This window comes from Eurosta solidaginis, chromosome 2 (genome assembly GCF_040869045.1).
Source record: "Eurosta solidaginis isolate ZX-2024a chromosome 2, ASM4086904v1, whole genome shotgun sequence".
Taxonomy (NCBI): domain Eukaryota; kingdom Metazoa; phylum Arthropoda; class Insecta; order Diptera; family Tephritidae; genus Eurosta; species Eurosta solidaginis.
Window position 1 is genome coordinate 294,632,152 of NC_090320.1, and position 53,375 is coordinate 294,685,526.

Here is a 53,375-nt window from a genome sequence, read left to right on the forward strand (position 1 = left end):
GGTGTCGTAAATTATCCAACTGAATTCTTAAACTCACCCAATTTGCCTGGCCTACCACCTCATAATTTACGATTAAAAATTGGAGCATCGATTATTGTGCTGCGCAACATTAACGTGCCACGACTTTGCAACGGTAACAGACTCGCTGTGAAGAAGCTAATGGGTAACGTTATCGAAGCACCAATTTTGAAAGGGAAGTACAAAGCAGAAGACGTTTTGATACCCAGAATTCCACTGATTTCGACCCAGAATTCCATTCGATTTCAAACGTTTGAGCACGCCAGACGTTGTTTTTCGCTTATGTTAATTACTATGTTCTTGAATAAGTCGTCGACAAGTTTGTTGTTTTTACGTTGGAGCTCGTTTGTAGGTTCCTTTCTTAGTGTTTTGTAAGTATTTTTATCTTCCAGTATCCTTTCCATCTTGCCTAAGTATACGTCTTGTAAAGAACCACTGTTTTATTTCTCTTGTCCGCGTCAGTGACTATGCTATTTTTGTGCATATTTAAGAACTGTTTTGTTCTATTAAAAGTTTCCAATATGAATCTTTCTGTGGGATTGAACCTTCCTCCCCGTTTCAAATGTAAAATAACATTACTACGTTTGTTTCTTGCTATGTCTCTGTTCTTGTCGTCGTCTAACTTTATATTATTTGCTCCATTTCCGCAATTATTGTTGTAGGTTTGAGATTTTTTGTTGTTGGTGGTATCGCGAACTTCCTTCCAAGTGAAAGCAACTATTTTACCTCGTACGGAAAAACTATGCCAGTTTTATTTACGAACCAATCGTTGTTAAAACATAAACTAAAACAGCAACAAATTTACAACTTAGGTATGTTTAATTTTGTAGTATGTTTAGTTTCTACTTCCTTAATGACTCTCTGATATAGATAGTGTTGGCTGTCCGTAAACGTCTGAAATTCTGTTTCGCGTATGTCTCGTTTTAAACTCTGTGACGCGTGGTATGTATTATTTCTAGTTACTTTGATGTTGATGTTCATTTGTGTAATCTCTATATTAAGTATTTTGTTAAGAAAATTACGTTTTGAGGTCTCCAATTGCTGTTTAACCTTGTGAGAGGTTGTAGTGATCGCTATACTTTTGGTGACATTGTTTAGATGAGTTGGGATTAGACCATACTTCTTGCATTCCAACAAAAATTTAAGTTGTCTCGTAAACCTGGTCAATTTTTGTTTTTGTTTGCTATAACGTTTCAGTGTTTTGCAGGTATTCTGTACATATTTGTATTTCATGTGTTCGTAATAATTTTTCATTGTTGGTTTAGTGTTGTTGATATGTTTGTAATAAAAATGATCAAAAGTATATCGGCAGGCCTTCCGAAACCAAAAGAAACCTTCGGCTCTGAAATAACACACAACAACAACACATGCTTGGCTTATAAATCGAAACGCACTCTACAAAGCGTGTTCACAAAAACAAAAAGCCCTATCCCACATTTACAACAAAACAATATCGTTTACCAAATAGCATGTAAAGGGAATGATAAAGAATAATAGCCGTGTTTTTTTACACGCGTATACGTTTCGTTTGCGCGTGAAAAAAAACGCCTATCCTCGCTTAGATAATGCTTAGGAGACCCATCTAGCGGCTGTGGTTAAACAACTAGCTACAGCAACAGGGTGTACCGAAAAGCGGAGACACAACGCTCTGATGGCCATAGGGTATAACATATAGCTGAATCAGTTGTAGTAGTGTAGAGGGTGAAACAAAGACACATATGTATATCAGTTACATTTGAGTATAATGCATATTGAAATATGCGCAGCAATTTCATAGGTGTATTTAAAATTTGTCGCTAAGCAGTCCATATAAAGTTTAAGCCTAAACGGATATACGCGTGTTAAAAAACACGGCTAATGTAACCAAATATATATAGGTACAACAAAACGTACACTAGGTGTTCGGCTCAAGGAGCATGGGTGGGACATTAACAAAATAGAAAACAATACAGTTCTCTCTCAGCACACACCGAAAGCGGGCATTCAGCTGATCTGACCAATGCGAAAATATTGGATAAAGAAATGAGGGATAAAGTGAAGTAAAGGATTCACAACAGAAATGACAAACAGGACTGTCAACAGAAAAGAAGATACAGCTGACATCTCCGCTGCATACCTATTATGCTTATAATCATTTCTTTACTATTTCTCTTTTTTGTATATATGTATGTATATTAACCTGGGTCGATTTGTATGGGCGAAAGTTAACCGATATCGCGCCATCGATTTTTCGATAGGATTTGGGCTCAGGAATAAAAATTCCGCTACGCATATCCAAAAAAATTATTTTTGAGTCTGCGAAAAAAATGACGAAAGGGTAAATTTTTCGACCAAAACACTCCCCTTAACCAAAAAATTATTTTTTTTTTTAAACTCTTGTCGAAACGTTGGCGGTAACAGTTTTTTGAAAAAAAAAATATATTTGGTGGTTTTTGGTCGCGAAATTGACCCTTTCGCCATTTTTTTTCGCAGGCTCGAAAATTATTTTTTTGGGAACTTTTTTTCCTGAGCCCAAATCCTATCGAAAAATCGATATCCGTTAATAAATCGACCCAGTCTAATGTATATGCATACGTACTAACAAACGTATGTATACGTATCCAAGTTGTTTTTGACAAGTGTACTACAAACATCAAGTACCATACTTATTTATATTTAATTATATTTAATTTAACTTTTTTACGATACGCTGCACAATGTATACAATTTGCAACAAAAAATCGTATTCTTTTGACGCCTTGATGTAGCTGGTGATACACATGTTTAAATATATAATTGTTAATAATTCTATCCAAACAATTTCCATCTTTGTAATTTTACATTTTATTTTCATGTTTTCATCGTTGTTAGCTGTGCTTTTTTTTCACCTAGGTATATACGTTTGCGCTAGACTTTACATGGACTGCGAAGCGGTAAACTTTAAATACACCTCTGAAATTTCTGCGCATAAAGTTAGTACTACTAAATTTCAATACGCATTACACTCAGATGTAACTGAAATATGTGTCTATGTTTCACCTCTACACTAATTCTTTGTATCATCTTTTAAAATGGTGCGTGTCCATAATCCATCGCATGCGATTCAGCTATATGTTATACCCTATAGCCATCAGAGGGTTGTGTCTCCGCTTTTCGGTACACCCTGTTCTGTAGCTGTAGTTATTTAACTACTGCCGCTAGATGGGTCTCCTAAGCATTATCTAAGCAAGGATAGGCGTTTTTTTTTTCACGATAAACGTAAACGTATACGCGTGTGAAAAAAAACACGGCTCATATATACATAACTGACATATAAGGCGTGTTTTTTTACACGCGTATACGTTTCGTTTGCGCGTAAAAGAAACACTTATCCTCGCTTAGATAATGCTAAGGAGACCCATCTAGCGGCAATGGTTAAACAACAAGCTACAGCACAGGGTGTACCACAAAGAGGAGACACAACCCTCTATTGTATGTCTGTGTATAACATATAGCTGAATCAGTTGCGATGAATAGTGGACACGCATAGGATACATAGAATTAATGTAGAGGGTGAAACATAGACACATCTTTCAGTTACATCTGAGTATAATGCGTATTGAAATTTAGTAGTACTAACTTTATGCGCAGCAATTTCAGAGGTGTATTTAAAGTTTAACGCTTAGCGTAAACGTATATAGATGTAAAAAAAACACAGGTATTGTTGTACAAGACGTTGTATGGTAAATAATCAAGAAGAAGCAATCAGCTGTTGGGATAACAACACCTGGTACTAAATTTGCCTTGGTTTTAATTACCTATCAATTAAAAGAGAAGTTGCCGGTAATCAGCAGTGAACTTAATTATCGCTTTTGACGTTGTGTGACAAGCCGTTTTTTATTGATTTGACCAAAATTGTCCAAGCGAAAACCAAGCTATAGATTGTTATAACGTTGAAATAGTCATTTGCAAAGTATTTGATGTTGGGAATAGGTGAGAACTTCTGAAGGTTTAATGTCACTTTATTTATTTTCCAAAAAAATACTTCTTTGTTGATTTTTGAACAGGTGAAAAATATATTAAAAACATTTTTTTTTTTTGTTCAAATAAATAGGTGACTAATCTTAAAACCTCATAATTGAAACCTCAATTAATGTGCTTTGTTTGCTTTGTATAAACAAATGGCAAAAACTACGCAGACAAAATTTGAATTTCAGAAATCATAGCGGACAATTGTCCCTAATATTGATCATTTAACTTGCAATATGCATTCTAATGTTCTATGTCATACACAAATATAAATCTTTCTGGCCGCCCGCAAAATGTTTATGTATGAACATGAATAAATAAAACATACAGTCCAGCGGCGATCGAAAAACGACCAAAATCGGCGGCGTATATCTCTAGTATATACTATATAAACCCGATCTCTAACATTTATTTAGACAACAATATATGCTATTTACGTAAGCATTTGGTGAAATTTCAAGTTTCTAGCTGTTAAAATGGGGCAGAAATTACGAAAAGTTACTTATCTGAACAATCGATTGTTCTGCCCTAATTTTGGTCTATCTGCATACATTTTAATAAGCTTTTTCCGTCTAACTCTGTCCTCCCCCTCTTCACTTTTTCCTAATCCTTTTATTCACTCCTCCCTCCGTCTTTTTCGCTTCATCTATCTCTATCTTCGTCTCATTCTATCTGTTTCTCAATCTCCTTCTCTCTTTTCTCTTCTCTAAATTTCTTCACATTCTTCTGCATCCTTTATTGCCTGTCCCAGAGGGTGGTATGTATTTTATTCCAGTCCCAGTCCCACTCCGAGTCGCAGTCCCAGTCCTAGTCCTAATCCCAGTTCCAGTCCGTCTCTGGATAATATATTACTCTGAACTAAAGCACTCATCAACAGTGGAAGGCTGCTGGAATTCGGAACAATTTCGTTCCTTGGAATGAAACGCGATTTCAGTTGGTTTATAATAATGTCCAATAATTATTATAATGGATAAAATATGTATGTTCAATTTGCTCATCTTCGCAAAGCTCATAAAAATGGCGTTGTACCAGTCTCTGGCGAGTTTTAGAAAATTAAAGGGTGATGGACCATTTTTCTGCTACAATTCATTAAAATTCATGTCGATACCTTTCCAATTCTTCTCGAAAAATTTTCAAACGTTTTAAGGCATTTGAAAGATCCGTGGCTTTAGACTGAAGCGCTTTAGAGGCTGCGTCGATAGTAAGTAGGATATTGAAATGGAAAACCAATAATATAACAAATTTTTAGTTTTCGATCTTCTTTTTAAATGAAACACCTTAATTTTTTTCACTTGATTTGCAATTTAACAGAATATTTTTCTTGGCGCTTTTTGGACTTCAACAAACCGGACTTTTAAAACAAGAACGACATCATAACGTTCTGCCCATCTACTAATTTATTTAGTATTATTGAATTTGAAGACTCACTTTCTTTATTATATATAAAACTTGATAAAATATTCCATCTTTTGATACTATGCTTAAAAAAATTATAACATTTTTGAAATGTTTCAAAAAAAATTTGCACAACTATCAATAATTTCTCTCACTTGTAAAGTGTATATCTTTAAAAATTAATCAACATATTTTTGTTTAGTTTGTTTGAAGGGCTTAACGATAACTTGAAATTGTATATGGTCTTTACTTTCCTTAAACAGAACTTATAAAAATATACTTTTCAAATAAAATAAAATACTCAGGTACAATTTGAAAAAATATTTTTGAGCTCGAGGCCTGATGGCCCGGGGGTCCATGGCATTTTTTCAGCCCTGTCACCCTATTTTTACGCCACTTCTTTACACGTTACACAACTCAATAATAGATACATGAATAGATCTTTAAATAGTACCCATAAGAAACTGCATCATCATTTTTTTATTGAACCTTCGAGAAATCAAAAGGGGACAGGTGCTGTATATGATCCATCAAGCTGGAAAAGCAACTAGACAAAAGCGTGCGGCTGCAAAATTTATAACATCATATGCAAAGCCAACGATATTACACTCACAAAGTGTCTAATATCTCTAAAGAGAAGACTTGAAGCTCATGATGGGCATTCTAACTGGACACTGCCTTCTGGCGTCACACACCTATTTCTTAGGCCTTGGTAGTAACAGAAGGTGTAGGAAATGTGAGCTGCAGGAAGAAACAGTTAAGCAGTTAAGCACGTTCTGCATTCGTGTCCTGCGCTACCCAGGTTACGGCTCCAATTCTGTTTTTTTGTTAAACTGTTTTTATTGAACTTTTTTTTTTGATTTGAAACACAAATTTTTAATGTTTTAGTTGATAGCTTGCAAAACTTTCAAATTAACTTCTTTTAAAAGTGGGCGTTGCCACACCCATTGTCCAAAATATTACTAATTCTCTATCCTGTGTCATAAGGTCAACCCACCTACCAAGTTTCACCGCTTTATCCTTGTTCGGTAATGAATTATCGCACTTTTTTGAAATTTTCGATATCGAAAAAGTGGGCGTGGTTATAGTCTGATTTCATTCATTTTAAACAGCGATCTGAAATGAGTGCTCAGGAACTTACATACCAATTTTCATTAAGATATCTCAAAATTTACTCTAGTTATCATGTTAACGGACAGACGGACGGACGGACATGGCTAAATGAATTTCTTTTTTCGCCCAGATCAATTTGATATATAGAAGTCTATATCTATCTCGATTAGATTATGCCGTTACGGGGTACCGTTATATGAACAAAATTAATATACTCTGTGAGCTCAGCTCAGCGTGCCTAAAGCGTATTGGTGATGAAGGCTTAGCACCCTTCGAAACGGATCTATCTGCGTAGCTACGGCAGGCTGTCTGAAAAAATTTCTACTTACTATTCCAAAAACAAAATACAATTTTTCAATTATAGAAAAATTCAAAAATAACAATAATTATCATTAGAAAAAAAAATGTTGTTCTGGCCTTGAGCTCGAATCGAACCTTGAAGCATTTATCTGTAGGCCGATAAAAACAAAAACAATTGTCTAGTAAAAATGGATAAGATTGGTTAAGGACCACTTTTATATAAATGACTTTAAAAAGGGTCGTAGGCAAAAATAATAAGTTAAATCTTAGCGAAAAATAGTTTTATACCAATCGCACTTTGTGCCATTATAACAAGAAATGGGAAAAAATTCAAATCTTTAAAAATGGGCGTGGCACTGCCCATTTCTTACAATGCATTTCCCAACGTTTCTGGAGCCATAACTCGGCGAAAAATTTGGTGCACATGTATGACTTTTAACAGGAAATATTTTCAGTAAAAATGGACTAAATCAGTTAAGTCGCCTTCTTTTATATAAAAGATTTTGTAAAATTGCGTAGATGCAGCTAATAAGCTATTTCTAGTAAAAGTTGGAAAACTTCTTTAGTAACCCTGTTATATCTTTATTTTAAAATAAACAGTAGGGAAATCCCCATATCTGAAAGAAAACTGCATTATTACCCGCTCAAGTTCATTGGTGTTAGCCTCTGTATCCCTTTTGCTTCCTTTAAACGGAAATTAGTTCAGAGTAGAACCATATGTATATGTATTATTGCGTAGCCTTGTAACACTATTAAGCACACAAAACAAACAACAACAGTATTCCAAGTGTACAGCTGGCTATGTAATTTGCATTTTCACCCGAACTTAGACTTCTTTACTTGTTTAAACTGCTTTTATTAAACATTTTTTTTTTTTTTGATTTGAAACACACATTTTTATAATTTTTATTCATATTTCCAATAATTCACAATCCTTTAATAAAAAAAAACAATTTTTTTAATGAAATGAAATGAAATGAAATGTCAAACTGTTGCTTAAAAGGAGTCGCTATGTGTAAATATAATAAGGAATTCCAAAAGAGAAGTTGCCATAATCAGCAACCAAACATTTTGTGTGGAAACGGCGACTTATTGATCAATTGAATTGTAGCTTTGTAGTCAAAACGGATGGCAAAACCATTTGACGTTGTATGACAAGCCGTTTTTTTTTTTATTTGACCAAATTAGTGATCAAATTCGACCAAGTGAAAACCAATCATAGATTGTTATAAAGTTAATTTAGTCTTTTTCAAAGTACTTGATGTTGGGAATAGGTGAGAATTTCTGCAGTTTAAATGCCACTTTATTATTTATTTTCCAAGAAATACTTCTTTGTTTACTTTTGAACAGGTGAAAAATATCTTAAAAACAGTTTCATTTTTTTGTTCAAATAAATGGTGCCCAATTTTAAAACCTCATAATTGAAAGCTTAATTAATGTGCTTTGTTTGCTTTGTATAAACAAAAGGCAAAAACTAGAAAAATAATAACTTAAAAATAACAAAATATTTCCCAATGAACCCACAGCAAAAAAAAAAAGTATTAAAGTCAGTGACTAAAGTTGAAAGGGTTTCGGAACATTCTTTTATTTTTTTGTATCCTTCGATCCATTTCATGTTTATAACTAAATCCTTTACTGTACGAATGAATTAGGTATATTAACTAAACAAATGTAAGCCCTTGATACTAAGGCATCGAGCTCCGGGAATTCCCATCCCTTCACAGCTTTCTTTAGATTGTACATAACTCAATAATAGATAGCACCCATAAGAAACTGCATTATCGTTGTTTTTATGGAACATTCGCTGATAACGTACATTCGTATGTGTTAGCCGCAATCTTGCAGGCCCAGAAATGGAATTTGCGTCTTGTCATTGCGATAGTGCCTATGCATATATTTATGAAATAAATTAAGTAAGTAAATGAAGAAAAGTATAATTTTTCACCAAATAAAAATTATTAAGAATTTATGAGCTTAACACCGGCTTATAATAATTGAATATTCAATTATTATGTTTTTCTAAGTGAAACTGAAAAGAAAGAAAAAAACATTAACTGGCATATTGCGATAGCTCCATTTCGAAAACCGCCACGAACTTATGGTCAAGCAATTTCGTAATGTTATCAAAGGTTTCAACGAGATTCGAACTGCGAATCACACGGTGAAACTGCAGTTACCTTAATTAACCACCCACTAGGGTATCCTGCTTGTATTTTTCTCCTTGCTTAGTTTAATTTATCTTCTTTTTTTATTTTCAGTTTTTCAGCATTATTATAAGCCGGTGTTAAGCTCATGAATTCTTAATAATAAATATAAATTGAACACACCATTAAGACAAACAAACGCCAAATAAAAATGTTTTCCGTGTTAAGTGCACTAAAAATTTGCTGAAAATTGAAATGAAAACAAAACAAAAATAATAGAAAAGCATTTGAAAAACAAATCAAAACAAACATATCCAATGCTTGGTTTTCGTTAGGTCAATATGACTGACCCCTTTGCTCAGTTGGGGTCAAAGGCATTTCATTCTGTCACATTACTAGCTCAAAGTCGATAAAGAAGTTCATGGTCAAAATACACGCTAAAACTTTGTGTTCATTGATTTCGCAATCTATTTCATTATGATGATGGGACGCCAGTCGGCAAACAAAAATAAAATGCCAACATGGCAGCAAATGAAATTTTAATGGTAAATGGGTAATTGTAGTTTTTTTTTATCGGTCAACTCTGCTTTCAAAATGGACGGCAAACCATTTGACGTTGTATAAAAAACCGTTTTTGTTGACATAATCAAGCGTTACAATGTTTGCCAATTTCAGTTGCATAGCGGAAAAGCGAACTCACTTAAACTTGATACTGCCTTCACTTCATTGATTTCATGTTGGCTTAATTTTTAAACAATTCACTATACATATGGGATAGCCCAAATCCGTATTTTCTTTTTCATTTTATTAGTTAGCTTGTACGTACTTCAACAGAACGAAGGGGTGTTGATTTACTAATCACACAATCATACTTCTTGGCACTACAGCACGTAGCATAAATGGTTAATAGTTCATCATTGAGGCATACTTTTGCCTGGATTAAGCTGGAAGGGCTGGAACTGCAACGTGGACTTTGACTGGGACTGGGAATAAGGGATGGATAAAGATAAGAACTAGAAAAAGAAAAGAGTGACTGAGAAAGAGATGGAGTTAAATGAAGATAGATCGGAAAAGACGGAGAGGGAGAAAGAGATGCATAGAAAGAGAAAGGCAGAAGGAGGAGCGAATAAAAGGATAAGAAAAAGGGGGTGGGAGAGTAAGAGATAAAAACTTCTTAAAACTTATATAGATAGATCAAAGTTAGGGCAGAACAACGTCTGCCACGTCTGCTTATATTTATAGATAAAAGAGATGAAAATTGATTTTTTCATTTTAGAACTTTTTATGTTCTGCTTGCTTGGTGCATTTTCAATATACGCAGAAAAGTGTACGAATGAGATAAATTAAACAATTAAAGGTAATAATTAAATGTAAATAATTTATTTTTGAAGCTTATAGTTGCCTTTTCATAGCACTTTAAAGAAACCAAACTAGTATTGTGTGTTATTGAATCATAAAAATCAATAAGTTTTAGAACAAAAATTAATACCCAGAACAAAAAACGAACTGCGCTGAACGGCCAGAAATCGGATGAAAAGCGCGACATTTAGTACTCACATTTGTAGCGCTTAGGCTCGAGCTATATTTAAATCAATTATTCATAGGCTGCGACTATTTCAAACCACCTGCGATTGAATTAGACCTTTTTAAAGCGTTTCTATTTGGTTCATTCTTAGGTGGTTCAGAAATAGTCGCAAACTCTTATTAATTAATTTAAATCCATATTGTTCAGACTTCAGCACTGTTGATACAAGTGTGACTACCCACTGTCCCGATATGCATCCGATTATCACCATTTCGGAGGTAGTAATTAAGGGTCGTTTTGCTATCTCCCGTTAAGCTAGATTATATGTGCAGGATAGCTACCTAGCAGATGGATCCATTTGACATTTATGTTTTCACCAACACAGGGTGACCAACCAAGGGTTAAATCAATAAGCAGAAAACAATACATCCTTTGTAAATACACGAAAATTGGCCAAACAGTTTATTTTTTTACACTCTGTTACGAAATGCACATCACAGAGACGCGAGTATGTAGAAAATGGAAATTTGTATATGTATCTTAGAAAAAAGTGACGGACATAAACCTATTGCGAAACTGTCGCTTTGTGTGTCTCTGATTTTTTATGTAGGGTATATACAATGTTACTCGAACTTAGGCTACTTACCGTTTTTGTTTTTTTATTTGGAATGGTATAATCTGTTTTGTGTTTGTGTGGAGTTTTCGCTAAAAAAAATCGGCATAGAGTACAAGTATAAAAGGTGTGAAACATTTTAATATCACATTGTCAGTTTAAGTGTCGAAGACGTAAGTGATATATATTTGGTTCTGATCTTTACAAGATAATACTATACAAAATGCTAAAACATCAGTTTACTATGTAAGTAACTAAATTTTATTATCCTTTCAGAAAAAAATAGTGTTGTAAATTAAAATATATTTTAAGAATCAAATCGATATATTAGTCCTTTTGGTTTAAATTTAGAGAAATATTTACATCCTGTTTTTGAATTTTTCCTGTGTTTAAATTAGATCGTGAAACAGCTATTGGTATAGGTCATAGAAAGCTTTATCAAGAGGACGGAGTAATTTTATAAGATAGGTCCTGGTTTTAAATATTACTTCCCAGTTTGGTCGTTAAACAAACGCAATGGACGCATATAGTCTATGTGGGGTTCTCTCGGACCAGCCAGTTCAACCTAACATAACCTTATTGAGCTCAATGAATCTGATAGGCTATTAGCTACATTCAATGCGTTCACACTCAAACAAACTTTAACAAGTAAGGAAGGCTACGTTCAGGTGTAACCGAACATTACATACTCAGTTGAGAGCTATGGTGACAACATAAGGGAAAATAACCATGTAGGAAAATGAACCGAGGGTAACCCTGGAATGTGTTTGTATGACATGGGTTTCAAATGAAAGGTATTAAAGAGTATTTTATGAGGGAGTGGGCCATAGTTCTATAAGTGGACGCCATTTAGGGATATCGCCATAAAGGTGGACCAGGGGTGACTCTAGAATGTGTTTGTACGATATGGGTATCAAATTAAAGATATTAATGAGGGTTTCAAAAGGGAGTGGTGGTAGTTGAATAGGTGGTCGCCTTTTCGAGATATCGCCATAAAGGTGGAGCAGGGGTGACTCTAGAATGCGTTTGTACAATATGGGTATCAAATTAGAGGTATTAATAAGGGTTTTAAAAGGGAGTGGTGATAGTTGTATATGTGAAGGCGTTTTCCAAATATCGACCAATATGTGAACCAGGGTGACCCAGAATATCATCTGTCGGATACCTCTAATTTAATTATTAAATATGCAATACCACGAACAGTATTCCTGACAAGATTTCAAGGTTTTTTTATTTCGCCCTGCAGAACTTTTTCATTTTCTTTTCGTGTTAATGGCCTAGCGGAAGGATAGAGGTTCGACTGTGTATAAAAACTGGGCGTGGCTTCAACCGATTTCGCTCTTTTTCACAGAAATAAGTTACCGTCCTAGAAGCTAAGCCGTTAGCAAATTTCACAAGGATTGGTAAATTTTTGTTCGAATTATGTCATTAAAATTATCCTGAACAAATTAAAAGAAAAAGGGCGGAGCCACGCCCATTTTTAAATTTTCTTTTATTTTTGTATTTTGTTGCACCATATCATTACTGGAGCTAAATCTTGACATAATTTACTTATATACTGTAAAGATATTAAATTTTTGTTAAAATTTGACTTAAAGTGGGCGTGGTCGTTCTCTGATTTTGCAAATTTTTTTAGGCACACTTATAGTAATAGGAGTAACGTTCCTGCCAAATTTAATCATGATATCTCCAACGACTGCGAAATTACAGCTTGCAAAACTTTTAAATTACGTTCTTTCAAAAGTGGGCGGTGCCACGCCCATTGTCCAAAATTTTACTTATTTTCTATTCTGCGTCATAAACTCAACTCACTTACCAAGTTTCATCGCTTTATCCTCCTTTGGTAATGAATTTCGCACTTTTTCTGTTTTTCGAAATTTTCGATATCGAAAAAGTGGGCGTGGTTATAGTCCGATATCGTTAATTTTAAATAGCGATATGAGATGAGTGCTCACGAACCTACATACCAAATTTCATCAAGATACCTCAAAATTTACTCAAGTTATCGTGTTAGCGGACAGACGGACGGACGGACATGGCTCAATCAAATTTTTTTTCGATCCTGATGATTTTGATATATGGAAGTCTATATCTATCTCGATTCCTTTATACCTGTACAACCAACCGTTATCCAATCAAAGTTAATATACTCTGTGAGCTCTGCTCAACTGAATATAAAAATACCAAGAGGATCGATTCGGCCACGTTATAAATTCCGTAGTTTATTTCTGCCGTCGGTTGAAATACATATCAACGTTCTTCTCAAATGCAAATGTATGCATATAGACCTAATTTAGGGCAGAACAACGTCTGCCGGGTCTGTTAGTTATATATATAAATAAATTAGAGGTATCCAACAGATGATGTTCTGGGTCACCCCGGTCCACATTTTGGTCGATATCTGGAAAACGCCTTCACATATACAACTACCACCACTCACTTTTAAAACCCTCATTAATACCTTTAATTTGATACCCATATCGTACAAACACATTCTAGAGTCACCCCTGGTCCACCTTTATGGCGATATCTCGGAAAGGCGTCCACCTATAGAACTAAGGCCCACGTCCTTTTAAAATACTCATTAACACCTTTCGTTTGATACCCATATTGTACAAACGCATTCTAGAGTCACCCCTGGTCCACCTCTATGGCGATATCTCGAAAAGGCGTCCACCTATAGAACTAAGCCCCACACACTTTTGAAATACTCATTAACACCTTTCGTTTGATATCCATATCGTACAAACACATTCTAGAGTCACCCCTGGTCCACCTTTATGGCGATATCTCGGAAAGGCGTCCACCTATAGAACTAAGGCCCACGTCCTTTTAAAATACTCATTAACACCTTTCGTTTGATACCCATATTGTACAAACGCATTCTAGAGTCACCCCTGGTCCACCTCTATGGCGATATCTCGAAAAGGCGTCCACCTATAGAACTAAGCCCTACGCCCTTTTAAAATACTCATTAACACCTTTCGTTTGATACCCATATTGTACAAACGCATTCTAGAGTCACCCGTGGTCCACCTTTATGCCGATATCTCGAAATGGCGATCACCTATAGAACTACAACCTCTCCCTTTTAAAACCCTCATTAATACCTTTAATTTGATACCCATATCGTACAAACGCATTCTAGAGTCACCCCTTGTCCACCTTTATGCCGATATCTCGAAAAGGCGGCCACCTATAGAACTAAGGCCCACGCCCTTTTAAAATACTCATTAACACCTTTCGTTTGATACCCATATTGTACAAACGCATTCTAGAGTCACCCGTGGTCCACCTTTATGCCGATATCTCGAAATGGCGACCACCTATAGAACTATTACCTCTCCCTTTTAAAACCCTCATTAATACCTTTAATTTGATACCCATATCGTACGAACACATTCTAGAGTCACCCCTGGTCCACCTTTATGGCGATATCTCGAAAAGGCGTCCACCTATAGAACTAAGCCCCACGCCCTTTTAAAATACTCATTAACACCTTTCGTTTGATACCCATATTGTACAAACGCATTCTAGAGTCACCCGTGGTCCACCTTTATGCCGATATCTCGAAATGGCGACCACATATAGAACTAGAACCTCTCCCTTTTAAAACCCTCATTAATACCTTTAATTTGATACCCATATCGTACAAACACATTCTAGAGTCACCCCTGGTCCACCTTTATGACGATATTTGGAAACGGCTTCCACATATAGAACTATGGCCCACTCCCTCATAAAATACTCTTTAATACCTTTCATTTGATACACATGTCATACAAACACATTCCTGGGATACCATCGGTTCATTTTTCTACATGGTTATTTTCCCTTATGTTGTTACTATAGCTCTCAACTGAGTATGTAATGTTCGGTTACACCCGAACTTAACTTTCCTTACTTGTTTTTACTACTTTTATCATTTTTAAACATTTTATATTTTTAACAATGGAGTTCTCTGTCTGATTAGTCATTTTTGAAACCACTTCAATTCTTTTATTTTTCAGTTCTTTCTGGTCTACGACATTGAATATATTGTAACGAATTTACTGCAATTCCCCTTATTTGCAATCTTCTGCTAACGTTCCTACCACTAAACTGTTGAATAAATAAATCCAATATTGAATAATGGAAAAATGGCCTTTATTAAAGTACTTCACAATAACACTTATACTTTGCAACGAATAGCTTGCTTAATAACCAAACTGATTGATAGCTCAAATGAAACTGATTTCTCGCCTTACTGTCGCGCCTTTTATACTTTTTGATTTCTCATTGCATACTTCTAGGCTTTTCCATTCCAGAACTTAGTAGTTAGTTATCAGCTACAAAATCGCCAGCCACAACTACGTTTATAACTTCTCATTTGAGTAGTACTTGCACAAATTATTGCCCTCTCTTGTGAGCAATTCAGATAAGATATATGCATTTGTGCATTGCTTCTCCGCTGCTCGTATACGTACATATGTGTAGACGCAATTATTGATTCGTTTATGTAGATACATAATGATTGATCTATGGACGTGCATGATATCACTGCTTAGCATCGGCTTAGAGATGGCAGTACCCCTTAGTGTTGCTAATATTGTAACAATATTGTCATACCATTTCGATGCTTCACTACTGCAAAATTTTATTAGAGAGTTATACCGTTTTTCCATTAATGAAGCTAATATCTTTGTTAAATGTCACTAATATTTTATAAGATTAATATGGTATCTGTATGTAATCGTGCTCTTTTTATTTAGTTGATTTATGGAAAAACGGTGTAACTCGACTTATACCATTATTCCACACATCCCCTCATATATAGATTTCCTATACTAACTGCTTTTAAAGGTCATTATTTTGCAAGTTTTTACCTATTTTAACAAAAGGTAAGTAAATACGGTAATAATTTCCTTTTTTTCTCTGTTTATATCGCAGTTATTCTTGTACCCCTTGATTGACCATCATGAGCCAAGTGTGGTGTTAGTCGGTACAGCTTTCGAAACTCCGTTGCATTCAAGTGGAATGGGTTATTTACTTCTCTAAGAAGTACTGAATTAGTAATTCTTCATCTTGTGATAAAACGTACGTACGCCAAATACTCAAATGCCATTTGATTTATAAAGCAGCTTTTCGTGTTTGAAAGTATTTAATTAAAGTTCCGATTTTCTTTTTTAACAAAAATTGCCAGAAATATTAATTTCGTGATTTTTAACGCAGCCAATTTACTTGCCGTTTATTTAACATCACAGCTGATCGTCGATAAACAAGTATCGTTACAAAATAGTTACTGAATAACGAAATCGTTATAGTTATCGATTCGCAAATAAAGCGATAGCAAATGTGGTTAAAAAAGTTAGTGAATTCCACTACTGCTACTATTTGGATCAAGGCTTATTAAAATAACAAACAAACAAACAAGAATTAAGTGTGTTTATTTTATTTTATTATTTGACTTTTAAACTTTAGTTTTTTTTTGTTTCTATAACTTTTTTTTTTAAATAACTTTTATTCTTTAGTTGATACTAATTTTAATTTTTTTTCTTTGGAACGTTGGGATATGATATATTAAAGGTATTTAAATAAAATAAATGTAAGGCGCGATAACCCCCGAAGAGATCTAAAGCCGAGCTTCTCTTCCAATTTGCGTCGTGCTCCTCTTGATTTTCCCTACTAATTGGCCGGACGGGACCTACATGTTTTATGCCGACTCCGAACGGCATCTGCAAGGCAATGAGTTTTCACTGAGAGCTTTTCATGGCAGAAATACACTCGGAGCGCTTGCCAAACACTGCCGAGGGGCAACCCCGGTTAGAAAAATGTTCTTCTAATTAAAAAAACTTGTTTCTAAAGTTTTTGATGTTGCTTTCTTCGGGGCGTGAATCCAGGATCTTCGGTGTGGTAGGCCGAGCACGCTACAATCACACCACGGGCGCCGGTATTTAGACATTTAAAATTGATAATTATACCAGTTCTAAAATAGGCAAAAATTAACGATTTTCCATGAAATGCTCGAATAAATGGCTCGCTTCAAACGCATCCTATATATGTTAACAAGAAAAAGGATATAAAGATAGTGAGTTATCCAAATATGTTAAGCAATTTATGTTTATTAAATAAACAAACTTCATAATTACCAGACAAACATTCAAACAAGTTAATACTTTAACGAAATTCGCAAAACAGATTTATTACTTTTAGAAATAGTTTATGGATTATATATGTAAATCAACTTGCTTTGTAACGCGACATGACACAGAGAATATTTAAGCCGAGCTTTACTTCGTATTTGCGTAGTGGTACTTTTAAAATTTGTGATACAATCTGGCGGCCCCGTCCCTTTATGTCTTATGCTGCCTTCGAAAGGTATTTGCAGCAGATGAATTTTCGCTCAGAAGCTTTTCATGGCAGAAATACCAAATTAATGCAAAGGGGTTGCACCGATTGTTTCTAGAAAAATCACCTTTTTAAAGATTTTGAAGCTGCATTTTACTTTCCTTAACCACAGGATCTTCGATGTGGTAGGTTAGCACGTTACCATCACACCACGGCGTCCGCTATTACGTTGGGTGCTTATTCAGAAAACTCGACTATTCCTTAATTTTTGTTAGAAGTTTATCGGAGACTGACGCAAAGTTCAATACAACCGCCGAAACACAATAGGAAAACAAAGTAAATAAAAATTATTTAAAACAGAGTCTAAAATATATAAAAAAAATAGCATAAACTAAAGTAAAATGAAATAAAAATAATAAAATAAAATAAATAAATAAATTAGTTTAAGTAAGTTAAAACAAAATAAAATAATGTGAAATAAAAACAATTAAATAAATAAAAGAAAATATAATAAAATAAAATAAAATAAAATGGAATAAAAAGATAAAATGAAATCTAAAAAATTTAACAAAAGATAATTTAGTAAAATAAAGAAAACAAGTAAGGAAGGCTAAGTTCGGGTGTAACCGAACATTACATACTCAGTTGGGAGCTGTGGAGACAAAGTAAGGGAAAATGACCATGTGGAAGGTAATAAAGAGTATTTTAAGAGGAAGTGGGCCATAGTTCTATAGATGGACGCCATTTAGGGATATCGCCATAAAGGTGGACCAGGCCTGACTCTAGAATTCGTTTGTACGATATGGTCATCAAATGAAATGTGTTAATGATAATTTTAAAAGGGAGTGGGCCTAAGTTCTATAGGTGGACGCCTTTTCGAGATATCGCCATAAAGGTGGACTAGGGGTGACTCTAGAATTTATTTTGTACGATATGGGTATCAAATGAAAGGTATTAATGAGTATTTTAAAAGGGCGTTGGCCTTAGTTCTATATGTGGACGCCCTTTCAAGATATCGCCATAAAGGTGGACCAGGGGTGACTCTAGAATTTGTTTGTACTATATGGGTATCAAATGAAAGGTGCTAATGAGTATTTTAAAAGGGAGTGGGCCTTAGTTCTATAGATGGACGCCTTTTCGGCATATCGTTATAAAAGCGGATCAGGTTTGACTCTAGAATGCGTTTTTACAATATGGATATCAAACGAAAGGTGCTAATAAGTGTTTTAAAAGGGAGTGGGCCTTAGTTCTATGGGTGGACGCCTTTTCGGGATATCGCCATAAACGTGGACCAGGGGTGACTCTAGAATGTGTTTGTACAATATGGGTATCAAATGAAAGGTGTTAATGAGTATTTTAAAAAGGCGTGGGCCTTAGTTCTATAGGTGGACGCCTTTTCAAGATATCGCCATAAAGGTGGACCAGGGGTGACTGTATAATTTGTTTGTACGATATGGGTATCAAATGAAAGGTGTTAATGAGTATTTTAAAAGGGAGTGGGCCTTAGTTCTATGGGTGGACGCCTTTTCGAGATATCGCCATAAAGGTGGACCAGGGGTGACTCTAGAATTTGTTTGTACAATATGGGTATCAAATGAAAGGCGTTAATGAGTATTTTAAAAGGGCGTGGGCCTTAATTCTATAGGTGGACGCCTTTTCAAGATATCGCCATAAAGGTGGACCAGGGGTGACTATAGAATTTGTTTGTACGATATGGGTATCAAATGAAAGGTGTTAATGAGTATTTTAAAAGGGCGTGGGCCTTAATTCTATAGGTGGACGCCTTTTCAAGATATCGCCATAAAGGTGGACCAGGGGTGACTATAGAATTTGTTTGTACGATATGGGTATCAAATGAAAGGTGTTAATGAGTATTTTAAAAGCGAGTGGGCCTTAGTTCTATGGGTGGACGCCTTTTCGAGATATCGCCATAAAGGTGGACCAGGGGTGACTCTAGAATTTGTTTGTACAATATGGGTATCAAATGAAAGGTGTTAATGAGTATTTTAAAAGGGCGTGGGCTTTGGTTCTATGGGTGGACGCCTTTTCAAGATATCGCCATAAAGGTGGCCCAGGGGTGACTCTAGAATTTGTTTGTACAATATGGGTATCAAATGAAAGATGTTAATGAGTATTTTAAAAGGGCGTGGGCCTTAGTTCTATACGTGGACGCCTTTTCAAGATATCGCCATAAAGGTGGGCCAGGGGTGACTCTAGAATTTTTTTGTACGATATGGGTATCAAACGAAAGGTGTTAATGAGTATTTGAAAAAAAAGTGGGCCTTAGTTCTATATGTGGACGCCTTTTCGAGATATCGCCATAAACGTGGACCAGGGTTGACTCTAGAATGTGTTTGTACGATATGGGTATCAAATTAAAGGTATTAATGAGGGTTTTAGAAGGGAGTGGCCCTTAGTTGTATATGTGAAGGCGTTTTCGAGATATCGCCATAATGGTGGACCAGGGCTGCTCCAGAATTTGTTTGTACGATATGGGTATCAAACGAAAGGTGTTAATGAGTATTTTAAAAGTAGTGGGCCTTAGTTCAATGGGTGGACGCCTTTTCGAGATATCGCCATAAAGGTGGACCAGGGCTGATTCTAGAATTTGTTTGTACGATATGGGTATCAAACGAAAGGTATTAATGGGTTTCGAGATATCGACCAAAATGTGGACCAGGGTGACCTAGAAGATCATCTGTCGGGTACCGCTAATTTATTTATATATGTAATACCACGAACCGTATTCCTGCCATGATTTCAAGGGCTTTTGATTTCGCCCTGCAAAACTTTTTCATTTTCTTCTACTTAATATGGTAGGTGTTCCACCCATTTTACCAAGTTTTTTTCTAAAGTTATATTTTGCGTCAATAGACCAATACAATTACCATGTTTCATCCCTTTTTTCGTAGTTGGTATATAATTATGGCATTTTTTTCATTTTTCGTAATTTTCGATATCGAAAAAGTGTGCGTGGTCATATTTGGATTTCGGCCATTTTTTACACCAATATAAAGTGAGTACAGATAAGTACGTGAACTGAGTTTAGTAAAGATATATCGATTTTTGCTCAAGTTATCGTGTTAACGGCCGAGGGGAAGGACAGACGGTCGACTGTGTATAAAAACTCGAGCTCGAGCCACGCCCATTTTGAAAATTTCTTTTATTTTTGTATTTTTTGCACCATATCATTACTGGAGTTGAATGTTGACATAATTTACTTATGTATATACTGTAAAGATATTAACTTTTCTTTTAAAATTTGACTTAAAAATTTTTTTTTTTTTAAAGTGGGCGTGGTCGTTCTCTGATTTTGCAAATTTTTATTAAGCATACATGTAGTAATAAGAGTAACGTTCCTGCCAAATTTCATCATGATATCTTTAACGATTGCCAAATTACAGCTTGCAAAACTTCTAAATTACCTTCTTTTCAAAGTGGGCGGTGCCACGCCTATTGTCCAAAGTTTTACTAATTTTCTATTCTGCGTCATAAGTTCAACTCACCTACCATGTTTCATCGCTTAATCCGTATTTGGTAATGAATTATCGCACTTTTTCGATTTTTCGAAATTTTCGATATCGAAAAAGTGGGCGTGGTTATTGTCCGATATCGTTCATTTTAAATAGGGATCTGAGATGAGTGCCCAGGAACCTACATACCAAATTTCATCAAGATAACTCAAAATTTACTCAAGTTATCGTGTTAACGGACAGATGGACAGACGGACGGACGGACATGGCTCAATCGATTTTTTTTTTTCGATACTGATGATTTTGATATATGGAAGTCTATCTATCTCGATTCCTTTATACCTGTACAACCAACCGTTATCCAATCAAAGTTAATATACTCTGTGAGCTCTGCTCAACTGAGTATAAAAATGAAATAAAATGAAAGAGACAAAATAAAAAAGATAGAATGAAATAAACTAAAAAATTAAATAAGATGAAATAAAATAAAAAAATTAAATAAAAGATGTATATTGGAACGATTCCGTCATCCCTCGTCAAATTTGGTTTTGAGACAAACCGGTTTCGGCGTTGTGCCATCATCAGTGTCGATTTTCGTTCTGATCTGTTGTTGTCGTTTGTCCTGTATTTATAGTTCGTACGTACATGAGCAGGTATTGTCAAAATTGATGCTTGTGTATATTTAGTTATGTGTATGTGCTCTGTGTTCATTCAGAACCGAGGGTGGTTTACTAATCGATTTGTGTGGCTGACTGGGGTAGGTAAAAATCCATGATTAAACGACTAAAGCCTTCTTTGTTATTTTGGTGTGTTAATTGTTTTGTGTTTATTTGTTGTTGTGTGTTTGTCTGTTGTACCTTTGTGATTACTTTGTTTCTTGTAAACAAGCTTTAAAGGCTAGAATATTGTGTCAGAAATTGTGTTTATCTGTTCGTTTATTATTCTACCGTCGAATGTTTTCTGTTTGTAGATTTCCATGTTTTCGAGTACGCTGAGACGTCGGCCTTTTACTTGTATGTGCAGAACCTTAATTGTTTTATTGATATTTGCTGGGGAAAATTCATCTTCGACCATGTGATTCACGAAGTTAGACTCGGGTATAATGTTTGGATTCCGTATTTTTTTGTTGTAATCTCTAATATGTTCTCTGAACCTCGTTCTTATTTGCCGTCCTGCTTGTCGTATGTAACTATGCTGGCATCCGCAGGTAAGCTTGTATACGCTGTGGCTGCTAAACGGATCCTCTGAGTTGGTGTTAATTCTTAGTTTTCGCCCTAGATTGTTCGATGTTTTGAATGCTGTGTTAATGCTGTATTTTTTAAAGAAGTTTGCCAATTTATATGTTGCTTTTCCAGTATAGTCATAGTCGTCCAGCTATTATTTTCCTTTTAATTATTTCCTTTTGGTTCTCCATTTGTCCTTCTGAGCTTATCTACTAGAGCTTTTTTATATCCGTTGTTTGCAGCGATATTATATATGACCTCAAGTTCTCTCTTATATGCCTCTTGTGTAAGAGGTGTTCTTTCAAGTCTATGTACCAAGTGCCTTAATGCTGTATTTTTATTGTCTTGGGGGTGATTTGAGGTATTGTGTATTATTGTGGCGGTGGCCGTTGGCTTTCTATATTATTCATAGTTAAATGTTTTGGCTTTTTATCAATATTTATCGTGAGGTGTAGATGGTTGATTACACCGTCTTTTTCAGTTTCCATTGTAAATAGTTTATATTTCCGAACTTGTTGATGTACTCAAGTACAAGCTCTTCGTTATTAGTAGTTAAAACGCATGTTATGTCATCCACATATCTAGCATAAAATGACACGCCTAATTTGGACTTCAGCTCCTGTATGTACGTTTCTTCCAGATCTTTCATGAACACTTCCATAAGAATTGCTGATTTGGGGCTTCCCATTCCAAGACCGTTTGTTTGTCTATATATTTTATTGTTGAATTGGAAATAGTTTTGACGTAAAGTGGTTCTTAGCGTATTTGTGATTTGCATACTTTTCACTTTGTTTTTTGTATTATGAACTATTGTTGAGCTAACTATACTTTGGACGTATCCGATAGTGGTATAGATGGGTATAAATCTTTTATGTCGAAAGATACCAATTTGCTGTTCCTTGTTAGCTCTACGATCTCAAGTCTCTCTATTAGTTCTGTTGTGTTAGCTATTGCATATTTGTTCCTTAGCTCCAGAGTATCTTTCAATATCGTTTTTAAATATTTGGACAGTTTGTAACATGGTGCCGATTTAAAATTAATGATGGGCCTCATTGGCGTGTCCGGCTTGTGGATTTTTGGTAGCGCAATCAGTGGAGGAGCCGAAGGGTTCATTTGGACCAATCTATGTGCCATGTTAGAATCTACTATATTTGTTGCATTTTTTATAGCAACTTTGATGTGTTTTTGGTATTCATCTGTGGGATCCTCTCTCATTCTACGACATTTCGTTTCCTCTATGAGATTTTCGGTTTTGGATATATATTGCTCTTTTTCGATTAGCACAGTGGTGTTTCCTTTGTCCGCTTTCGTTGTGACAATATTGTTTTTCCTTAGTTTATGCCGTAGATTCTTTATTGTTTTCTCCTCTGTATTCGATTTTTGTCCATCCTGTGCTTTCACTCCCTTTTTTATGATTTCCCTGCGCATGTGTCTTGCGTGCTCCTGTTCTTCCTGTGGTATCAATGATATTGCCATCTCCGCATCTACAGTCGCTTGCTCCGTTTTTCTTACTGTATTCCGGTCCATGATATTGTGCTTCAGGCCCTTTTCGAGAAGTTGTGCCACTGTTGTGAGGTTGACGAACTTGTCATGAAACTGGTTAGTCTTTTGGTTTTGGTTAACCTCTCGTCGTCCTGCCAGCTTGTCCAATTTTCGGTTCAGCGACCTGTATTTTTGTTGTAGTTCCTGATCGACCTCTGTCTTAATGCGGTCGAAACATTCCATTAATTCAGTCGTAGGTAGTTGTTCTGCCAATCTTAAATGGATAGATAATAACTCGGCATTTTTCTCATCCTTTTTCGAGTATAAGCTATCCAACTCATATTTTAAAAAATGCTTTCCGCTTTTCTAAATGTTTTTCTGCTAGATTTGGTATTTGCCTTTATTGTTATTTTAGCAAATTTTGGAATAACATTAAATTCCAGGCATTGCTCGCCTTTGCTTTATATATTTTCAGTAGGCGTCGCTTGTAAATTTTAAGTAGTTCGTTCGCGTTCAAGTTAAAAGCCTGACAAGCAATAACTGACTTATATTGTTTTGTTGATTTTCCGACAGGATGGATAAATGATGTATATTGGAACGATTTTCCGTCACCCCTTGTCAAATTTGGTTTTGAGGAAAACCGGTTTCGGCGTTGTGCCATCATCAGTGTCGATTTTCGTTCTGATCTGTTGTTGTCGTTTGTCCTGTATTTATAGTTCGTACGTACATGAACAGGTATTGTCAAAATTGATGCTTGTGTATATTTAGTTATGTGTATGTGCTGTGTGTTCATTCAAAATTCAAAATAAAAGGATATAAAAATATATAAAATTAAATAAAAAGTATCAAACTAAATTAACAAAAATTATAAAATCAAAAGCAAAATATAATAAACTGTAATAAAAAAATATACTCAGCCCACCAAGTTTCTTTTAACAATATCACTTTTTTTTAAATTAATTTCCCTTGTTTTTCAGTGTCCCTTTTTCAATTTTAATTTTTTTGACATCATCATGTTTGGTGGCCGGAGTTTCAAAACCAGGTTCGTGTCCAGATATAGCATATGAAAGAAGCGTGAACTTAAAAGGGGTGAGTATTAAGTTCTATATACTTAAATAAATTAAGTGCCAGCTCTATAAAGCTAGGCCAATTTTATAGTTCTATGCATAGACTTTAACACAATTTTAAAAGCTTATGTTTTAATTATTTACAGTTCAAAAGTACCTGGTATTTGCAAAGTGTATATCCTTCCGAGAAGATTGTACTTTACCGCTGCCAAAAAAGTGATTACATTCTTGGAAATAGCGATAACCCTGAAGTAAAAGACTTCCAAATAAGTAATGAAGAGTAAGTATTTTTAATTGCAGGCAAAGCTTTTGGTTTTAGTTGAAAGTTACGTTGCTTTTATGGTGTTGATTTTACGACAGGGTGTAAAAGTGAAGACTTTTGTGTCAAAAGAAACTTCTTTCAAATTCCAAGTGCGTAGGTAAAATATTTGTTTCCCTTTTCGTTCTCAAAAACTAACACTGAAGATGGCACATTACCGAAGCCGGTTTGTATTAAAATCAAATTTGACAAGGAATGTTGGAAAATTGCTCCAATATACATCAATTACTTGAATTGGAACTATTTCCGCCATTCCTCGCAAGTTTGGTTTGGAGACAAACGAGTTTTGGCGTTGTGCTATCTTTACTTACATACTTAATTGGCGCTTAAGCGTTTAAACGGTTATGGCCGTCCAACAAGACACGCCAGTCGCTCCTTCTCTCTGCCAACCGGCGCCAATTGGTCACACCAAAGGAGTTTAACTCGTTTTCCACCTGGTCCTTTCAGCGGAATGGGGCCGCCTTCTACCTCTGCTTCCATAGGCGGGTTCCGATGGAAACACTTTCTTGGCCGGAGCGTCATCTTTCATTCGCATAACATGGCCTAGCCATCGCAGCTGCTGCGTTTTAATTCGCTGGATTATGGTGATCTCTGCGTGGAGCTCGTACAGCTCATCGTTAAATCTTCTTCGTTACTCGCCATCAACAACGCGTAGAGGTCCATAAATCTGTGGAAGATCTGTCCTCTCAAACACCCCAGAGCCGCTTCATCTTATGTTGCCATGGTCCATGCTTCTGCCCCATATAGCAGGACAGGTACGATAATTGACTTGTAGAGTATGATTATCGTTTGCCGAGAGAGGACTTTACTTTTCAATTGCCTACCTAGTCCAAAGTAGCATTTATTGGCAAGAGTGATTCTTCCCTGGATTTCAGTGCTGATGTTGTTGCTAGTGTTGATGCTGGTTCCCAAATAAACGAAGTCTTTTACTATTTCGAAATTATGGCTGCCAACAGCAGCGGGGTTGCCAAGGCGCATATGCGCTGACTCTATGCGCGATGACAGCAGGTACTTCGTTTAGTCTTCTTTCACCATCAGTACTATCTTTACCGCTTCTTTTTCCAGTTTGGAGTAAGCAGAACTAACGGCGCGGCTGTTTAGGCCGATGGTATAAATGTCATCAGCACATGCGAGTAGTTGCACGCTTTTATATAATATTGTTCCAGAGCGGTTAAGTTCTGCAGCTAGTACAATCGAGGGGAAGTGTGGAATAATGGTATATATATATAATCCATAAATCAACTAAATAAAAAGAGCACGATTACATACACATACCATATTAATCTTATAAAATAATAGTGATATTTAACAAAGATATTAGCTTCATTTATGGAAAAACGGTATAACTCTATAATAAAATTTTGCAGTAGTGAAGCATCGAAATGGTATGAAAATATATTCAATGCCGTAGACCAGAAAGAACCGAAAAATAAAAGAATTGAAGTGGTTTCCAAAACAACTAAGCAGACAGGGAACTCCATTGTTAAGAATAGAAAATGTTTAAAAATGATAAAGGTAGTAAAAAAACTGCTAAAAATAACAAACGGAAATAACAAATTGTTATAAGCACATCTAAATAATAGAATATAATATATTTAACAATGGTTATTAATGTATCTACTATTTTGTTTAATAGAGTATCTCAATCAAAATATTTGATATTCGATCTATGGAATAACGGTATAACTCAAAAAAAAAAAAAGAAATCATCCATTTTCTAATAAAATTATGTATATATAAAATTTGTTACTTTTTCTTATCAAAGAATCATACTATCTAAAATCCTTTCGCACAATACACTTGGAAGGATCTTATATGCGATATTAAGAAGGCTAATTCCGCGATAGTTGGTGCAGTTTGCATTATCCCCTTTCTTTGAGACTGGGCAAAGAACTCTTCGATCCCAATCGTTGGGCATGCACTCGTCCGCCTACATTTTGCGAAGAAGCTGATGCATGAGCCTTACCAACTCCTCGCCGCCGTATTTTAATAGCTCCGCATGCAATCCCTCAGCGTCCGCGGTCTTGTTGTTTTTCAATCTGGTTATTGCTTTCTTACTTCGTCATAATCGGGTGGGGGGACATTTATTCCATCATCATCGATTGCGGGATCGAGTTCGACATCCCTGCGCGGTAAATCGCTGTCTCCATTTAGGAGAGCAGAGAAGTGTTCCCTCCATAATCCAAGTACTCTCTGGATATCAGGCACAAACTTGCCGTTTTCGTTCTTACTGGAGTTTGCCCCGGTCTTAAAACCTTCCGTCTGTCGCCGAATTTTTTGGTCAATTTTTCGGGCGTTATTCTAGGTGGCTAGCAGCTCAAGCTCCTCGCACTCGCGCCTTTCTGCCTCTGCTTTTTTCTTCCTGAAAAGGCGTATCGCTTCCCTTTTTAAGTAGCGATAGCGTTCACACACTCCTCTTGTTGCACTCGCTTTTACGTAGCTCCATAGGTAACGTCTTTTCTTGTGGTTGCAACGCGGCATTTTTCATCGTACCAGTTGTTTTTCCGTGGCCGCCGGTAACCAATTTTTTTCTCGACGGCAGTACGAAGTGCTTTGGAGATATGCTCCCATTGCTCCTGCATCCCCTCAGGCTGAGTTGTGCTCGCAGCGAGCAGGTGTGAGAGTCGAGTTGAGAAATCTGTTGCGATTGCAGCCTTTCGACGTCTAACATTCCTTGTGTTTTTTGTTCCTTGGTTTTAGCCGCGCAGAGGCGGGTGCTTATTTTGGTTGCGACGAGATAATGGTCCGAGTCGATGCTAGGTCCTCGGGTCGTGCGCACATCTAAAACACTGGAGGCATGCCGTCCGTTTATCACAACGTGGTCGATCTTATTGCGAGTATTTCGATCGGGGACACCATATAGCTTGATGTATATTTTTATGCATGAACTTCGTGCTGGATGTGACCATATTTCGAGAACCGGCAAGGTCAATAAGCCTCAGCCTTGTGCTATCTTTAGTGCAATTTATTGAGAACGAAGGAAGAAAAAGATTTTAAATCCACAATTTGATTTAAAAAAAATGTCTTTCAACCCACATGACTGCACTTTTCTTTATATTATAGATACGGCCCGAATTCGAACCAATAATTTTCAATGCAGACAATTATCGCAGCGGAAAGGAGTGAGAGCAGAGTCACGCCAAAGCAGTGTACAGTATGCTCTACACTGGGACCTCGAAAACAATTGCTGCCAAGTGTTTGCCTGCATAGATGACCTAGACATGCTGGTAAGAGATAAATTTCTTGTAAAGTAAAAATTAAGCCTCAAATCAGCCAAGCAAACACTGGACTGGAGAGCTGATACAGTCCTGGTGATTAGGGTTCCGAAAATATTGATTAGGGATCTGGCGAATACTCAAAACCTCTTCGTGTTGAAGCCGTATTGAGGACGATGAGATTAAATCATGTTGTCCCTACATGCCTTAAGTGTTCAGAACTTTTTTCGGCACTAGGTTATTGGTGGTGGTACATGGTTGTTGTTGTTGTTGTTGTAGCGATTAGGTTACTCCCTGGGGAGTGTTATCGATGTGATGGTCCTTTGTCGGATTCGATACGCTCCGGTAACACAGCACCATTAAGGTGCTAGCCCGACCATCTCGGGAACGATTTACATGGCCACATTGAACCACTCCCTCCCTCCCCACCCCCAAGTTCCATGAGGAGCTTGGGGTCGCCAGAGCCTCGTCTGTTAGTGAAACTGGATTCGCCGCTCGAAGGTGAGGTTGACAATTGGGTTGGAGAAGCTATATATTGCGCTACACAACCCCTTGGTACATGGTCTAATTTAGTGGTATTTGAAAACACATCGTCGCTACGAATGAGTTCTCCATGTTGAATTCATTTACTCGAGGTGTTACTTACATAATTCCTGTTCAACCGATTTAACGGCTTTGGCCATCCAAAAAGTTGCTCCAGTCGATTTTTCATTTGACTGACGGGTGCCAATTGGTATTACAAAAGGAATTCAAATAGTTCTTTATCTGGTCCTTCCAGCGGAGAGAGCCGCCCTGTCTGAAATTTTGTTCAGTTTTGAGTTGCTGTTGTTGTTGTTGTTGTTGTAGCGATTAGTTACTCCCCGAAGGCATTGGGGAGTGTTATCGATGTGATGGTCCTTTGTCGGATACAGATCCGATACGCTCCGGTAACACAGCACCATTAAGGTGCTGGCCCGACCATCTCGGGAACGATTTATATGGCCACATTAAACCTTCAGGCCATCCCTCCCTCCCCACCCCCAAGTTCCATGAGGAGCTTGGGGTCGCCAGAGCCTCGTCTGTTAGTGAAACGGGATTCGCCGCTCGAAGGTGAGGTTGACAATTGGGTTGGAGAAGCTATATATTGCGCTACACAACCCCTTGAATCCCTTGAGTTGCTGTCCTTCCCGATTCTAGCTAGGCTGAAGGTGTTGCTCAACGTCATTTTGCACAGCCGTATAAATTTTGCGGGGAAACCAAATGCAGGCATAATGCATATAGGCTGCTCGTTTTCGTGCTGTCCAAGACGGTTTTAAACTTGACGAAGGGTAATGTGTGTCAATTCTTTTTTCGCGACTTTTTTCCATGATTTGGCGTATAGTGAAAATCTGGTCGATTGGGGATTTACCAGGTTTGTAGCTGCAGTTTGCATTATCCCACCTTGTGTAGACTGGGCAAAGAACACTTGGATTCCAAGCGTCAGACATGCGCTCCTCCGATCATATTTCGCGCATCCGATGCTATTTCGCACAAAGGCTTATACATGCGCCTTATATCAACTCCTCGTCGCCGTATTCGAATAGCTCCGCAAAAAAACCATCAGCGCCCGCGGTCTGGTTGTTTTTTAATCTGGGTATTGGTATTCTGATTTCATCATAGTCGGGTGGAGGAATATAAATTCCATAAATTCATCGATTGCGGGCTCAAGAATTCATCTTCCTTGGGCGATAGGTACATCGCTGTCTCCATGTGGATGGTCAGAGGAGTATTCCCAATATAATCCAAGTACTCTCTGAACATCGGACTAAGAACCTCATGCTGCTCGCACTCACGCCTTTCTGCCTATGCTTTTTTCCTCCTGCAAAGGCGTCTCGCTTTCTCTTTAAACTCGCAGTAGCGTTCACATGCTCTTCTTGTTGTTTACTTTGAAAATATACACAATAGTTTAACACATATTTTTCACATTTATTAGCGGGACCGCAGATCATAGAACCAGGACACTTATATTACTTTCGGATGGACAAGTTCAATCTAAATATGATGGAGACTGTATGTTATTATAATCACATCTTTTTAAGAAATTTAAACTATAACTTTTATTTATATTTTACAGCTTTGTCTCTTAATTACAAAATTATAAGTGTTGATTACGAAAAATATGTCATCTTCTATTTCTGCAACGATTTATACTCGGATAGACACTCCGGTTAGTACTTTTTGTTTTGAATAAGCATTTCGATTTGTGTCTATGTCCGAACGCCGCCAGAACAGGTCCCTATTATGCATGTTCGAATGGTCTGCAAGATCATTTCAGCGATATAAGTATAAATAGAAGCGGTTTTCTAATTGCTGGAAAATCAGTACCAGTGAAAACCTTTTCGAATCTTAAGTTTTTTGGACAATGCCTTATATTACTAAAAGTTATTTCAGCCGACTTATTCTCATTCTCGATGCCATAAAGGCAGTAAAGTAGATATAGGAGCATACGCTAGTACGACTCTCTCACATACAGGACATATATTTTAAAATGTATTGCAATATATAGTTGATCTGGCCGGTCCGTTATGACCTCACATAGGATGAATGAGTCCATAGTGCCGTGCAATGTATGGAGTAAAAAAACTTGTTTACTTATTTTTGTTTTAGTTTTATTTAAGAAACGTTTTTCGTATTTATGCTCAGCGTGCTTTGCACACAGAGTATATTAACTTTGATTGGGTAACGGTTGGTTGTACAGGTATAAAGGAATCGAGATAGATATAGACTTCCATATATCGAAATCATCAGTATCGAAAAAATTGATTGAGCCATGCCCATCCGTCTGTCCGTTAACACGATAACTTGAGTAAATATTGAGATATCTTCACCAAATTTGGTACGCCAGCTTATCTGGACCCAGTATAGATTGGTATTGAAAGTGGGCGAAATCGGATGATAACCACGTCCACTTTTTATATAAATAACATTTGGGAAAACACAAAAAACCTAATTATTTAGTAAATAATAGACCTAGAAGGTTGAAATTGGACGTGTGGACTGATATTGAGACTCTTGATAAAAATTTGAAAATTTTTTTAAAATGGGCGTGGCACCGCCCACTTGTGATAAAATCAATTTTACAAATATTATTAATCATAAATCAAAAATCGTTAAGCCCACCTTAACAAAATTCGGCAGAGAGGTTGCCTTATTTTAAGGAATGCTTTGAAGAAAAAATAACGAAATCGGTTAAGGACCACGCCAACTTTTATATAAGAGATTTTCAAAAGGGTCGTGGAAGAATAAAATAAGCTATATCTTTGCAAGAAGAGCTTTATATAAATGGTATTTCATTTCCCAACTGTATTTATAACAATAAATAGTAAAAACTTCAAATTCTAAAAAATGGGCGTGACACCGCCCCTTTTATAACTAAGCAATTTTCTATGTTTCGAGAGCCATAACTCGAAGAAAATTTTACATATCGTAACAAAATTGGGTACACATATTTTCGTTATAGCAGAAAATATTTCCAGTAAAAATGGGCGGGATCGGTTAAAGACCACGGCAACTTAGATACAAAACAAGTTTAAAACGGTTATTCTAGCCTACGATAATAAGCTAAAAATTAGCAAAAAAAAGTTTTGAATCAATGATATTTCACTTATCAAGTTTTACTGTAAGAGGAAATGGGGAGACATTTTTCTTTTAGACGGGCGGTGCCACGTGTTATGTAGAAAAGTAATTTATGTGAAATGAAATGTACAATTGAAGCTCACGCTGAGTATATATTGTTCAATTACACCCCAACTTAGACACTTTTACTTGGTATGAACAAATTTTATTATTTTTATTTTACTTCTTTACCAATTGTCTCATAAATTCTTTTTTACATTAAAAACTTTTATAGAAAAATAATTTACTTAAGATTTTTTAAGAATTAATGAGCTTAACGCCGATAAAAGACAATTGTTATTCAATTACCATTTTTGGTTTTATTGGGAAAAACTGAAAAGAAGGAAACATTTACTGGCAAAAATAATTTATTAATTTATTTGCTAAAATTTTTAAAAATTTTTGAATTTGATTTAAATAATTTATTTTGTATTATTTTTTTTAATTTAATTTTTGGAATTACTAATTTTTATACAAACATTTCCTGGCATTTCTTTTAATAATTTAATTAAATTCATTTGTTTAATTATTTTTTTTTATAAAATATTTTTTTTTTTTTTTTTCAAAAAATATGTCTACTTATTTTTATCTATTACATTTTTAAACATTTTTCAAACTACTAACTATTTTTCATTGCAATCAATGATCAAATTTATAGGTAAAAAAGATTAAATTTCTCAAATTAAGATACGTCAAACATTAAGCTAAATACAGCTGTTATGTTGGGCTTCGTGTACTTGTATTTGCAATAGGTTTTAGTTATTTTTTCTACAAACCGATGGAACGCAGAAGAAACAATGACACTGAAGATGGCCCAACATCGTAATAATTTCGACAACAAACCAAATTCGAAAATTCCCACACATATCTTTAACATAGTCCCTGAACCAAAAGTCTACGTAATGGATTAGAGTTCAACAATCCATTTATACCTTTAATAAATTTCGAAAAATGAAGGACAAATGGACGAACGTAATCACAATTTTACATATCATTCAAAAATCATATATAAACATATTTATAACATTAGTTTCTTTTCCAAAATTTAGAAAACATTTCGATATATACACGACACCTTAAACCGTCCAAAAAAGTTAAAAAAGGTTACTTGAATGCTTTAAAAGACAAAGGGATTTCCACAAAGGAACTCGTACCGGCCCTTCATAAGGATTGCGGAGGTTATGGAAAGTCAGTCACAAAGCAGCTGAAGAAGCTGCTTAAGGAACTGGAGAAACAGGCGAAAAAGGCGAAAAAGGCGCATCGTGTTAATTGCTAAATATTGTTAATTAATATCTAATTTACATTTGCATATACGTACTTGTTGTATATTAAAACCATCTAGTTAGCATTTGTACTTGTCAGTAATTTTATTATAATACTGAAATTTCTTCTCATTCTTGTAATTGCATCTGAACACAAAATATAGAATTTTTTATTACAAGTTAATATTCTTGTGGAAGTTTTTAAATGTGTAATATGTTTGTTCGATAATTCTATTGATACTTTACGATATGGCTGATCTAAAGTTGGTGATTACGAAATTTTATCGCGATAACTACGAACAGTGGAAATATAGAATGCAGCTTATAATGAAGAAGGAAAAGGTTTGGGATGTCACTGAAGGTCCTGTTTCTGAAACTCCAGATGCCTCATGGAAGCAGGGAGACACGGATGCTTCAATTATTATTGTTCAGAATAAGCTATTTGAAGAATCTGAGAAACAAAATCAACGTTTTAAATATGAGGAATCAATATATTTATATTTGTTTTGCCGGCTCGAGGTCAATTAAAATAAAATAAAGGCACCATTTTTTTGGAAAAATCTGATATATTACGGTTACTCAGCGGTAACCTTCCTGAGGGATATAAACTTCAAAATTTATATAAACAAATAACATTCTATAAACAATATGAGCAAAGCTCGCTAATTAAATACATATGATCATATTGATATAATAGTAACAGCGGAAGTATTAAAAAACAAATACTGTAAAAAATCCGAAAAAATGTTACTAAGCTTTCAAAAGCGCGCCTAAAAATTGTATCCACACTATAAGGAATAAACTACATACGGAGTGTATGTGCCTACATGGTGATTAAAAGGAATAGAAACAAAAAGGCAACTTTTAGAGACCAATTGTACAGCGAACAACGGGCTAAAGGCCTCTGCCTTTACAGTGATATGAATGTTGGAGATTCGAGTTCAATGCTCAGCTCCCGAAAAGCTAGCTGATGAAGAAGTGAAATTCAGAAACATGTCCTAGTAACCATCGCCGTTTGTCAGCCTTATAGTTTAATCGTATAGTTGGCGGAGTGTTTATAATATATAATACTAGCAGACCCGGCAGACGTTGTTCTGACCTAAATTTGGCCTATCTGCATACATTTTAATAAGCTTTTTCCGTCTAACTCTGCCCTACCCCTCTACACTTTTTCCTAGTCTTTTTATTCACTCCTCCCTCCTTCTTTTTCGCTTCATCTCCATCTTCGTCTCATTCTATCTCTTTCTCAGCCTCCTCTCTTTTCTCTTCTCTCAAGTTTTTCGCCTTCTTCTTCATCTCTTATTGCCAGACCCAGAGGGTGGTATGTATTTTGTTCCAGTCCCATTCCAAGTCTCAGTCCCAGTCCCACTCCGAGTCTCTGTCTCAGTCCCAGTCCTAGCCCTAATACCAGTCCCAGTCCGTCTCTGGTATACTTCCCGAAAAAAAAACATCGTAAATACTAATATAGACAAATTTATAAAATCGAAATTTCAGGCAAATCGAATAGGACGTATGTAAATACGTATGTGGGTATTATTAATTCTTGTCTTTATTTCGGCTTCGCATGCATATTTATCAGTTTTGCCAGGTTGATGCGATTAAATCGAATATCACAATGAACTTTAGAGCTCTCAGCAACAGCTTTCATTTAATATCCATAATACACACATTCTAGGGGTATCCGGGACCATGTTTTGGCCTATATCTCGAGACCGTGGTCACCCAGCGGTGTAAAACTTACTCTGTACTAAAGCATACATCAACAGCTTCAATTTGATACCCATAATGTAAAAACACATTCTAGGTGTATCCGGGTCCACGTTTTGGGCTATATCTCGAGACCCTAGCCTCTCAGTTTTATGAAAATTATCCTGTGCTATAGCACTCATCAACAGATTTCATTTGATATCCATATTATATAAACACATTCTAGGTGTATCCGGGTCCACGTTTTAGGCTATATCTCGAGACCCTAGCCTCTCAGTTTTATGAAAATTATCCTGTGCTTAGCACTCATAAACAGCTTTCATTTGATATCCATATTGTATAAACACATTCTAGGGGTACCCGGGTCCACGTTTTGGGCTATATCTCGAGACCCTAGCCTCCCAGTTGTATGAAAATTATCCTGTACTTTAGCACTCATCAACAGATTTCATCTGATATCCATATTGTTTAAACATATTCTAGGGGTTCCCATTTCCACGTTTTGGGCTATATCTCTACACCCTAGCCTCCCAGTTGTATGGAAATTATCCTGTACTATAGCACTTATCAACAGCTTTCATTTGATATCTATATTGTATAAACACATTCTAGGGGTACCCGGGTCCATGTTTTTGGCTATATCTCGAGACCCTAGCCTCCCAATTGAATGAAAATTGTCCTGTACTATAGCACACATCAACAGTTTTCATTTGACATCCATATTGTATAAACACATTCTAGGGGTACCCGGGTCTATGTTTTTGGCTATATCTCGAGACCCTAGCCTCCCAATTGAATGAAAAATAACCTGTACTATAGCACACATCAACAGTTTTCATTTGACATCCATATTGTTTAAACACATTCTAGGGGTACCCGGGTCCACGTTTTGGGCTATATCTCGAGACCCTAGCCTCCCAGTTGTATGAAAATTATCCTGTACTTTAGCACTCATCAACAGATTTCATCTGATATCCATATTGTTTAAACATATTCTAGGGGTTCCCATTTCCACGTTTTGGGCTATATCTCGAAACCCTAGTCACCCAGGGGTATGAAAATTATCCTGTGCTATAACACTCATCAACAGCTTTTATTGATATCCATATTTTTTAAACACATTCTAGGGGTACCCGGGTCCACGTTTTGGTCTATATCTCGAAACCCTAGCCACCTAGGGGTATGAAAATTATCCTGTGCTATAGCACTCATCAACAGCTTTCATTTGTTATCCATATTGTATAAACACATTCTAGGGGTACCCGGGTCCACGTTTTGGGCTATATCTCGAGACCCTAGCCTCTCAGTTTTATGAAAATTATCCTGTGCTTAGCACTCATAAACAGCTTTCATTTGATATCCATATTGTATAAACACATTCTAGGGGTACCCGGGTCCACGTTTTGGGCTATATCTCGAGACCCTAGCCTCCCAGTTGTATGAAAATTTTCCTGTACTTTAGCACTCATCAACAGATTTCATCTGATATCCATATTGTTTAAACATATTCTAGGGGTTCCCATTTCCACCTTTTGGGCTATATCTCGAAACCCTAGTCACCCAGGGGTATGAAAATTATCCTGTGCTATAACACTCATCAACAGCTTTTATTGATATCCATATTTTTTAAACACATTCTAGGGGTACCCGGGTCCACGTTTTGGTCTATATCTCGAAACCCTAGCCACCCAGGGGTATGAAAATTATCCTGTGCTATAGCACTCATCAACAGCTTTCATTTGTTATCCATATTGTATAAACACATTCTAGGGGTACCCGGGTCCACGGTTTTGGCTATATCTCGAGACCCCAGCCTCCCAATTGAATGAAAATTATCCTGTACTATAGCACACATCAACAGTTTTCATTTGACATCCATACTATATAAACACATTCTAGGGGTACCCGGGTCCACGTTTTGGGCTATATCTCGAGACCCTAGCCTCCCAGTTGTATGAAAATTATCCTGTATAATAGCACTCACCAACAGCTTAAATTTGATATCCATATTGTATAAACACATTCTAGGGGTACCCGGGGCCACGTTTTGGGCTATATCTCGAGACCCTAGCCTCCCAGTTGTATGAAAATTATCCTGTATAATAGCACTCATCAACAGCTTTCATTTGATATCCATATTGTTTAATCACATTTTAGGGGTACCCGGGTCCACGTTTTGGTCTATATCACGAAACCCTAGTCACCCAGGGGTATGAAAATTATCCCGTGCTATAGCACTCACCAACAGCTTTCAATTGATATCCATATTTTATATACACATTCCAGGGGTACAGGTCCACGTTTTGGGCTATATCTCGAGACCCTAGCCTCCCAGTTGTATGAAAATTATCCTTTACTATAGCACTGAACAACAGCTTTCATTTGATATCCATATTGTATAACCACATTCTAGGGGTACCCGGGTCCACGTTTTGATCTCAAGACTCTAGGCACGTAGCGAAAAAAAGGGTAGACGTTGGCCGATTCTCAGACCTACCCAATATGCTCACAAAATTTCATGAGAATGGGTTCTGCCGTTTCGGAGGAATTAAGCCTCTAAAACCGTGACAGAAGAATTTTATATATTAGATTTTCAGTGAGAAATGCTTGGAGTAATTTGTTTCTTGCTGTAAGGTGCTTGTTTTAACGAAGTTGGGGGAGTGTCCGCTCGATGCACAGTGTGCCATAAGCGGTGTTTTATGTGTAAAGGAATTTGGTCATTGTTTGACGTTTGATATATGCTGTGCCAATCGCATTTTTATACTCAGTTGAGCAGAGCTCACAGAGTATATTAACTTTGATTGGATAACGGTTGGTTGTACAGGTATAAAGGAATCGAGATGGATATAGACTTCCATATATCAAAATCATCAGTATCGAAAAAAAATTCGATTGAGCCATGTCCGTCCGTCCGTCCGTCTGTCCGTTAACACGATAACTTGAGTAAATTTTGAGGTATCTTGATGAAATTTGGTATGTGGATTCCTGGGCACTCATCTCAGATCGCTATTTAAAATGAGCGATATCGGACTATAACCACGCCTACTTTTTCGATATCGAAAATTTCGAAAAATCGAAAAAGTGCGATAATTCATTACCAAATACGGATTAAGCGATGAAACTTGGTAGGTGAGTTGAACTTATGACGCATAATAGAAAAATAGTAAAATTTTGGACAATGGGGGTGGCACCGCCCACTTTTAAAAGAAGGTAATTTAGAAGTTTTGCAAGCAGTAATTTGGCAGTCGTTGAAGATATCATGATGAAATTCGGCAGGAGCGTTACTCTTATTACAATATATCTGCTTAATAAAAATTAGCAAAATCGGAGAACGACCATGCAAACTTTTTAAAAAAATTTTTTTTAAATTCAAATTTTAAAAGAAAAGTTAATATCTTTACAGTATATAAGTAAATTATGTCAACATCGAACTCCAGTAATGATATGGTGCAACAAAATACAAAAATAAAAGAAAATTTCAAAATGGGTGTGGCTCCGCCCTTTTTCATTTAATTTGTCTAGGATACTTTTAATGCCATAAGTCGAACAAAAATTTACCAATCCTTGTGAAATTTGGTAGAGGCTTAGATTCTAGGACGGTAACTGTTTTCTGTGAAAAAGGGCGAAATCGGTTGAAGCCGCGCCCAGTTTTTATACACAGTCGACCGTCTGTCCTTCCGCCCGGCCTTTAAAACGATAACTTGAGCAAAAATCGATATATCTTTACTAAACTCAGTTCACGTACTTATCTGAACTCACTTTGTATTGGTGTAAAAAATGGCCGAAATCCGACTATGACCACGACCACTTTTTCGATATCGAAAATTACGAAAAATGAAAAAAATGCCATAATTATATACCAAATACGAAAAAAGGGATAAAACATGGTAATTGTATTGGTCTATTGACGCAAAATATAACTTTAGAAAAAAACTTGGTAAAATGGGTGTGACACCTACCATATTAAGTAGAAGAAAATGAAACAGTTTTGCAGGGCGAAATCAAAAGCCCTTGGAATCTTGGAAGGAATACTCTTCGTGGTATTACATATATAAATAAACTAGCGGTACCCGACAGATGATGTTCTGGGTCACGCTGGTTCACATTTTGGTCGATATCTCGAAAACGCCTTCACATATACAACTAAGGGTCATTCCCTTTTAAAACCCTCATTAATACCTTTAATTTGATACCCATATCGCACAAAAAAATTCTAGAGTCACCCCTGGCCCATCTTTATGGCGATATCTCGAAAAGGCATCCACCTGTAGAACTAAGGCCCACTCCCTTTTAAAATACTCATTAACACCTTTCATTTGATACCCATTTCGTACAAACAAATTCTAGAGTCACCCCTGGTCCACCTTTATGGCGATATCTCGAAAAGGCGTCCACCTATAGAACTAAGGCCCACGCCCTTTTAAAATACTCATTAACACCTTTTATTTGATACCCATATCGTACAAACAAATTCTAGAGTCACTCCTGGTCTACCTTTATGGCGATATCTCGAAAAGGCGTCCACCTATAGAACTAAGGCTCACGCCCTTTTAAAATACTCATTAACACCTTTCATTTGATACCCATATTGTACAAACGCATTCTAGAGTCACCCCTGTTCTACGTGTATGGCGATATCCCGAAAAGGCGTCCACCCATAGAACTAAGGCCCACTCCCTTTTAAAACACTTATTAAGACCTTTCGTTTGATACCCATATTGTACAAACGCATTCTAGAGTCAACCCTGGTCCACTTTTATAACGATATTCCGAAAAGGCGTCCACCTATAGAACTAAGGCCCACTCCCTTTTAAAATACTCATTAACACCTTTCATTAGATACCCATATCGTACAAACAAATTCTAGAGTCACTCCTGGTCTACCTTTATGGCGATATCTCGAAAAGGCGTCCATCTATAGAACTTAGGCCCACGCCCTTTTAAAATACCCATTAACACCTTTCATTTGATACCCATATAGTACAAACAAATTCTTTTGTCATCCCTGGTCCATCTTTATGGCGATATCTTGAAAAGGCGTCCGATTAGATATTTGTCGGAACCGGTCGGATCAGACCACTTTAGCATATATCCCGCATACAACCGATTTTTCAGATGGTTTTTGTCACATCTAACTCAATTGATCAGATTGAAACTTCAAACTTCACCATATGCTTTCGTATATCGCACATATTGTTGTCTGAAAAAATGGATTATATCGGACGTATATATAGCATATATCCCCACAATCGATCGATCAGACATTAGGTCGAACTAAAGTCTGTTTTGTACTGCCCGATTTAATCGCTGTATCAAAATGCTCCATTAAAGACATCATGAGACATTTTGATTTAGCCAAATGGTTTGAATAAGCACAGCAAGAACAGCGTATTGTACGTAATTGGTTTGCGGGGAATACACTGTGCACCAAAATGGCGATAGAGCGGGCGAGGTCTCTCCCGCCGGTCAGCATAGCCACCAAACAACCAGGAAAGTCTACGATACTGCCACTTTTAGAGCTGACAATGGCAAAACTTTTAACCCCTGCGATTTGAGGTCATGAACATGAAATTTTCTGCCCAGCTGGTAAATGTGTTCAGCAAGAACACGCTGATAGCATCGTCATTCAATAGGTGTATGCGATAGACGGAGCAGAGGAAATCGGGTCAGATACGTCACCACCGAATGTGAATGAACAAGCTCTACAAATGCTGCTATTTTCGACATTCTTGGCGACATGAACGGCCCGATATGGGAATAATAGCCGTGTTTTTTAACACGCGCGTATACGTTTCGTTTGCGCGTGTTAAAAAACGCCTATCTTCGCTTAGATAATGCTTAGGAGACCCATCTAGCGGCTGTGGTAAAACAACTAGCTACAGCAACAGGGTGTACCGAAAAGCGGAGACGCAACGCTCTGATGGCCATAAGGTATAACATATAGCTGAATCAGTTGCGATGAATTGTGGACACACATAGAATACATAGAATTAGTGTACAGGGTGAAACAAAGACACATATTTCAGTTACATCTGAGTATAATGCGTATTGAAATTTAGTAGGACAAAATTTATGCGCAGCAATTTCAGAGGTGTATTTATAGTTTGTCTCTTAGCAGTCAATATAAAGTTTAAGCGTAAACGGATATACGCGTGTTAAAAAACACGGCTAATATATGCAAAACAAAGCCACAACTAATGCACTAAGGCTGTTTGCCGGCGCCATGTTCGGAGATAAAAAGTTAAAGGTATCTGGACATCGTGGTTATAGTGTTAACAACTTTGTATTCTTTACTTTAATTTTTAAAATAATTTTTAATTGAGTTTTCATGTTAACTTAACATTTTTGAATAACTTCAAAAAAAGAAAATTCTAATTAGTTGGAAAATATTTAAACTCAAAAGTAAATAAAAGATTTTTTAAAATATCAACACGAATGTTGATATATTGGCGATCCTACCAACGATCCTGCGCAAATATTTTATTTCATTAATGACTGTAATGATTACGAAAATTTCCATTCGCTAATTTTTAATTAAAATACATTTATTATCTGAAACTATATCTGTCCGTCCTTGTATATATAATACCTCGTGCTTGTGGTAAATGATTTTTTGAACAAAAAATTTCGCAATTTTAAAGTAACTACTCTGTCATTTTTACAACTACTTAAATAGTTGCGCGAAACAGACTAAACGAACAGCCATCAGTTTGTTTACTTAAAATCCAATTTGGAAATACATTCGGCATCAACAAAAAATTATGAATTTAGTGATTATAATACGAAGCTATAATTAACTTTAAAAATATTTCGTTTTGAAAGTGCTTAAAACATTTACTATTGTGAAAATAAGTGAAAGTCCATAGACATTCGTAGATGGACTGTGTGGAAACACCCGAAAACGGAAATCAAATTTTAGCAGATTTGATGAACAAAATAGTTTAACCAATTGTTAAAACTTTTAAAGAAACAATAAAAAAATTAAAAAGTAAAATCATAGTACCATAATTGTAAATCGCACATCGATTTAAAAAAAAAATGAAACTTAAATATACTTCAATTAATAAACAATATTTTGTGCAAATTGCATATAACAGTCGCTGTAAATTCTTTATACGAAACAAAAACAAAAAATAAGTGCGGACAATCAAATAAAAACATAAAGTACTTATAGCAGAAATTTACTAGTAGACATGCTATAAATTTTATGCAACATAAATAAAAATAAAATTTTTCTACGAATCGTTAATTAATAAAGAACTCTAAAAAACAATATACTACGCTTAAAACAATGGTTAAGTTTTCCACTTCACTACAACAAGAGCTATTACAACAATTTTACGCAAAATACACACAAGAACGTATTTAAAGTATAAGACATCACGATGAAAATGATGAGATTTATAAAGAAAACAACAAAGCCATTGCATAAACAGCAACAACAATGAATTTAATTGTTATCACGTCCAAAAAACGCCATTTATTCCCTCAAAATCTCTACACTCATCAATCAAATACTTATTAATTTTAATATTTTTTTACTAATTTAATTTTATGTAAGTATAATTTTTATTTTAATATCATATTACAAATTTTCCAATTATAATTTAAATTAAAATTTTAAACCTTTTAAACTTTCAAATTTATTTTAAGATTATTTTTATATTTTAACAATTTTAATATAAATTATTTAAATTTACTTATTTTTTATATAAAATTAAATATTTTATTTAAATTGTTAACTCCCTTTCCAAAAAAAATCTTAAATATTTTCTTATTTTCAAATTTTTCATTTAAATTTCTTTTCATATGATTCTACGTTCACCAATACGAACTCGTAATTTTACAAATTCAGAAAATCAAAATATCAACCATACAAATAACATCATGACTCACAATACAACTCAAAATTCTAACATTAATACAACACAAAACAACATCTCTAAAACAACACAAAATACTTCAACACAAGATAACTTTACAAATTTTCCTTCTACTAAATCTATTAAATTACCACAATTTTGGCTAGATTGTCCTGATGCCTGGTTTTTGCTTGTTGAAGGACAATTTGAAATTAACAATATCAATGATGATAATTTAAAATTTCAAAATGTTCTAATTACTCTTCAACGAGATACTATATCTAAAATTGTAGATGTTATTAACCCTCCTCCTCTTTTTAATAAATATGATACAATCAAAAAAATTCTATGTGAAAGATTTTCTCTTAGCGAAGAAAAACGATTAGAACAATTATTTTCAAAAACTGAACTTGGTGATCGTTCACCATCTGAATTATTCAGATTTATGAAATCACTTATAGGTTCTGACTCCATAGTTAGCCAAGAATTACTCTTCAAATTGTGGATTCGTAAATTACCACAAGAAATACAAATTCATTTGACTTCCAATAATAATCAAAACAGAGACGAAATTATTATTTTAGCTGACAAACTTTTTGATTTAATCAATAAACCTCATTCTTCCAAATCTCCTGTAGTATCAAGTATAAATAATAATATTTTAGAACAATGCGTTAAAAATTTAACTGAATTAACTACAGCTATTTATCAAAATTTAAATAAAATTTCTAATGATATTAATCAATTACAAATCCGTTTAAGATCTAAAGATAGAGATAGATCTAAATCTCGAAATTTTTCAGGATCAAGAAATTTTTCAAACAATCGTAATTTTAATTCGCAAACAACTATTTGTTGGTATCACAAAAAATTTAAGAATAACGCTCTCAAATGTATACCCCCATGCAATTTTAATCAAAATCATAATTCAAATTGCGAACAAAATTTAAACTGAAACGATCCATTATGACGGTGACGGATAATGGAATTATTATTAAACCTATTCGTCGCCTATTCATATTTGATAAATTCAATAAACTTAATTTTCTTATCGATTCCGGTGCAGTTGTATCAGTTATTCCCTTTTCTAAATTTAAAATTTATAAAAGAAATTCGGATCTTACTTTGACTGCAGCAAACGGTTCTTCAATTGAAACTTTCGGTACAAAACTACTTAAAATTGATTTAGGTTTAAGAAGAGATTTTGAATTTCCATTCATTATTGCGAATATTGATACACCAATTTTAGGAGCAAACTTTTTAGAAAAATTCGGAATTATTGTCAATATTAAAAATAAAGAAATAATAGATTCTACTACAAAAATTAAAGTTGCTGGATCTTCTGGATTTTCTGATATTTTCTCACTCAAAATTCCTATTGTCGAAAATAAGTTTTCAAAATTACTTAATGAATTTCCATCTATTACCTGTGAACCAGATTATACTAAAAAAGTTAAACACCATACGGTTCACAGGATAGAAACAAAAGGTATTTTACCATTTTCGAAACCCAGACGTCTTGATCCAATCAAACTTAAAATTGCTAAAACTGAATTTGAATTTTTAGTTAAAACGGGTATATGCAGACCCTCAAATTCTCCTATTGCATCTCCACTTCATCTCGTTCCTAAAAAAGAACCAAATGATTGGAGACCTTGCGGAGACTATCGAAGACTTAATTTTATTACTACACCAGATCGGTATCCTTTACCACATATTCACGATTTAACAATTGATTTAAAAAACAAACAATTTTTTTCCAAAATTGATCTTGTGCGTGCTTACTACCAAATTCCAATGGCAGAAGAAGACACTCATAAAACTGCAATAACTACCCCTTTTGGAATGTTTGAATTCGTAAGAATGTCTTTCGGTTTACGAAACAGTGCTCAAACTTTCCAACGCTTTATTAATGAAGTATTTTCTGATTTCGATTTTGTATTTACATACATTGATGACATTCTTATTGCCAGTGATAATGAAGATCAACATATAAATCATTTAAAATCAGTTTTCAAAAGACTTGAAGAATATAATTTAAATATCAAACCTTCAAAATGTACTCTCGGTGTAAATAAATAAAATTTTTTAAGTTACGAAATTTCAGGCGAAGGTATTAAACCATCTTTAGATAGAATTGAAATCATAACAAATTTTAAAAAACCAATTTCTATAAATAAATTACAAAAATTTTTAGGTATGATAAATTACTATCACAGATATATTAAAATGTTAGCAACAGAACTTAGTCCTCTGCATGAAATGTTAACACATGCAATTAAAAACAAACTCAAACAATTAAATTGGACAAATGAAACCACAACAGCTTTCGAAAATGTTAAAAAACTTTTTGCTAAAAATACTTTACTTACACATTTCGACAAAAATGGTATTTTATCATTAGCAGTAGATGCATCAAATGTTGCTATTGGAGCAGTTCTTCAACAAACTAGCAATAATATACTAGAACCCTTAGCTTATTTTTCAAGAAAATTAACTACAACAGAAACTAAATACTCAACATTTGATCGTGAACTTTTGGCTATTTATAACTCAATAAAACATTTTAAACATTTTCTTGAAGGTAGAACTTTTACAATTTATACTGATCATAAACCTTTAATTCATGTTCTAAATTCTAAAGTAGATAGATCTCCTCGTCAACTACGTCATCTTGAATATATTGCTCAATTTACAAATGATATTCAATATATACGTGGAAAAGACAACATAGTTGCCGACACACTTTCCCGTATTCCAGAAATAAATGCAATTTCAACTCAAGATATAAATTTAGAAACTTTATATAAAGAACAGCAAACTGATACATTTTTACAAAAAACCATTTCTGATCAAAATTCTAAAAATAATTTAAAAGAAATTCATATTCCAGTTATTAATTTAAATATATGGTGTGATGTTTCTCTACAACCTTTTCGACCTTATGTTCCACATTCTATGAGAAGAATTATATTTGACAAAATTCACTCATTATCTCATCCAAGTATAAGAACAACTAGAAAATTAATTCAAAATAAATATTATTGGCCTAACATGCGTAAAGAGATTAACGATTGGACTTCATCTTGCATCAATTGTCAAAAATTCAAAATTTCAAGACATACTAAATCTCCTATCCAAAAAATTCAAATACCATCAGGCCGTTTTGAACATATTCATATGGATATTGTTGGACCTCTTCCAGTTTCAAATGGAAATTGTTATATTTTAACAATTATTGACAGATTTTCACGTTGGCCTGAAGCTTATCCACTTAAAGATATTTCAACAAATACTATAGTAAAAACTTTTATTCAAAATTATATACCACGATTTGATTCATTGAATATTACAGTAGATCAAGGTTCACAATTCACCTCAAAATTTTTTACGGAATTAACTAAACTTTTAGGTTCTCATAAAATTCATACATCTCCTTACCATCCCCAAGCAAATGGCATGATAGAGAGATTTCATCGAACTTTAAAAGCAGCAATTATAGCATCAAACGACTCGGTTCATTGGTCTGACATTTTACCATTCATTCTACTTGGTTTACGAACTTCTATTAAAGAAGATTTAAAATGTTCATCTGCTGAACTTGTTTATGGCCAAACACTTAGAATACCTGTGAATTAATTATTTCAAATAGTAATAAAGAACATGATTTTTCTAATGACGCTCTTCATAAAATAAGAGAATATTTTTCGCTTGTTCGTTCTAAAGTTTTTCATCATAACAAAGAAAATTTTTTCGTTCCTAAACAATTAGAAAATTGTGAGTATGTTTTTGTTAAAGTTCTTCGTAAATCTAATTTAGAATCACCTTATGAAGGACCTTTTAAAGTTATCTCTAAGAAACATAAAACATTTACAATTCAATACAAAGATACTATTAAAAATATTTCAATTGATTTACTTAAACCAGCAAACATACTTATTAACACTAATTTAAATACAAATACATTAAACAACAAAAAACAAAAAAAGGTTACATTTAATATTAATTAATAATTTGTTTGTTTCAAATTTTCTTGGAGGGGGAGTAAATATAGTGTTAACAACTTTGTATTCTTTACTTTAATTTTTAAAATAATTTTTAATTGAGTTTTCATGTTAACTTAACATTTTTGAATAACTTCAAAAAAAGAAAATTCTAATTAGTTGGAAAATATTTAAACTCAAAAGTAAATAAAAGATTTTTTAAATATCAACTTGAATGTTGATATAGTGGTGTGGTGGAAGCGTGCTCCGCCTACCACACCGAAGGTCCTGAGTTCAACACCAGGGCAAAGTATCATCAAATATTTAGAAACAAGTTTTTTCAATTAGAGAAAGGTTTTTCTAATCGGGATCGTTATGACCATATGAAATACACGCAACGTCAAATTTAAATGATTACACTGTCAACGAGATTGAAAATTACTTTTATTTAAAATTTTCGCATCAGGGTTGAGTCATTTTGAAATGAAACAAATAGAAATAAGAAATAAAAAATTATTCATCATTTAAAATTTTCTGATTGATGAATAAAAAATTATTTTTATACTCAGCTGAGCAGGGCTCACAGAGTATATTAACTTTGTTCGCATAACGGTACCCCTTAACGCCATAAAGTAATCGAGATAGATATAGACTTCTATATATCAAAATGATCTGGGCGAAAAAAGAAATTCATTTAGCCATGTCCGTCCGGCCGTCCGTAAACACGATAACTTGAGTAAATTTTGAGGTTTCTTAATGAAATTAGGTATGTAAGTTCCTGGGTACTAATCTCAGATCGCTATTTAAAATGAACGAAGTCGGACTATAACCACGCCCACTTTTTCGACATCGAAAATTTCTTAAAACCGAAAAATTGCGATAATTCATTACCAAAGATGGATAAAGTGATGAAACTTGGTAGGTGGGTCGACTTTATGACGCAGAATAGAAAATTAGTAAACTTTTGGACAATGGGCGTGACACCGCCCACTTCTAAAAGAAGGTAATTTAAAAGTTTTCCAAGCTATAATTTGGCAGTTCTAAAGAAAAATTATAAAAATCGGATGAAGAACACGCCCACTTTAAAAAAAAATTTTAAAAGTCAAACTTTAACAAAAAATTTAATATCTTTACAGTATATAAGTAAATTATGTCAACATTAAACTCCAAAAATGATATGGTGCAATATATACAAAAATAAAAGAAAATTTCAAAATGGGCGTGGCTCAGCCCTTTTTAACTTAATTTGTCTAGAATACTTTAATGCCATAAGTCGAACAAAAATTTACCAATCTATGAGAAATTTGGCAAAAGCATAGCTTCTATGATGATAACTGTTTTCTGTGAAAATGGACGAAATCGGTTGAAGGCACGCCCAGTTTTTATACACAGTCGACCGTTTGTCCTTCCGCTCGTCCGCTGACACGATAACTTGAGCAAAAATCGATATATCTTTAAGACATATTTGTTCTGTGCAGTACGTCTCCCGACGCATGGAGTATGCTGAGGTGGAAAAACTTAGTCACTTTATGTGGTTTCAAAACAACCTTCATGCTGGGTAAGTGAGGTTCTTCCACTGAGGTAACGACCACCTAACATCCGCTGAATGAACAATGATCCACTCCTATGGTCAAAGCCTCCTGACATAGACAGCTTTCTTGCACTCCCATTAGAGGATTGTGATGACCATTCCTAGATAAAAGCTCCCCCATTGGATGGAATTAGTTAATATAGTAGCAACAGTAACACACCCAAGGGACAATTCATAGAAAATTTTCTCTTAACACGAAAATTTACCAAAAAAATGGACATTTCCCTGAACGACGAAAATAAAAATCGATAGGCTTCCGTCTTCGCAGTCACTAAGCGGTTGATCGTCTTGGATTCAAAGAACAGATGAGGCGGATGTTGTAAAGTTCTTCAGAAGGGAGAGATGAGGAGGAGTACCATACATCTTGATACTTAAATGGAAGAGATCGGTGTGAAATCTAAAATATTCGCGAAATGGTCCCAAATTGTTCCAGATATAGCCCTAAAGTGAAATCGATATTATGCCTAACTGACTCTAAAAGACATTTTTCAATTTGTCGAACTTTTGGCAGGCAATTGGAAAACTGAGCTGGGTTATCCTTGAATAAAATCAAACTGGATACGAATACCCAGAAACCATATCTTCATCTCATAATAAATAATAGTTTAAAAAAACTAAAAAAAAACCCGCTTTTATAGCTAACCGAACTAAAAAATAGAAGATAAATTTCAATTAAAAGGAGTTTATATACAGATTAAAAAGCGTGGGGTGCATTTGACTACATTTCATATCTTTCCTCTCAGATAGTTGCCAATAGAATGATTGTAACATTCAATATCAAGCACCCCACGCTTTTTACTCTGAATTAAATTATTCTGTTAATAACTTAAATTTTATTATAATTTTATTAACACGCTTTTATTAGCTTGGCCTGTATGTAGCTATGTATCTATGTATCCATGTATGTATGTAACGGAATCTTTGAGCTTAATTTTCACCGGTTTCTAGAAGTCTGATTAATTTTAAACTTTCCATACGTATCAAGGACCGATGACAATGCAATTATTTGTGGACTGATTCCTATTATCCTTATTAAGACCGCCAGGATTGATAAATTCTTTTACAGATCCTCTGTAGTGGAGTAAGAGAGATAGAGCTAGCGCGCGATCTGCGCATGTCTGCAGTGTCTGGTTTATTTACTCTTGCGCTCGGGCACTCGGCACAGCAAAACGGAGGCAGATACTTTTTCAAGGTAGTTGCATTCTCACCTTGTTCATCCGTTATACATGCGTCGTAGGTACAAATGAGTAAAATACTCACAAATTACCGTATATAATGTTTATAAAATATATAAATTATAATAACCATGAGTCACAAAAGTCTTCTTAATCAACAAATAATCGACCATAAATTTCGATCTATTTATTTTACGGAACAAAATTTGGTAAACACCAAAGCTTTGAAATTACAGTCGGTAAAGAAGGAATTTTATCAGATCAAAAAATGTGTAATATTAGAGTCTTATTGATTAAAGTACAAAATAACACTTCTGAATTAGAAAAAACACAAGACCGGGTCTTTAATTGACTAGACGTGTGGGAAAATGGCTCATTGCTTCTTAATTGTGTCAGTATATTCCACTGTCATCTCTCTTCGTGACGAGAGTATTTATCCTCGCCAATAACCACGTGGGGTCAGAACCCACTAACGCAATTTGATGCCAATTTGGGGCGCAGATTGGTGTCAGATTGGCTGCAAAAATTGCAATGCAACATTTGCCCGCAAACTGCATGCCGATTGACAGCAAACTGGACGGTAACGATAGATGTCTCAAGTTAGACGGCAAACATTGATGCCTCTTTGTAAGCAAACTGACAGCAGATCTTGACATTGTAATTTTTGAAGCTAATCTGATATCAATCTGCGGCTCAGATTGACAACCAACTGCGTCAGTAGATTGATGTCAATCTGAGAACAAAGTCTGAAAAATCATGTTTTGCAGTCAATTTGACTGCTGTTTGTCCCCAATCTCTGCATAGCAGATTTTGCATTGCAGGCGTGGTTATTGGGGCTGATTACTTTTTGTTTCAAAGATCATTCCGGCATAGCTTTGTTCCTACAGTCGATATAGAAGGAATTAATTATAATTTCAACATATCTAACCACAAATTCTTACCGAATAAAGAAACAATAACAAATTTTAATTCAGAAAAACAAGCCGGTAGTTTAACTAACTATTCATATGGAAAAAAGCCCGATTGAGTCTTAATCGTTTCGGTATATTCTGTAGTTACCTCTTCGTTCCGGGAGTGGGTAATTTGCGCGCCCGCTGCCTCCGTGGATGTGGTATCGCTTTTCAGGCTCCCTCCCCGTTCTCTCCTAAGTTCTTACTCCCGAATACTTCTGTTTTAAGGACGATTTCTGCATAGCTTTGGTTTTACAGTCGATAAGGAAGGAATTTGAAAATTCCAAATCATTAATTCGGACCGACAAAAAATGTTGCAAAAAAATTAATAAACATTTGTTTTTGTTTAATAAATTAGAAAACTTTTTGAAAAAAAAAAAAACTATAATTTAGAAAAAATATTGAAGCTTTTGATTTAAAGTAAGAAAATAATATATATATATATATAAATGAATTGTCTTTCATACGACCGCAATGTCTGCCCAAACGGCTAAGCTGATCTCAACTGTAAAAAGTAGTTTCTTGAACCTTTTTGTGGAAAGTTTATAGATAAAAAAAATTCAAAAATGTTTGATTTTGCAGCCGAAAAATGCGGAAAGCTGAGATCTCAAGATTTCGCATTTTTCTTGCGTTTTCAGTACATTGTATGCCACTAAACTATCAAACCGCTGAGCCGATTTGGTTTGTTTTTGGAACATGCGTCAGCGCTTTAAAGGAAAACGTTCCTACCATAAATTGACTACCGGGGTACCGCTGGAGTCCCGACCCCAGCTTTTGGAGATATAGGTCATAGAATATCTTTGTACGATATGGGTATCAAATGATAGGTATTGATGAGAGTTTTAACAAGGATGTTAAACCGGGTTCATACGAGAACCCATTCCCGGAATATCGACCAAAATGTGGACTAGGGGTGACGCTAGGATGCTTTTATACGATATGGGTATTAAATTAAAGGTATTGTATAAGTCTTTCGCTAACAATATGCCCTGTATTTAGGAAAAGAGGGTGCACACGGGTTTCATGAAATATATATATATATTTGATTAAAATTAAAACTTTTCAAATATAAACAATTTTACAAAAAATGAATTTGTTTAAATATTCAAACACTGCGCGACGGCGGGCGGGCGAAAAACTGAAAGAATGACGCAGGCACGAACGATGCGTGTTGGTGGGCAGTTTTAGATAAACTGATTTGATTGTGCACTGTGGTAATCAGCGAACACAGCTGAGCTGCACTTGCGGGGTCTGGCCGGGTGTTGCCAGACGGAGGGGGGCGGACTTAGTCCGAAAATTGGATCATGTTTTCAACACCCTCCCCCAAATTTTGGTTATAGGTTCCTTCGATCAACGGAAAGGTTTTAGGATAAAAATAATTTCGATATATAAAAGGGGAGTGGCACCTCCCATACAAATGGAATCTTTGCTACTGCATAACTTTGAAGGTATACATGCCAGAACATTGAAATTCAGTAAGGAGTTTTATCAGGTCAATCCCTAACACCACCAAGAAAATGTGGAATTGAGAAAAGGGGGCGTGGCACCTCCCATACAAATGGAATATATCATACTGTATATCTTTGTATATTAATTTTGTCTGTGTATTAATGTTAGGAAAATGAAAATTGGTAAGGAGCTATATGACGTTAAGTTCTAAAACCTCAAGTAAAATGTGGAAGGGGGAAAAGAGAGGCGTGGCACCTTCCCTACAAATGAGATTTTTCAGAACTATAGCTGCCGTACATACTTAAGTTATTTTAACACCTAAAGTTTGACTGCATTGTTGAGTTTGGCTGTTATGCCTTTTGGACGTTTAGTAATCTGCCGCCGTTAGAAAAATTGGTTGTCTTCAATCTATCTACATCTATATATATAAAAATCAAATTCTGTGTGTGTGTGTGTGTCTTCGCTATGGAAATGTATTTCCCACACTTCAATCATCACCAAATTTTGTTATAGGTTCCTTCGATCAACCGGAAGGTTTTAGGCTAAAAATAATTTCGATATATAAAAGGGGCGTGGCACCTGCAATACAAATGGAATCTTTGGTACTGCATAACTTTGAAGGTATACATGCCAGAACATTGAAATTCAGTACGGAGTTATATGAGGTCAATCCCTAACACCACCAAGAAAATATGGAATTGGGAAAAAGGGGGCATGGCACCTCCCATACAAATGGAATATATTATACTTATAAGGAAAAACTATGGCTGCCGTACAAACTTAAGTTATTTTAACACCTAAAGTTTGACTGCATTATTGAGTTTGGCGGTTATGCCTTTTGGACGTTTAGTAATCTGTCGCCGTTAAAAAAATTGTTTAGCTTCAGTCTATCTACATCTTAGTATATGAAAAACACGTGTCACAACATTTTTGGGCGCGATGGACTCCTAAACTACTGAACCGGTTTTGAATTTGTTTTGCACCCAGTGTGTAGTTTGATCTAACTTGAGATATAGGATAGGTTATATCTCAGCTTGTAGTCGAAATATTATTTTATTGCACATTTTTTTATTTGTTTATAGGTAATAATAAAATGTTACGTATACGCAGTGGTACACCTCTTTTCAGTTGGTATGGATATATTTGTGCACGTGCTTAAATAACTTTACATACATATAATATATTTATGTAGGATTATCTCATTCGGTAGGATATTTATGTTTTAATTAAATTATTTTGTGTAGCTACTTGTTGTATGAAACACTTTATAATTTCAAATCTATTTCATTGAAAATTATCAAGTGTGCTTTTGAAATGCAAACAATATTTTTTCAGTTTGTAACGAGGAATTCAAGCGAGGCATATACGGTTACGCATACGAAAATAATTAAAATAATTTTTGGTGAAATAATTAATTTCTTTAAGAAATATTATTTTAAAAAATAACTATAAAATATAAATTTGTTAACTAATTCAATTTAAAAAAAAATGAATGTAAAATAAAGAAAGGAAAAAAATTAAACCTTAAATTACATTATATTTTTAATTAACAAATCCTACAT

At 35.2% G+C, this 53,375-nt stretch overlaps 1 protein-coding gene across 4 annotated transcripts; it reads left to right on the plus strand.

The window, feature by feature from the left end:
* Nucleotides 1–11,252: 11,252 nt before the first annotated feature.
* On the plus strand, nucleotides 11,253–33,262 carry LOC137241231 (uncharacterized). Of its 4 annotated transcripts, XR_010949943.1 has the most exons (7): nucleotides 11,258–11,341; nucleotides 16,025–16,171; nucleotides 24,578–24,689; nucleotides 24,814–24,947; nucleotides 30,153–30,229; nucleotides 30,294–30,386; nucleotides 32,884–33,262. XR_010949943.1 is itself a non-coding variant. In XM_067768598.1 (6 exons), exons 1-6 carry the CDS (start codon nucleotides 11,319–11,321, stop codon nucleotides 33,108–33,110), a joined length of 666 nt encoding a protein of 221 aa, XP_067624699.1. In that variant the 5' UTR covers nucleotides 11,253–11,318; the 3' UTR covers nucleotides 33,111–33,262. The 4 variants fall into 4 exon arrangements, 2 of the variants coding, with proteins under 2 accessions (XP_067624699.1, XP_067624700.1); XR_010949942.1 differs by lacking the exons at nucleotides 16,025–16,171; nucleotides 32,884–33,262 and adding an exon at nucleotides 28,050–28,213 and having other exon boundaries at nucleotides 11,253–11,341; XM_067768598.1 differs by lacking the exon at nucleotides 16,025–16,171 and having other exon boundaries at nucleotides 11,253–11,341.
* The last annotated feature ends 20,113 nt before the right edge of the window (nucleotides 33,263–53,375 follow it).

Bases quoted from the DNA above. Each gene is read 5' to 3' on its own strand.
- LOC137241231 (XM_067768598.1), top strand. From the start codon at position 11,319: ATGCTAAAACATCAGTTTACTAT. The intron at 24,690-24,813 runs GTGAGTATTAAG...AATTATTTACAG, and splicing joins GAAGCGTGAACTTAAAAGGG to TTCAAAAGTACCTGGTATTT. The intron at 24,948-30,152 runs GTAAGTATTTTT...CACATTTATTAG, and splicing joins TTCCAAATAAGTAATGAAGA to CGGGACCGCAGATCATAGAA.